We start from the raw sequence: 71,491 nt of genomic DNA on the forward strand, positions 1-71,491 counted from the left end.
GCCGCACTTATATCCAATTAACACACAACAACCACAATCACTTAACACACTCGGCCGCCACATCTTGAGAATCGGTTACATCTTATTTGAACACCTCCGATCGCATTCAAGCATAACCCAACCATTCTCTCCATCTCACCCGGCCGCTATGTCCTAACAAATCTGGCCGACCGCTTAACTCCAAAAATCCGATCGCACCAGCGTGTAGCCCAGCTACCTAAGCACTCCAAATCTCGGCCGTACCTTCGCAAGACCTCCAGATCTCCAGGCCCGGCCGCAACCAATTCTCGAAGCTCGGCAGTAATTTCAAGAGCCCAACGGCCCATGTTGTCGAATAGTGCCCGAGTGAATTCTTATCACCCGCAAACATTGCCCCCCGTGTTGTTTAGCTCGGAATTGGTGTAGAGGTAAGCAAATCCAAACCCAAAACCTTTCAATTTTTGAAGTTTGAGATTTTGCTTTTTTCCTTGCCTTGCACGTTATTAAATTTTGAATCGGGTAGGAATTTAGGAAGACACCAATTAAATTGGAAGGACTTTTGAACTTCCTATCCGTTAAAAGCCCTAGATATTACAGATATCCAAGTGTTCTCTTTCATTTCCACATAAACACTTCCACCATAGCCACAGGCTTTTAGAAGGTTTTCCAAAATCCATATCCTCCACATTCATCATTTCACACACCAAATCCACCCGAATCGACGTCAAGGCATCTATAGCCTTCAAAAGTTTAGAATTGAAACTTTGAATATGTGAATAGTGCCATGATGTTCTTCTTGTTCTTGATTCGAATCTTGTTTGCTTCACTATATTTTTGTTTGATTCGATTTTACTTCATGTTTGTAGGATGGAATCTATTCCAAGTGATAGTGCCCAATTTTTTTGAAGATATGAAAGTGGCCATGGACAAAGACTTGGGCAAGCAAATATTTGCCTACTTTCTCAATGCCTTTCTCAACTCCACCCAATATATTCTTGGGCCATTTTTCTCCGCGTATCCAGAGGAGGTGGCCAAGGTGTGGGTGACGCAGCGGAGAAGTGGCCCAACTTATTTTTCATACTTCACATGGGCAATCGTTTGGGAGAGCTCGAAGTCATTCAAAGGTTGACCGATGGGAACCCCCCTAAAAACGAATCCCACCGCAACTAAAGAGGCCCCATCAAAGAAAGCATCATCCGCCGCCGTCCACTCAAGCTCGGTGGATGGCAAGTTTGATTGGTATCATTGGTTTAAGGCATTGGAACCAAAATTGAACGGCCATTGGAAGAAAATAAGAATTTATGATACATTGCTCCTATGTGCGGGAAGCCCATTTCCTTGAGACCGATCTCTCATCATTGCGGCCCTATGCTTTTGATCTTCCTCCACCAATTGCATGAGGCTCCATTTTGGGATGATGACGCCCAACTTGCTAGACTTGGCCGATATAGCTGGCCTTCGCCCTCGTGGAGATGAATTCTCGGCCGCCAACCTTTTGGAAGCCAAGGTGGGCTTAGATTTTCACAAGTCAAACAAGACCTCCGGGATTTGGAAGAAGACGTATCTTGGCCATGGCGGAGATCCCACCGACCCTTCTTCCATCAATGGCATATCCTATATAAAGCATGTCGCTTTTCTTGTGATGTGGTTGTGCAAGTTCTTGGCATGCCCAAAATCCAGCGGGATTACTAAGGAATTTCAAGCCTTGGCGGAGGCACTTGCAGATGGTCATCAAGTGGCCATGGGCCCAATCTTTCTTGCCTATCTTTATAGAGGGCTCCGCTAGGTAATCACTAAACCCATGGATTATCATGTTTCTGGCCCTAAATGGATTTTTCAATTGTGGCTCCAGCTATATTTTCCAGAATTAAGTCCCACCATCGTTTGCCCAAACGACAAAGCACTTCTGGATCCGCCCTTACTCAACGCCCCACGCTAGAAGCATTACGTTGAGGATTGCTTCCGATTTTTCTATGAGTGCCAGGAGAAGACTAGGGAGCATCTCTCCATTTGCCTAGATCACCGTTTCCCGGATTATCTAGCCTGGATCTTTCCTCATATCCTACGACGAAGACAAAAGAGGAGAGACATAATATGTGGGAAAGTATCCTCATCAGCTGAGATCTTCCATACGGCCTATTGGTGAACAAAGGTAGCAGCTATCATTGTGGTGGTGAGCTTTATTATCCCGTCGGCTACCAGCTTGGTTTTATACAGAGCATCCCAATACCACCCATGGATTCCGTCAACCTGCTTTCCTCTTAGCGGGTGGAATTTAAAGATGCAAAAGAAGTCACCACCTTGACGAATTTCAACCAAGACTTGGTGAAATCCTTCAGTATTCCGATTAGAGATCCTCAGTTTGGTGACTCTAACATTTTTATCCACTAGTGGAAAGAGATGTCAGCCGGTTGGTTTCCTCAACCATGTTCAAAGATTGACGATAGGGTCTTCAGGCATTGCCCATGCTCATTGGTCTTTCAGCAAGAGAGAGAAGAAAAGGGCCCAAGCAAAAGGTAAAATACTTATATTTTTTCCTATTTTAATTTTGGCTATCTTTTTCTTCTAACCCTTCAAATCTCACAGCTGACAAAGCTGAGAAGGAAAATCCTCTCGCCGACATTATTGAGAGAGAAAGCTCGGCCAAATCTGCCGATGCAAATTCTGGGCGGGGCGAGAAAAGGCCTAATGCCCCCATCCAAGGTAAGCTATCCTCCATGATTATTTTTGCCCTTTTAAATATTTGCACTTCTAGCTTTTTGAATTCTTGATGGGCACATCTAAAAGCTTAAAACTCCAACTTTTTAGGAGATAGCCCCGCCGGAAATATTATGCCCTCACAAACATTCCGCGGAACCTTTCACCTCAAGGTTCGGCTGTGCACCCTTTTTATTTTTATTTTTTATTACTATTTATTATTATTTTAAGTAAACTAAAACCGAATTTGCTGCAGGTTCCCCAAGGCCGGTAAAGCCTCCCTCTTCTTCTCATTCGATTGGGGCCGTGCAATCGGCCACCACTTCATCCGCTACTCCGATAAGCTTATGTCTTTACATACTTTCATTTATTAATCTTGAAGGGCAAAAACTCACCCTTATGCCCAAAAATGTAGCCGTTTGAATTTTCTTCTACTTCTTTTATGCTTACTGTATTTTTGAACTCAGTCAGCCCAGATCAATATCATAGGGCACCTGGAGGATGTTTCCACGGGGTCACACGAGATTATTCCCATGCCCGATGATCACGCCCATGAGCACGTGGCCGAGTTGACCGAGGAAGACTTCCTACACTTTCCGAACTCTCAGGTTCATTGAAATTTCATACTTTTAAAATTTCTTTTACACTTGCCCCCAATTCCTTATTTTTAATGTTTGAACATGTTAGCGGGCCATTTTTGGCCCCGAACTTTCTTCGGTCGACATCACAGCCATTGAGGCCGAATTTCAGCCCATTTTTGCCATAAGCTCGGACCTTCCTTCGACTTGCCCTTTCGAGGTGCCTCGAAGTGGCCCAACTTTTCAGGTGACCTTACTCTCCCTTAATGTTTTTCAAAGCTTTATGTTTGTTAGAGAGCACGCATTCTTCTTTTTTAGGCAGATGTGGCGGAGTCTACCGCCATTACGGTCGACCATGCGATCGTCACCAGTGGTGTGCCTTCCACTATTCCCACCGACGGAAGTGCACCACCTGAGCCCGTCCTTATGTTGACCTCGGGAGCTCCTACCTTGGTGGTCGACGCTATTTCGTCCGAACTCCAACTTGAGGTATGCCCCGAACTTTCTTGCTTATTTCAAATAAATGGGCCATTATTGTAATCCCTATACCCTTTTGCTAGATTTGAAAGTCTTCATCATTTGTTCTCTCCGAGACGTTGGCGGAGGATGGAATGAGCTTGGCCATGGTTCCTCACGAAGAGGCCCCTCTACCATCCCCTAATCAGGTACAAACCAAGAAATATATTCATATGCATATATGTAATTTATTTTCCTTACTTGAAAGAATATAATGCCCATTATTTTTCTTGCAGCCTTCTAGTGATATTTTTGACTTCCTAGATCAGTGGGATGAATCTATATCCTCGGCAGAGGCTTCCACTTGCCTTGCCACTTCTTCCACCACGACCGGGGCCCTACTAGATTCCCGGGCTGAGGCCATACTTCGGTCATATAGAGATGGAGATCTCATGTCCTTGGAGGACAAAAATGAGAGAAACAAGCTTAAGGCCGCCATCGAGACTTTAGCGAGTTCTGGCTTTTTCCCCGATCCACGCTCGGTGGCTATGATCACTTATCTCTTTGGTCAAGTGGAGAAGTGTGCCCCCCCCAGGCAGTCCTTTTCTGGAGGAGCAAAGGATGGGCCAAGACTTGGAGTAGCGGATTACTCATGTAGTGCCATCATGAGAAAAAAGATCGAGATTGCCCGCCATATGCAACAGGAGGCTGCGGATATTGATGAGCAAGTGAGGCGGCTTCAAGAGAGGAAGGCTGGCATTGTTACCAAAGTCTCCAAGATTATCCGAAACAATAGGCCTCTTAAGGCTCAACTTCGACAGGATGCAGCAACGGTGGGAGAGTATCGAGAGAGGAAGTTGATGATTCAGTCTACCTTGTCTACCGGAGATACCGCGATGGAGAGCTTTAGAACTTCCCTCCGCACCCTTTTCCCTAATGCTTAGGTTCATATTTGGCCATTGGTTGGCCCATTTTGTACTTAGCTAGTTTCCTTTTATTTGGTCACCATATGTAGCAGAACTAACTTAGTTTCTAAACCTTTGGTGGATACTTAGGCCATTACTTGGCCCTATTTTGTAGTAGACTTTTGCCGACCTATATATATATATATATATATATATATGATATTTTTTTGGAAGAGATAATTTTATGATGCCCATTCTTCCAATAAAAATCATTGCTTCATTACGAAATATTTCTTTGTGGCGGACTATCTTTCCGCCATTTCCCAGACCGTTGGGTAATATTTTTTCAAGAATCGACCATTGATCGAAGAGTCATGGACCCGACCATTTTGGTCACTTAACTTGTAAGCCCTCTTCCCCAAAACTTGGTGGACGAGAAATGGGTCTTCCCAAGTTGGAGACCACTTGCCAAATTTTGGATCCTTTGATCATACCGGAAGAATGGTCTTCCATACTAAATCTCCGACTCCAAAACTCTTGGCCTTGGTTCTCTTGTAGTATGCTCAAGCCATAACCTCTTTTTGGGCCTTCAATCTATCTAAAGCGCCCAATCTAACCTCGTCGAGGTCGTCTAACTCTTGTGCCATGGCTTGCTCATATTCGTCCGTACTTCATTCGGCATCGCGAACTACCCTTAGGGACTTAACCGAAATCCCGAGTGGTAAGACGGCATCATGGTAGCAGGTGAGGGCGAATGGCGTTGTTCGCGTGGCAGACCTCTTCAAGGTTCTATACGCCCATAGAGAGTTGGAAAGAAGAGAGTGTCATTCCTTGGGGTTTTATCAATCATTTTGTCCAAAATCCCTTTTATCACCTTATTACTAGCTTTCGCTTGGCCATTTGATTGGGGATTGTAAGGGGTGGATTGAACCATCCTAATTCCCCAATTCCTCGATGCGGCTTAAACAGCCTTGCCCATGAAAGCCGTTCCTTGGTCGGTATTGATGGATTTTGGCAAGCCAAATCGATGGATGATATTCTTCTCAATGAATTCTGTCACCTCGACTTGGGTAACTTGCTTGAGTGGGATGGCCTCCACCCACTTTGTGAAAAAATCGGTGGCCACTAATATGTACTTATGGCCCTTGGATGACTTTGGATAGATTTGGCCAATCACATCCATTGCCCAATCTTTGAAAGGCCAAACTTTGACAATGGGGTTCATTGGTCCGGCCGGGACATGTTGGATCGGCCCATGTTTTTGGCAATCTTTGCAACCCTTGGCATATTCAATGCAGTCTTTGAGGATAGTCGGCTAATAATAACCGTGCCTCCTTAAAAGCTACCTCATCTTGATGCCAACTTGATGGGCACCACATATCCCTTCGTGGACCTCGGTCATTACTATGAGTTGTTCCTTTTTGCCCAAACATTTCATGAGCAAGTCATCGGAACCTATGCGAAACAACACTTCATCTCTTATCACATAATATTGGGCCCTGTGCCGAACTTGTTGATTGTGTGACTCGTTTGGATCTTTCAAATATTGCACGATGTTGTGCCTTCAATCCTCCGGTGCTATGGTTAACACCATAACTTCCGCTAGAGTCCCTCTTTCAAAGACAGAGGGGAGAGATCGCTTCTCAACTTTAAAAAGCTCCTCAGAGAGCCCATCGGAGATTTCCACTTCGGATGCTAATTGGGCCATGGCGTTGGCCTGAGTGTTATGTTCTCTTGGTAGGTGGGCGAGTCTCACATCGTCAAAATCTTCCATCAATTGGCTGGCCAAGGCATGATATCCGAGCAAAGCTTGGCTAGTCACCTTGTAGTCGCCAGACAATTGTTTTAAGACCAACATTGAACCTCCCATAACCGCCACACTCTTTGCCCCAAGCTCTTTCAAAATTTCCAACCCTATGATCAGGGTTTCATATTCGGCCTGATTGTTGGTACAATCAAAGTCTAATTGAAATGAATAATGAGTTCGGAATCCTTTGGGCAATTCAATGATGACACATGCCCCGCCCACGTTAGATGTTCGAGACCTGTCAAAATAAAGGCTCCATGGAAATAAACTCAATGTGCCCATCTCGAGGAAATCCATATTCTCCATTTCAACACAAGGGTGGGTCGCCAAGAAATCGGCCAAAGCTTGCCCTTTAACAGCCTGCTGGGGCACATATCGGAAAGTGAATTCCACCAATGCCATTGTACATTTTCCTATCCGCCCTCTAATGATTGGGCGAGTAAGCATGTATTTTATCAAATCAGTCTTGGCTATTATGTGCACCACGGAGGGCAACATGTAATGCCTTAACTTGGTCGCGGTAAAATATAAGGCCAAGCAAAGTTTCTCCATTGGAGAGTATTTCCTCTCGGTGGCCGTTAGAATTTGGCTGAGGTAGTATACCGCTTGCTCTTTCTTCTCATCATTGTCTTGGGCTAGAAGACTTTGATGGAATTTTCCGCGGCCGAAATATATAATTTCAAGGGTCGGCCCCGCTTTAGTGGAATGAGCACCGGAGGCTTGGCCAAATATTCTTTAATTGCGTCGAATGCCCTTTGGTGAGTCTCTTCCCATCGAAATTTCTCTTCATCTTTGAATTTTAGCAAAGATGATAAGGGCTCAACTTTTCTTGCGAAGTTGGCTATGAACCTTCGAATAAAGTTAATTTGGCCCAATAAACTTTGCACACCTTAAGGTAGTCATGAGCTTTAGTTTTATTTATTTATTTTTTATATCAAATTTAAAGCCACATTGTAATAACTTTATGACCTACCATAGATTGACTACCATAGTAAATCTATATAAACAATGCAAATTGATATTTAAAGAATTTTATGTGAAAATATTTTTTTGAACCTCATTAATAGATTCAAACTACTCGAAGTTAAACGTGCAAGTGCACATTATGAACAATAGTGCACAAATTGAAAAATAGTATAGGGTGCAAGTAAAGGATCTTGCTCATGAAGATTGGTTGTTCACTATGTCAAATTTGTACTTTAACAAACACTAAGAATGATTATATTTAACTAACTCAATTATGAAAGTTTGATGGTGAAAACATTCTAAATTGGACAATGAAAGCAACAAACAGACAATGTGTAATTTCCATTTCATGTTGCAAAATTATATCCACTGTTTGGCAATTGCCAAAGAACTCTGCCATTTCATTTTTCTCATTTTCCATGTATCTTTGCAATTAAGCGCCTAACCTAAAGATTAAAAACAATGAAATTTATTGCATCTGACCATTCTAATCATGCAAAATCATAACAAAATATCATTAAAAAAAATATAAACATTAATGTATCAAAACTCATACATATAACATTAACATAGATACAAAATAACATAATTGATATGTGTCATGCCAAAAGTTGGGGAAATACATGAACAATATGGTTATAATGAATATTTCGTACATAAAACATAACCATATATATAGTGGAAGTACTACAATCCATGTCATTTTATTGGGGTGAATGGAACCCAAAATCTATTACGATCTCTAGGTGGTGAGCCTTGAGTGTCAAATTGTAATTCCAATACACTAGACTCGGGTGTCTCAAATGTGAAACCATCAGAGGTGTAACGAGTGGAGCCACTAGAGACTTCGCCATATGAGAAGCCCGAGTTAGGGGTTGTAAAAGAAGAGAACGTCTTAGTCCCATGACCAGCGCTCAAGGAGGAATAAAATGTTCTGTTCCCAACAGTTATATCATCTTGTGGTCCAAAATTATAAAAAATGTTGCTCTCGTCACTTGTATAACCACTTTTCTGCTTACCTCTATCACCAACAATGCTATTTGGACAGTTTGTTTTGTTGTGACCAGTAACCTTACACTCTCGGCATTGTAGGGCCATTTGTCTTTGCTTATCGTTGTTTACTTCCCCTTTGTCTTAACAACTATGGGGTCTCTTACAACATTATTATGGCATCCTAGATTAAGACTAGTTTGTTCATGTTGCTCCTTCCATGTCTCAACCAAAGTACTTAATCTCCCAAATTCAGCCTTTAGCCTCTTGTAAGCGACTTCTGTTTGCAACCCATAAAAACAAAGCTTGTTAAAATTAGCGTTTAATGACCCAAACCTAGCTATTTGAACAGTTTCATTGGGAACATTATCCGACTTTACTACAAATTCACTCCCACGTCTTGCATCATTTGTCCATCTGTTCATTATTAAGGTCGGAAATATTTGCTCCATATAATCACATTTCATAACTCCAAACATATGACAACACGGAATTCCACTAGATTAAAATAATTTGCATGAACACTGAAGATGTTGCTCTTTCTGGTAGTACACTACAGTCCATTTCTCATCATGTGTTCTAAATTTGGAAAATTTGTAAACACGAGGATCTTCATTATTTGTTACGGGTTGCACAAGAATTAATTTTACCTCCTTGTTTATCTCATTTCTTATCAACTTGTAAATTTCGTGAGTGAAAATGGAAGCTGCATGTTCCTCTAGTGATCGGAAGTGCGTAAGAATGAGTGGGTGTGAATTGTTCGAATCAAAGTCATCCTTCACATTCTCAATTCTCAACTTCAATAAGGATTGGAATACACTCCACTAACTTCATGCATCTACCAATTCCATCATTCAAGTTCTTATGCATACCCTCAACACATTGTGTGGTGGTATTCCCACCAAAAAAATACCCAGAGCAATGCACTTCAGCCCATCGTTTCCGTTTACGGTACATCATCTCAATCCAATCGCCTTTTAGATCAAATGTATCTATCATATGCTGCCAATGTTGTTCGAATGCCACTGGTGTCAAACCACCATGCACACAATAGCTAAACTCCCTTACAATTTCTGGGTTATTCACATTGGAGTTCACATTCCTTATGATGTGCCATGAACATAAACGATGATGTGCATCGGGAAAAACTTCATCAATCACTACGCGCATTGCCTCATCCCCGTCCGTGACAATAGATACAGGCTTCTTGTCCTTCACAAAAGTCAAAAAAGTTATGAGTACCTAATGATATGTATCTGCAGTCTCATCAACAAGAAATGCACAACCAAAAACTGTAGTTGCATTATGATTGTTTACACCAACAAACATAACTAAAGGCTTGTCATATACGTTGATCTTGTACGTGCTATTAAATATCAACACATCCCCAAAGTAAGGATAATTGTGTAGAGATTGAGAGTCTCTCTAAAACAAATTTGCCAATCTATTCTCCTCATCTACACTAAACATGCAAAAAAATTACAGGTCTGCTATTACTTTGGCATTTATGTAGCTTATTGCTGCTTGTGCATCACCATCCAATACCACTTGTCGACGCTCAAAATCCATCTTGTTATATAAATCCTTACTAGTGAATCCCACTTTCATGTGTCCACCCACTTGGTCAACCATATAGTCGTATGTCCGACTAGTTTTAATAGAGACTTTTCTCATAAAAATAGATTGTGCTATATCGATTCCGTAACACACCGGTGGGAACGAAGAAAAGGCACTTCACGTGAGTTAGCAAGTCGGTGGTTGTGCTCCTTTACAAATTTAGTCACAATATAAGCATCCCGTTTCAAACAATACTTCACAACAAATGCAGCGTGACAATTCTCTCTAGTCTCTTTCCTTGGTGCACGAATCATATCATCTCTATTCGTCCATTTCTTTGATCTACTCCCTTCTTTTGAGCATACCCATTGTCTTTCCATCACAACCCCACCCTCGCTACGTCTCAAACGACTTCTTCTTATGCTAAAACCAATTGCAAGAGCATAGTTCCAGTAAAATCTTTCTGCTTCCTCAAACTTTGCAAACTCTCTCCCCACTAAATCAGCAATGCTCATATTTTGGAAGTTTAACCCATCATACTCAAAGTGTCCGCTTATTTCAGTAATTTCTTCTGTTCTATAGTCTAAAAACTGTAAAGATGGGACATTTTCGATTTCTTCAAGTGACTCAGCCTCTGCAAAATAACCTTCGCTGTTAGGTACGGAGTTTTGGTCCCTGAATTCCATTCTTTTTTCTTGCTTCTGTATCCGTTTCCTGAAAATAGGCAATATGTATTTCATGGTATAATTAATATGAAAATAAATGGATACACATCAATTGCATTTAGTAGAAATATAAACATACAATTAAATTATGAAGGATTAGTCATTAATGAGTGATTCTACATTTCATAATTGCGCACATATAATGGCAATTGCACGACAAGAATGCAAAGAGACTGTTATGTTTGTCAATTGCAAGACTATAATGCAATTAGAAGTAACTGTTTGTTAATTGCATTGACAAATCACATATGTTCTCAAAATTTAAGAGGCCACCAATAACATGGCAATATGGATACATGAATTGCAAAATCGGACTAAGTAATTGATAATTGGATTCAAAATGACATTCTGAAGTACCTCTTGCATTTCCATTACCAAAATGCAATGCTACAAATATCATGACATTTGCATTGCAAGTAATTGTAATAATAGACTAATAAGTTGGTAATTGCATTCTGAAAATAAAAAGGCTTCCCAATTGCATGCCAAGTATGAACACAAATTGCAAAAACCCCCTTACGATTTGGTAATTGCATGAGTTGAAGATGACCTTAATGTAAGATTTCATTATATCATTACAATTAAGAAATTATACCTAATGTTTTTCGAATGAGTCACAAACTTTCCAACATCAACAATATGCCCAACATGAAAGAAGATAAAGATATTGACATTGATCATATTGTGTTTCTTGTCTGTGAAAAAAACTCAAATTACAACGGTCTTCTTTTCAGCAAAACGAAAACCCATTAACTTCTACTCAGTTGCTTCCTGGGCTACATTAATTTCTGCTGAGTTTTTCTGGTTTTCTTTTCATAACATAATTACTTGATTTTATAGAAGGAAAATTACCCATAGAAATACCTCAAATATTGTCTTCCTCTTTCCAAATATCTTCAAGATAGGTCCCATATTTGAGCTGATCAATATAGTAAAATGTTATATTGTTGGTCTTTGGGAACTCAAGTGTGGACAAGGATAAACTACTATAAAGCTACTACTTTTACCTTTGCAATGGCCACTTCAATACGTTTCAGCAACTCTTTTGCAATTTTTTATGAACCACGCAAAATGTAAACACCCAGATTTAAAATCTTTTCAATTCCATTCCGAGAATCAAGCGATTCACATGTAGGGGAAGAGAGAGAAAGATGAAAGAGAGAGTCGATGAGATTGCCTCAGCAATTTAAGATCTTCTTTGCCCTTCTCCCTTTGTATCGTTATATTCTTATGTTCTTGTTTAATTTTTCTTTTTTTGTTTAATTTTTCTTTTGTTCACTTTTACCTATAGCAACCATTTTAACCGGTTACCAACATTCAATGGTGTGGATTTAACACATATCTCCACTTACTCATCCAATGGTTGATAATTTGGGTGCATAGATACACCACGCACATGGTAGAATTTTCGCATTCACACATCATTTATTGAATATGACTAACCAATTAATGCATTTGCTAAAACTGGATTGAATTTTGATTCAAAGTCAACCAATATTCTATTTGAGTTGGATTGAATTATCTCCTAGTGAAGCTATCATAACCAAATCGAAATAATATAACATCATGATTTTCTCACCATTTCATCAACCAATATGCATTACAAATCACCGAATTGATCATCAAATCCAATAACTTTTGGTTTCCAAATTTTGCACACGTGGACTCTAATCACTACTAGAAAAAGGGGTCATAAGTCGTAGTTGTTTATTGTTGGTTTATGGGTTGTATCCGAAAAAAAATTTATTTATTTTTGTTATAAGGATTTATTTTTATTATTAATTTTTTTATAAATAAGTTGGCACTGCAAACTCAAGGGTAAAACTAATGTCGCCTCTAACCCCACCCACATTAGGTGGCTTGGGAAATTGAACGATGATGACATCTCCCTCTTCGGGGCTCACAAAATCTGGAACGACTATTGCTTGCTTTCGTAGTGTGCCGACTGTATGATGGGGTCCACATAGATTGTGGCTGGGTGTAGGGCTTAAGTTTGTGAGTAAGGATGGTGGGGTGGTGGGGTGGTGTGGTGGCAGGTGTGGAACGTGTGGGTTGGGTTTAGGTGTGGAGATGAGAGGTGAGGAGAGAAAGTGCTTTATTTTTATTTTGTTTTAAATAATATAATATTAATTTATATTACTGTTTTTTATATATATTTTTAAAAATTTTAAATAAATAATTAAATATATTTTAATTATTTAGTCCACGTGGCAACATTGATTGTCACATCTTTACTTAACAGAAAAGTTTACAGTCAAACTTATGTACGTATGAAAGTGATATGAAAATAAACTTTATGGATGCGACTGAGACGAAAAAAACTTGATGTATTGAAGGCTGAAACTCAGTAAACTTCAACATAGTAAAATGAAAATTACCCAACATAATTTAAAGTAAGAGTAATTGTGATCATGAAAACAAATGAAGCAAAGCGAAATTGCAAACAAAAGCAAAGTGAACAAGTGTATCGAAGAGTGGTCTTAAGGGTTGGAAAACAAATTTGGAGACCAGGGCATTCGATTCACCATAACAATCCAATCCTGGGTTATAAGGATGTCATTAGTCTAATTTAGATTCAAAGATTGATTCTAGCTAAAGTATGATTAAGCCATTGTGTTTAGTCCTAACTTTGTATTCCTAATTCCCTAATTAAGTCCTTGTTGTCGAACCTAAATCAAGCATTAGAAATCTATTAAGCATATACGAATGTTTTAAACAACCAAGCATGTATTTAATCCCTGTTGTCAAATATATACTCTTCCTATTCATAGTTCAATTTGAATTAAGGTATATGGTGTCTACTCTTAATTCCAACCAAGATAGCTAACACACAAGTTTTAATGGTGATCAATCATTCAAACAAGTATATTAACTTATAAGCATAATGAATAAGAACTAGAATCTTGAATCAAACTTAAAACTTGAAACTTATAAACCTAGAGTATTCATGTTATGTTACATCGAAACCCTAGAAATGAATGTAGCTACTCATAATGCCAAAATAACATAAACATAATGAATACCAATAATAGTAGAAAAACCATTTTTTGAAGTTCTTGTGGTGTCCAATGCTTTTCCAAAAGCTTCTCCACATCTAGAAGGATGTATGAAGGTTAAGGAGGTGATTTGGGTGAGTGATGATGGCTGAGAAAGGAGAAATTTGTAAGGAATGACAGATAGGCTTAAAATGATGTTTTGGTAATTTGCAGTGTATGAATTTCTGGGCTGTGTCTCGAGTTATGGTGTTGGCTTAATGGTGTGTATTTGAGGGTTATAAACCAAGAATATTCATGCTAGGTTACATCCTAAATATGGATTTAGCTACTCATAATGTCTAAATAACATAAATAGAATTGACAAAACATAATAAATACAATAAGAGTAGAAAAACCATTTTCTGAAGTTCTTGTGGTGTCTAATGCTTCTCCAAGAGCTTCTCCAAATCTAGAAGGATGTATGAAGGTTAATGAGGTGATTTGGGATGAGTTTGGGTGAGTGATGATGGTTGAGAAATGAGAAATTCGTAGGGAATCACAGATAGGCTTAAAATGTTATTTTGGTGATTTGGAGTGTGTGAATTTCTGGGTTGTGTCTTGAGTTATGGTGTTGGCTAAATGAAGTGTATTTGCGGGTGATTTGTGGATAAAGTGTATGAGGTTGTGGGAGTGTGAATCCCTGGATGTGGTTTATCAATGAATTCTTAAACCTCTCTATATATAGGCACAATGAAAGGTGGAATCAAATTTAAGTATTTATTCCACTAACCACACTCACATCACCAAACATACCAAATGCAATTAAAAATGAGTTTCTGTTCTTATTTTCCTGTTGCACTTCATCTTCTTTGCTCACCAACAAATCCCACTAGCAAAAACAATAGCTCATACATAACTCAACATGACCAAGCAACAATTAACTCATGCTTAGGTTAGAAAGACCAACAATTTTGTGGGCTCATAACTTGGGTTTTCCTTTAGCAAATAACGACTTTGACCCTCCAACTTGAAGTCCAGAGTGTTATATTTCCAACCACATGTAATTTGGGCCAATCCAAGGTCGGATGAAAATGTTAAGTCCGAAACAAGTTGCTAACTCAGTCTCTAGTTTTACACGTTTTTGCATCATTTTACATATTTTTTCTATCCAAAGCCACCAATGCTACCTAAAGCTCAATTAACTGAATGACAAACACAAAAGAGATTAAAAGCATAATTTTAACTAAAAAACATAACCAAATCATAAGTTAGAAGGGTATAAAATGATATACAATTATGCACTAATCAATGTACCGCCATACGCACCCAAACATTAGACTAATTATGGTTGGCCTACTGCGCTTACCAAGACGGATATTATTTACACATAGGGGTCGGCATTTCATCTGAATTATCAGCGTACCGACCGTACCGTACCGACGGTTTGGTTTGGTTTGGTTAAATAATTATTTTTTAATTTTAATTATTCCAATCCGATCCGTACCGAAACGTTCGGTTTGGTTAACAGTTAACAATATCCATAATCCGACGGAAACCCATACCGATCCGATATTTATAATTATTTTATTATTTAAATACTAATATATGTATATGTTTATTTGTGACTGGATATTAAGTTATTGTAGACTGCCAAACACTGAAACACTACCTACATTAGCCCTAATTTCCTTGAAGTTGTTTTGTTAAAAATCTGGAAATTCCCTATCTTTCTCTCTTTCTCTCTCTCTCTCCCCCTGCACGTAGAAAATCTGGAAATCTAGAAATTACTGTTCATCTGAACGGTTTTTCCTCTGCCATCTCCTCCATCGGCCACCAAACTTCGTGATATTAGTATCAAAACATCAAGCTCACTTCCCTCTTCCTATCGCGACCCTTCGCCGCCTTCACCGCTGCCCGTGGTAGCCGGAAATTGCAGAAAAGTCGCCGAGTTTACCCATAACTTGAAGGAGCTCATTCGGGTGATTCCGGCAACCAAATTCTTCGAACTTGGTATGCATTTCTATCCTTTCAACATACTCAGCTGCTGGTTGTGGTATTTAGGATCAATTTCTGAGTTTTGAAACGTTTCCAAGCGATGGAAGTTTTGGCTAGTTTCGGCCTTCGATTTCGGTCACTTCCGTCTACTTTTTGGGGTAAGTCCAAGAACAAAAGTTGCTCCACTGCATGTGATTTACCTAACCTGGAAGTCTTGGCCAGCGGTTTGGAGTTTTTCCAGCCCCTGGAAATTTTTTTGGGCACTCATGTCTTTTTGTTTAATTTAATTAATTTGTGTTTCAATTTAATTAATTTGTGTTCATCTACTAGTCCTATGTCAAAATCAAGTTCAACTCCTACACCAACCTCTGCACAATCTGTGGATAGTTCAACAAATGCCAATCCCCCACTTCCACCACTGAATAACTTAAAAAGAAAAGTTGCAGCTCGGTTTAATGTGTGGGAACATTTTGATAAGTTAAAGAAGGAAGAAGGTACAAATGATGATGAACCTAGGTGCATATATAAGTATTGTAAGCAAGATTACAGATGTGACTCCTGTAATGGTACTTATTCCTTATGGTATCATTTAAAGACTACATATAGGACATCTCCACTTAGAGATGTCAAAAGTCAAAAACTCTTATCATTTGTCAAGGAGGATAAGGATAGTATAGTGAGTTGGTCCTTTAGTAAGGAGAGATCTAGACTTGCATGTGCCCGGATGATTATTCGTGATGAGCTTCCATTTAGCCATGTAGAGAATGTGGGGTTTAGAGATTTTATGCAAGAAGTCCAACCAAAGTTTGATCCACCATCTCGTAGGACAATTACTAGAGATGTGTGGAATCTTTTTCAATTAGGAAGGATAAACTCAAGAGTGTGTTAAGTCACCCATCACATAAGGTGTCTATTACCACCGACACATGGACATCTCTTCAAAAGATAAATTATATGGTGGTTACGGCTCACTTTATTAATGTTGATTGGCACTTGCACAAGAGGATTATAAGCTTTTGTGTCATTCCAAACCATAAGGGTGAAACTATTGGAAAGCTTTTGGATTATTGTTTGAATGATTGGGGTATAGATAAAGTGTTTACTATTACTGTTGATAATGCTACTCCTAATGATAAAATGATAAGTTATATGAAAGGGTAGGTTGACCAAGAGCAAGACACTTATGTTTGGTGGTGATTGTTTGCATGTGCGATGTTGTGCACATATTTTGAATTTAATTGTGTTTGAAGGGATGAAAGAATTGGATAACTCCATTATGGCTATTACTAATTCGGTGAGGTACATCCATTCTTCTCCCTCAAGGTTGGAGAGTTGGAGAAGATGTGTTGCTTTTGAGAAACTTGATATCAAATAGCTTGTGCCCTTAGGTGTGTGTACAAGATGGAATTCCACCTATTTATTGTTGGAAGGGGCATTAAAGTATCAAAGAGCTTTTGAAAGGATGTTGGAGGATGATGAAGACCCACACTTTGTGGGTTATTTTATGGACGATGATGTTGAGAAGAATAAAAAAAGAGTGGGCCCTCCTACCTCAAATGATTGGGATTGTGCTAGAGTCTTGATCAAGTTCTTAAAGTTGTACTATGAAGCCACTTTGAAATTTAGTGGGTCAAAGGTAGTGACTTCTCACCAAGCTTTCCATCAAATGTGTGCTATTTTTGTTCAATTGCAAAAGTTTTGTAGAAGTGAGAATTCTCTCATGAAAAGTGTAGCAACATCAATGAAAAGAAAGTTTGACAAGTATTGGGGGAAGGTTGAGGACATTAACAAATTGTTGCTTATTGCAATTGTTCTTGATCCACGATACAAAATGGAGTATCTCTTATTTAGCCTTTCCGATATAGAATCCAATCCCTCCAAGGTTAATGAGTTACACAAAGGAGTCAAGGACTTTTTAATCCACATGTATGATGTGTATAAAGTAGCTGACCTATTGGCTGCCCAAGGTTATAATAATAGCAATTTGGAGAGAATTGGGGATACGGTTATGGTAAATGATGAAGATGATGTTGAAGCAGAAAGATTGTCTAAATTTATGAAGTTGAGACAAGTGATGGATGTTGTTGAGATAAGAAATGAAGTGGATAAATATTTGTTAGAGCCACCTGAAAATCTTAGAAATCCCAACTTTGACTTGTTGTCTTGGTGGCAAGAAAATATTCTAAGGTTTCCAATTGTATCTCAAATAGCCAAGGATGTATTTGGCATTCCAATCTCTACCGTGGCTTCAGAATCAACCTTTAGTTTGGGTGGTAGAATTGTAGATCCTTTTCATGCTTCTTTGACTCCAAGAATGGTGGAGGCCTTGGTTTGCACAAGTGATTGGTTGAAAGCCGAGGAGTTCTCCTTGTACAAGGATCCCACTAAGGAAGAACTTGAGTTCTATGATGCTTTGGAGAAAATTGAGACTGGTAAGTAATTTTAATTTGTTATATTTCTTTTGGTTTTCAATTGCATTCATATGACATATGTTTATTTCTCACTTTCATAATTTGTTTAATGATGTAGAGGTATATTCTAGTTCTCAAATGAAAGAGAAAGTGGTTGCTAGTCCATCTTGAGTACATATTGAATGGTATGGTGCTTAATAACCTTCCTTTATCTCAAATAACATGCCCATGTACTTGATATTTGTTTTTAACTTTGTTTTTCTTTGGCTACAGTACACAAATCAGATTTGGATTGAAGATTACTCGACCTCTATGCTGCAATTTTTGGTTCTTTGAAGTGTTTAAACTAATTTCTTATTGTTTTGTAACGTAATTTGCTATTTTATTATGTAGTTTTAATGTTCGTTTGTAGCTTTAAAACTAAGTTATTTGATTTGTATTTTACAAGGATAATTTGGTGTATTTGTTCAAAAACTTATATCATGTAAAATTATTTTAAATTGTATTTTTATTAGTATGTTTTTATTACGGTATTACTGGCGTACCGATCCGTTCCGAACCGAATGTTAGGTTAACTAATCCGAAGTCTACCAAAGTCTTTGGTTTGGTTAACGGAATAGAAAATGTTCTACCGAAGTCTTTGGTTTGGTTAATAGAAGAGCCCTCTACCGTTCCAAATCGATCTACGCCCAGGCCTATTTACACATACTAGATTACTGTAGTGGGACCCTCCATAGCATCAGGCAACCAAGTATGCAATCCTATATGTGTCAATTTGTAGTAATTGCATTCACAAAATTATTAGTAGAATGCAATCGGATTTACATATCTAATTAGGTTCTCCCGTTTTGGCAATTGATGCGAAGCATGGAAATGAAAGTATGAACGTAATTTGTGACAAAAAAGAATAACCTCATTTTTAGAAACTTGTGGATCTAAATTGAGAGGCAATAATTGCCAACTCAATAGCGAATGTTTGCAATCACGAAATATTTGGCTGAATCCAATTAAGTCTTCCCATTTTGGGTGTTAAATCAAATTACGAAATGAAAATATTAATTCCAATTGGATACCTCACTCATGATACTATTTGCAAAAGGTAGAAGAAAAGTTCAAACTCTCAAAACATGGTGGGCTTATTTATAATCACTATGGATTAAGAAACTAGGAATCGATATGCTCAGCAATATCAAAAATTCAGTCACCTTTTCACATGAGTTCGACTTCCATGAAGATGATGACCATGACAAGTCTAGTAATCACTTTAGTTCCACTAGCCCAACGATCACCTCAATTCCACCAACCCAACGACGACGACGAAACAAGATTCGACAAAGCCTTAGATCACGAATAAGACCCACCACCATATGAGTTATGTACCTACTCTCTCAATAGTTCTAGTGTAATGACAACGCTAGCAAAACGAGTTCTAATGGAGAATAAGAAAAGCCAAGATCGAGTTTTAATGAAGAAGAAGAAGTGTCAAGAGTGGTTTTCACATTTTTGGTTTTCACGTTTTCTCGTTCTAGTGTGGTTTTTTTATAATATAAATATATTTTAATTTTAAACTATAATAACATGTTTTCAGGTTACCCTAAATTGAATGTTGTAGATTAGCCTATATATGTTTTCCTCAATTCAATGGTCCATATTATTTGGTGTATCCGTACAACAAAGGATTGCAGAATCTTCCTAGGATTAATAGATGTATGTCTAAATCTAAAAAAGAACATATTGATGATGCTGAAAAATCAGGAATACCAATTAAAGCCACTATGAAACTAATGAGTAGCTAAGTTGGGGGATGAAAGAATCTTAAATTTTTGGATAAAGATTACTGAAATTACATACATAAAAAGAGAAAGACGAATATGGAAAAGGGAGATGTTGGTGCTATATTGCAATATTTTCAGAAAGTACAGTTTGATTATTTATTTTGAGCTTGATGAGGATGATATGATCGCAAATATATTTTGGGTTGATTCACGTTATGTAAGTGATTATGGCATCTTTGGGGATGTTGTTTGCTTTGATACAACATATCGAACAAATGAATATGGTCGACCATTTGCACCATTTGTCAAGGTTAACCATCATAAGCAAACAATAGTATTTGGTGTAGCTTGTTGTATGATGAAATTGCAAAATCATTTAAGTGATTATTTGAGACTTTCCTTGAAGCGATGTTTGGAAAGCAACCAAAGACGATTCAAACATATCGTTGCAATGGCTAACACAATCTTACATGTATTTCCTGAAGCTTCTCATTGACTTTGTGTTTGGCATGTGTATCAAAATGCTGCTAAGAATTTAAGCCATGTTTTTCATGGATCATAAAAATTTGCTCTTGATCATAGCGCATCTGTACATAATCATGAGGATGAAAATGAGCGGTTATTAGCATTTTCAACATAAGAAAACTCTAATATGATGACAAGTTTGCAAGAAAAAATTTCTCTTACTCAACTACTTCATGTAGGTATATATGCTAAATTTACCTTATTAACTTGAAATTTGGGTACTTTGTATGAACAAGTACATATATTTTTTTTTTCCCAAGATAAATAAAAGGGTAAAGCATTGGGAAGTTGAGCAAGATCCTTTTGCATGTTTTGTTGGATTTTTTTGGGTAGTGCAACAAATGAAATATATTGGTTGCATTATACTTTTTTTTTTTTGTAATTTTTTGTGCAGCCATAAAATTTTAAAAGATGAAAATTGCACAAGTTCTTCTTCTTCTTGGCTCTTCTTCTCCATTAGTGTAATGATATTCTAAAACCAACATATGAAATGAGATCATACTTGTACATTTTGTGCATGGGAATTGAGTTAATAGAGATTGCACATTTTGTTTTTTGGATTGTACAACATCATAGAATTGAAGGGTAAAGGTTGTACATGTACTATGGTTGCTTAGTTGGTGATAATGAAATGTGGTAACATTTTGGTTGCAACCCATAATATTGCCTCTCTTATGCATGTTTAGAATTCTGTTAGAATACTCATGAATTCTTCTTTCATCTTGACACTTCCACAGTTAGAATGCTCTTTTTCATCTTAATGAAAAACGTATCACTAGTGACCAAAAAGAAAACCTAAAACCATAGCATATATTTAGAATTTAAAAAACATGAAAACAAATAAAAACATTTAACCACAACTTATGTTAGACATGTCTTTAAATAAGTTGGTTGCACCTCTGCAACCTATACATTTAATTTACTTTAGCAAAAGAAATGAAAACCAGTTAGCTTGCAAGGAGAGGAGAAATTTATATAACAAATTAAATAACTTTTTACTTATTTATCAACATAAGTTTATTACAAGCAAACCACATTAATAAAACAAAATGAATTTCCACGTACTTTTTTTCACACCCAATTTGTGAAATTGACTCGCCGTGCATGCTTGATGAGAACGTCACCCACCCAATCCACTATTCAAATGACATTTCACACCCAATTAGTGAAATTGACTCTTTTCACCCGCGGCCTCTCATCGACACTCTCTCTCTCCCATTAGTCATTTTAGTCATTGAGTCGTTTCAGCGTTTCATTCCGTTCTAGGGTTTCTTCCACCCTCTCTCCGCCTTCTCCAAATCCCCAAACTCCATGGCCGAGATCATGAACATGCCGGTCGAGTCCTTGGACCGCCGTCGCGACCGCAAAGAGAAGTCCTCCGAAGACCCCCAATCGTCTCCGCAGCAAGAAGCACCGCCTCCGCCCCCGCCTCCTCCACCCACGCGAAGGCGCGACAGGGACGAAGGTCGAGACGATAGGGACCTCGACCGCCCTCCGAGTCGCCGGCCCGACTACTACGATCGAAATCGTTCTCCTCCGCCTCCGCCTATTCGAGAGAGGGAGAGAGATAGAGAGAGGGGCTATAAGCGCCGGAGCAGCCTCAGTCCTCCTCCTCCGTACAGGGACCGAAGGCACTCGCCGACTCGGAGGTCTCCACCGCCGCAGTTCAAGAGGTCCAGGAGGGAAGATGGAGGGTACGAAGGCAGGAGAGGGAGTCCCAGAGGTGGGTTTGGTCCTGGGGATAGGAGGTGAGTGTGTCTTGATGGTTTTTCCTGAGTTTTACTGGTGATGGATGAGTGCTTTATTTGCTGTTAGTTTACTGAGAGATTGTGAGGGAATGACTTGAGTAGGTGCAAATTGAATCATTGCCTGGAGATTTGAGAACATAAGCTGTGAATTATCCCCAACTACTTCCATCTATAAGACCCATATATCCACTACGAGAGTTTTGCTGCATTTTGATGATTGAATCCTATAACAATGTTACAGGACCATACTACTTAAAACGAAGTCATGGCACTGAATACATTGCCTCTATTTAATATTTGGTGAAGAATAGAATACAAAAGGCATCTATTCTTTGATTCATAGAATTTCTTCTGGAGGGGTTCTGTTTTAAAATTCAGATCCGAATATTTTGTTTTATGGATACGGGTCATCATTTGGACGATAGAATGATAAGGTCGTTGTGTTTGCTGTGATATTGTTCTTTTTGTTTATGTGAGAATTGTGTATTGCTACGTGTAGCTTGATTTTATCGTGTTTTAATATCTTTGTGGCATTATCATGAGCTATCCCGTTGTAACCACTACTTGTTGTCTGATGGATTATGATTTATGTGTTGGTACAAACTATAAGAGACCTTTAATGGTGAGAGACGTTTTGTATGAAATACCTTGCAATTCTGATTGATTCGTTGAAAATTTGTAAAAGCTTGAAAATTAGAGAGGTTTTCATCACTTGTCCCTAAAAGTTAAATGTTCTATACAATTAGAAGGAATTATGAAATCAAAGTAGCATATACACCTGAATAAGAGTGAATATGTAAAATTGGTACCTCTAATTTGTTCTTAGAGAAGTAGGGGGTAAGTTGGTATTCTGTTTGTCATAACGAAAAGTTTTCCTCTATTCTTACTACACTTGCAATTTATTAAACATGCTTCTGTAAGTAAATATTTCCTTGTAACTAATAAATAGAAAAAAGGCCTTAATGTTAGATGAGGAATGGGACCTGAAGGTGTCTCCTGCTGTAGATGCACCTTTTGTTTTAAAAAATACCACCATTGCTGTAGTTCCATTTATGGTACCTTTTAATGCTTGTATTTTCTCTCATTTGCGTATATGTAGGAAATTTCTGCATATTTATAAGAATCAGTTTATGGTTGGTTTTCCTAATATATATGGTTTGAAATATTTGGCTTTATATGGTCTTCCTGTGTCGAACTTCCTTGAACGTTGTTCCTTTAATCTTTTGATGCATAGGTTTGGATATGATTATACTGGATATGACCGTGAGATGGGGGGTAGACCTGGTTATGCTGACGAAAGACCTCATGGTCGGTATGCTGGACGGTCATCTGGTGGCTATGGTCCTCCTGGTAAGTTCCTAAATGTTTTTGCAGTTTTCTGTGGGTGTTTTGTAGTTTTAATATGATGAAATTCTTATTCATTAATGTGCTTAAGAGATAGCCAATTAAGTAGTTGTAAGATTACGCAGGATAAGATACTTTAACAAGTCTATAATATTTAAAGTCATGTAGTTTTCTTATGTGGTGAATTCTGGATGGGAGGTTCAGTGTTGAAACTGAGTATCTTCAAAAATTGAACCATCTAAGATGACATTGTGTTACGGAAGGCTACACATGTTTTAGTTAGCTAATTGGATGGCACAAGGGACACAATAAATAAGGAAGCTTAGGCATGGTTTGTCTAGTTGTTAATCAGTGCAGCATTAGATTACTAAGTGGTTTAAGTGTTTTCCTTTTCCTTTCCTATATGTTGTGTTGGAGATTTGGGTCCTTGATTATTGTAGAAGGATGGATATGGTTTACATGTGTGTTGCTCATATTTCTATCTTATACATAAACTTTTCATTTCAGTCAAGGTATTTTGAAGAGTAATAGTCAGGTAGATATTCTTTCTAATTCAAAACGTTATGTCTGTGTTATGTATGTTGCGGGCCACAAACATGATTAATATTTGACTTACGTTTTTACTTGGCTTCAAATCATGACCTGCTTCTAGGTTACTGGCTCCTTTAGATAGTTGACTTCTATGCCTAATTTAACCGGTTCACCTGCTTTCAAGCTCTCTTGACTTATGCTGCAAGTTCATTTTGGGTGAGTTCCGTTGGCAGTTTTTGCTGAAAATCATTGTGACATATCGGGAGATACATAACAGGACTAATAATGTGTATACATTTCTTTTTGACTTTTTAGTAGTATTTGTTTCTTACTGTTCAAAAATCCAGGGTAGATCCATCTGTTTTGGATAAATTGGTAAATTCTTCATTGTTGGTGGGTTTGGTACATTGCTTGGTGATTTTTGGCAATAGATAGATTGATTTTATCGGTCATATACACATCGATACACTTGTACACATTGATACACATATACACATGTTTATTCATATATATATTTATTTCGACAAAAAAAAAAAATCATATATATATTTATATAATATATTTTCATATATGAGTTCTGTACTGCATGTCCTGCTGGATCACCTCCTGATAAAGGGAGTTTTCTTGGGGGCGGGTGGGTTTGCTCCAGCATGCAGTCGCTTATGTGGGACGACATACAGGAAATCATTTGATAAGCTTCTTCCTGTTTCTCAATGAGGGTTGCTGATCAAGACAGTTCCTGATAGAACAGTTTTGTGTGTTTGTGCTTGTGTGTGTGTGTGTGCGTGTGTGTATGTATATGTATAGTTATAGTATGTTTATATTCATTTTTTTGGATATAAAAAGTTATATACTTGACCAATTAATTTTGACATGGTGCCAAGTTTGATGCCATAAATTGCCCCATGTTTTAAGGTAAGCCCAGTTTAATGTAAACATATATGTTCCCATGATTATTGTCCTTCTAGGTAACAATATTTCCACAAATAGCTCAACTTTAGTATTTTATGAACCTCTTGTTGATCATGTAATTCCGTAAGGTGCTAATGCATTTTCTATAACCATTTGAGATTTTCAGTAAGAGCAAATATGAAGACTCGAAAAGAGCATTTTTCTTTTGCTGTTTGATGCTTACTGGTTGGTCTACCTTTTTGTGATGGTAGTATTTTTGCTTTCTTTTGGGAACTTGACCTCGGACTACTCCTTAATATTTTCAAAAGTGTTTTAAGGATTGCATTAAGGCTCTAACAGTTTTAATCATGTCCACCTCCTGGGTACATCTCCTTTTCACCTTTATTGCGGACATATGAATTTTATTTTATGATTAGGAGATGGTGGTGAAGAAAGTACTGGCAAAATTGGCACATTCTCAAGAAGTGGTTGTAAAATGATATATGGGATGTTGTTTTGAGATCTACCTATTAGTTCTGTTGAATGCTTTCTGGGGTTCGTGAGTGATTAGTGTTGGTGGAGGTGGCTGGTAGCATCAATATTTTCCTTAAATTGATTGGTGTTGTTGTTGAATGCTTGCCGAGGTGCTGAGAGACTGGTGTTAGTAGTGCTATTAAGTCAAGGATAGCTTTGGTGTTCATGAGATGTTCGTGATCCTTACAACCCAGATGCTCGTATGTTAAACATGATTTTAGGGATTTTATTTGCATTTATCATTCACATCTACGGTATGTAGGTACAGATGCAAATTTTACTGTAAACTTAATTCATATTTTTGGTTTATGGTTGGATATCCGTTTGATGGTGATGTAATGTATTTTTTTTGCCTTGATGCTTACAAATTTCAGTTTTAACTTTTAACTTTTAAATGATCAAATATTTTTTATATTTTTAATTATATCTTTTCCCTCCTTAGACTGGGATTCAGGACGCGGTGGTTTTGGTGATGCTTCCAGCACTGGGACTACCCAAAGGTTAGGGTTTGATCCTGTACATTAGTTCTATTTCTTTTGAATAAATTCCATTTAATTTATTTATCATTTCTTGTTTTGTTTGGTACGTTTATGATATTATTCTTTGCAGATTCGGAATGAAAAGTCAAAATCCTTTCTATTGTTTACTTATTACTATTGTATCATACATAGCTAAACAATGTGTTTGGCATAGTTTATCTGTTTAATATAGTGGGTCCTGCTTATGTAGCGATGACCAAGATCATGTTTATTCTAGATGAGTATGAAATTTTGAAATACCAGTAATTTGGAGGAAGCCCAAAGTTGGTTCTTGGTGCATAAGCTAATCCACTCTGTCATCTGTCCTTGGCTGAAAGGAATTTAGTTTTTTTGTTTTTTGTGTGTTTGGGTATTTCAATGGGCTTAGAAACACAAATTTTCTTACAATGAAAAGAACACACTAGAGGCAGCATGAACAAGAAATCCATCAGACAACTGAAACGTAAGCCAGAAGACAAAAGCCCATAAAGCACCTAGTAGAAAAGTTCTCCCCAATCAAGTAGAATTACACTGAAAGGAATGCTCTTGAAATATTTTTTCTGAGTTGATCTAAGGCTGTGAAAATTGATATCATAATTTTCACTTTACCAATAGTGAAATCATGGTGCTCTCTTTTCTATGGTTTTATAGTGAAATAAAATGAATATCGGAGAGTGTTGTTTTAGTTTTCTTTTGTTTAATTTACTTTTAAATCTGTTTTGCTCCCCCTTGTCTTTCAAATTGCAAATTCACATTTTGAAAAGTTTGATTGTTTATCGCCTCACTTTATTCAATGGAAGCTTGGGGCTATTTTATTTTCACTTAGAAATGTGACATACTGAATAATATTTTTCAGAGAAGGGTTAATGTCATACAAACAGTTCATTCAGGAGCTTGAAGATGACATTCTGCCAGCTGAAGCTGAGCGCAGGTACAGAACGGAGTAATGATATTGCTCCGGAGTTCTATTACATGGTCAACTTATGATTTTTTGAATAATAAGGGAGTGATTTCAACTTATTGATGATGCAGATATCAAGAATACAGGACGGAGTATATTACTACTCAGAAACGAGCTTATTTTAATGCTCATAAAGATGAGGACTGGTAATAGTGTTTTACATTGTTTCTTTCCTTTGGTTTACATGTGTCATTCTAACATAACTAGCTTTTGTCTGTAGGCTCAAAGACAAATATCATCCCACAAATCTACTCACTGTCATTGAAAGGTGCGCTCCTATTATTCAATCAAATGAAGTTTTTCTTTATTATGTATTTGAGTAGAATTTTTGTTGGTCAGAAATTGGTTTTTTTTTTTTTTTTCTTTTTTCTGTTGCAATTGTTCAGTCAGTTTTGGGTGATTCAGTCTTACATACCTGGTTCTTTCCTTTTCTTTAATTTTAACTTCTTGTATTCAACTGTTATTTCTAGGAGGAATGAACATGCACGAAAAGTAGCAAAAGATTTCCTGCTTGAACTGCAAAGTGGGACCTTGGACTTGTAAGAATTGTCTACACTTTCTGTGCATATTTGATTCTGCATCTTGTGTGTATTACAGCAGGCTGATAGTGTTATTGTTTTTATTTTTTATGCAGAGGCCCAGGTGTCAATTCCGTGGCTCCAAATAAATCAGGACATACTAGTGAACCAAATTCTGATGATGAAGCTGACGTGGGTGGCAAGCGGAGAAGGCATGTCAGGGAACCAAATAAAGAAAATGATCTTCTTTCAGCTGCTCCTAAGGCTCACCCAGTCAGTTCTGAGCCCAGACGTATACAAGTTGACATTGAACAAGCCCAGGCCCTTGTTCGCAAACTTGACTCTGAAAAAGGAATTGTGGAAAACATTTTAGCTGGACCTGATAATGACAAAAATAGAGAAAAATTGCATGGTGGCTCCACTGGCCCTGTTATTATTGTACGGGGTTTGACATCTGTCAAGGGCCTGGAGGGCATTGAGCTACTAGACACCCTTATTACTTATCTTTGGCGCATCCATGGTTTAGATTATTATGGAATGAGTGAGTCAAACGAAGCTAAGGGTCTCCGGCATGTAAGAGCAGAGGGGAAGAGTTCCGACATAATGAGTAATGGAGCTGAGTGGGAAAAGAAAATGGACTTGCGTTGGCAAGAAAGGTTGCAGAGTCAAGATCCCTTGGAAATAATGACTGCTAAGGAAAAGATAGATGCCACTGCTTCTGAGTCCTTAGATCCTTATGTTCGGAAGATCAGGGATGAAAAGTATGGCTGGAAGTATGGTTGTGGAGCCAAGGGTTGCACAAAGCTCTTTCATGCTGCTGAATTTGTGCACAAACATCTTAAACTGAAACACCCTGAACTTGTGATTGAGGTGACTTCCAAACTGCGGGAGGAGCTGTATTTCCAGAATTATATGAAGTATGTTATCTATTTAAAAAAATAAATTATGCTAGTTGATAGCATGTTTATATTTCTAATTCAAATTGTTATAATGCTTTCTCTATATGGTTTTTTACAATATACTTTCATTCGCAGTGATGCAGATGCACCTGGTGGAACTCCTATTATGCAGCAACCTGTATTGGTATAAATTTTTTAAAATTAACGAATTATTGTTTCTGGTATGGCTATGTATGTAATACTTTCCCTATCTATGCAACATACCGGCTGGCTTCTGGTACATACCAGCTGGCTATACGTTTTTAATTGACTTTTGTTTTCAGTTTCAGTGGATTTTCCACACTGTATTTGTGTTTCCATACAAGAGGCAGATTCGATTTAGTATTCTACTGAGGATCCAAATATCATAATGAGTTGAACCATATGATCTATAATTACTCCAAGATAGAAATAATATTTTTAGGAACCATATCATAATGTGAATTCTAACTTTCTCTAACATTCTCTAACATTTTCGCATATATGTTCTTTGAAAGAAATAAAATAGATGTAAACAGATGTCTTAAGTTGCAGTAGTCTATTACAAGATCCAAAAACTTAACTTTTCCTAAATATTTTATATAGTTTTTAAATGTTATTCAACTTCCAATCATCCATGAATGTCAGTTGATAATTTAATCTTTTTTTTTAGCATTGTACTTCATTGTTCTCACATTGAATCTGTCATTTGTAGAGGGAAAAGCCACAGAGACGTAGGCCAGGTGTGGAGAATAGATTGAAAGACGAACGTGGTAATCGTAGAGAACGAGAAAATCGAGTCAATGGTGGTGAGAGATATGATAGGTCTGATAACATGCAATCAAGTGAATTTCAGTCCAACAATGATGGTCCAGAAGGAGGAAATCTCGACGAACCAATGTTTGATAATTTTGGTGGACAAGGAGTACGTGTTGGTCCTCCTTTTCCGTCAGATATACCCCCACCACCTGTATTGATGCCTGTGCCTGGTGCTGGGTATGTGCACAATTCTTGAACATTTTTTAGTTATGTTTGAAGTGCGATTGGTGTGTCACACTCTTTTTTCGAGATCATATTACGTATTGGTTTTGTATTGTTTTCATTGCAGTCCACTAGGACCTTTTGTTCCTGCTCCACCTGAGGTTGCAATGCAAATGTTGCGAGAACAAGGTGGTCCTCCACCTTTTGAAGGCAGTGGTAGAAATGTGTGGTCTGGACCCCAAATGAGTGGGCCAGCCCCAATTCTTGCTTTGTCTCCAGCTTTTCGACAGGATCCTCGTCGTTTAAGAAGGTAACTTATGTGTGAAACATCATTGAAATGGAGGGTGTTCCTAACCGGATCTGGAGTTATGTTTGAGCCAAACTGAATATATATTTGTTTTCTGGTTGAAATTATTAGCGAAGCGTTAGTGTATTCCTCAACAGTGGTTTCCATTCTCCCTTATATTGGCTCTGCTGGTTTCCACTTTCCCTTATGTTTTTGGCAGGGGAAAATCTCGTACTACCAGAAATGACCATAAATAATTGAATACAAGTGGTGTGGATTATGAATGCTAAAACGAGTGCTTGGCTAGTTGTGGTTTTCTTTTTATTCTTATATTTTTCTGGTTGGTTTGTCTTTTTTCCATTATTTCGTGTGAAATTATTTTGTGGTGTAAGTCTTTGTTGCCCTATATGTGTTGGTAAGATTAAACCTCTTCTGGCATTATGCATCGTTGCATATGCCCCATGTGGGTCCCATCTTATGATGATTTTGTCAGTATTATCTGGTAGTCTCTCGTTTAGGTTTAATTTTCACCCTTTAGGGGTTTTTGAACTTGTTTGCCAGTTCTTCCATTGTCAAACGTGAAGATAGTATATAATATTCGACTATTGAATTTTGAATGCGAATTTCTTCGAATTTTGTTGTTGATTTTAAGGCTGTAGACAGGAATTGCTGACTGGCTTTCAATTTCTGCAGTTACCAAGATCTAGATGCCCCAGAAGATGAAGTCACAGTGATAGACTACAGAAGCTTGTAGATATTTTTGTTGGCAGGTTGGTAAAAGACTCGACTGTCATTGTTTCCAGGTAAAGGCAACTCCTGTAAAGTCCAACAAGGAACCACTGCGACCAAATAAAACGAAAAGAAATGAGGTCAACCACTTGAAATTATTGCTTCGTAACTGAAGATTCAAGTTGTAGTGAAATCTTGTAGGATACCCTGCTACTCACTTGGAAACAACCGCACTTTTTTGTCGATGATGATGCTTCCGGCTGAGATAATATGTTAGGGATGTAACTCATGTTTTTCTTTTTTGCTCCACTTGATTTGCTGACAGGTAAAAACGATTATTGTTGAATTCCTGGTGGGAATATTGATGTGTCTTCGAAATCATACATCTCTGTAAATTGAAGTTGTAGACTACAGATTCCAGATGGTTTTCAATTTGTTTTTAATTTTTTTGGGTCATAACTTTCAATTTGTTTTCTGTCCATCTTTTTATCAAGGTAATTTTTGGATTCAGTTGATCAATGATTGATAATCAACTATAGATGAGGTGGTTCATTGTGATTTGCGCGAGTTTATGTTTTCTTAAGTATAAACCCCTTTCTTAAAGACAATTTTAAAATCTCACTAATCATTTTCCAGCTGAATCATGGTTGTGTACCGATGGTTGGGTGGGCAGTTGGGTCTTGGAGTAGGGTAGAGTTTACTGCCAATTCCCCAAAGTAAAACACAAGAACCCTTAGACCATCGAAGTGTTGTTTGTAAGAAATGGCATCTCCCTCCCTCAAACACCAGCCCAGCACCTTATTAAGAAACACGGGTTCTCGTGACTGAATGCCAGAAATGCAACAGCCTTGCCAAATGACCATGCCTAATGGGGTGAGAAATAGGGTTTGGGATCTGGAAGTTATGGAGGTAGATGTGGCTCATATGTCAACGTTCAAAGGAGAAATTCTGGTTGCTTTTGCGCTGTCATAACCATGCTATCTGTTTCAAAATCCTTAACGAGATAGACTTTGCTATTACGGGTTCATGAAACCATTGTCACGTGATGAAAGAGCAAAAAAATTCATTTGTTCACATTTCATGTAAGTTTTTCTCTTCCAAACCCGCAAAACCATCTCTTAGCAGCCGTAAGCGCATATTCTTCCCTTTACTTAAGCTGCTCATCAGATGAAGCTATAAGGCAGGCCTTCTGGAATTGCTCTCATATGTGTCGAGCTCTCATGTCACAGACATCTTGTCGAGCTTCTTCGAATAAAATCTCACTTATCATAGCGTTTGAAAGCACCTCCAAAATACATTAGGAGCCGCAAGAATCGCAAAAATGCTCCCTTCCTACAGACTACAGACCAAGTTCCAGCAAGTTGAGAGCAGAATAAGAGTAGTTTGTGTCAACTAAGAGTAGTTTGTGTCAACTACAGCCCCAACTTGCAGTTTATTTGCCGTATCAATTCTGAATAAGGAACATTAGTCTTCTCATACTTACGTTAAAATAAATTCATTTTCGATGGACTTGGGTCTGCCCTGCAAGAGTCAGACTAACCAGTGGAATTTCCAGGAGTGGGTTCCATTAACCGGACTTAGTGACCGGAATCTCACATGGAACTGACACTGTCGATATATGAAGTTCTAGACCAACGCTGAACCGGCACTCTGGTCAACCGCAGTTCAGCAAACATTTAGTGCCCAAGGAGACTCCGTCACTCATGCCAATTGTAGAGAAGAGCATACCAATTATGCAAGCGAGAATCTGTGCATTATTAAAAAATATACATACACATGAAGGTTAAAAGTTTTTTAAGTATTTTGAAAAGTTGCCAGAGATGGAGGAATTGAATTTTTTTATAATTATTTTGGGGAGTTGGGGGGGGTAAGCAATGATTACTGGGGTTATATAAATAAAACTCAGGTCTTTTTATTATTATAAACTTGTGAAGACATCCATGTTTTATTTATTTATTATAAACTTGTAAAGACAATTTTTACATTCTGTGAGATGCATAACAACAATACACAAGAAAGAAAGAAAGAAAGAAAGAAAGATGGCATGATATTTTATTCCTCCATATTACTGGCAACAAGAACAGCCGTGCTCTCTGCCAGTAGCAGAGGCCAACCTATGACTTTGTTCCCAAACATCCATGGACGCGGATTGTGCATGAGGGACATGTCGGGGATGTTTTTCTCTCTTGCCTCCCTTTATCTGCTTTAATCCATGTTTGAGGGCAGGCAACAACGCCTCCATGCACTCCGCAACCGCATTTGGATTTCCAGGCATGTTAATGATCTGAATATATGTATATAGTAAGAACAGAGAATTACATAATTAGGGAATGGAACCAAATGATCCATAAGATCCAGATTTCTAATATATTGAAAATTGACAAATCATTCAACACAAAATAAAAAAGACTACCATGAGAGGCATGTTCGAAATATACTTGAGCATCAATGTAACATCAACAATGTTGAAGTGAAACTAGTGCATTTGAATTTGCATGACTTACAATTATTTGATTACTCCGCTAAAGCTTTAGTTTTTCTGCCTTTTATAAAGGATATAAATAATTTATTTCTGTTATTTTCATTCAAGATCCAACGTCCGCCTTTATAGAGACAGCATGCTTCAAGTAAATTTAGAAACCACTGTTATGCTTAAAGTTCAGTCATTATGAAGCATTTATTGCAACAGTAATCATTACAACCCTCGAATGACTTCCCATGTTTATTTGAATATTCAACAAACTATAATTAACCATAATCATGATTTCCTACCTACCAATATGAAAGATAAGAATGCAAAATGAGGCCTTACCAATGTTGACCCTCTTATTCCTGCTGCAGATCGCGAGAGCATAGCAGTCGGTGTCACCTGTTTGAAACAAGGAAAAAGTAGAGTTTAAGCTAAACACAACCGTGATGCCAAGTCATCAACATAGGCGATTATAAAACCACTCACTCAGACGGTTGTAAGTGTGCATGGATAAGATACTAGAATAACAGAAACTAAAGATATTAGGCACCAAACTCCCCCTTAAAAGTCTGCACTTTACAAACTACCAAACAACACATCCATGCTAAAGAGACGTAATAATTTGACTAACTTTAAATAATATTTTCATTCATTATCTAAAATTTCAGAGCAGATCCACCTCATTAGTTTTTATCTCCAACTAATTAAGATTGTCAACCAGCAATACAGTCAAAAGACATAGAAGTATACATTGCCATACATATACTCGTATGAAGCTTACTTTTAAACTCGCTTGCATCATGACATGAACAAGACCAGGTGTTTCTTTCTCAATCAACTGTTTGGTCGCTTCTGGGGTTACATCTCGTGGGGTGAAGCCAGTGCCACCTAAATTTGAGAAAATATAACTATTTAAAGAATTCAAGAAAACTGTATTAAAGAAGTTCTACTTTACCAAAAGAAACAGGCCAGTTAAAAAGAAAGAAAATCACCGAGGGTGAGGATGAGATCCATTTTATCAATATCACTCCATCTACTGAGAGCATCCTTGATTTGGCTTACATCATCCGGGACCACAGCTGTGGAAACAACCGTAGCTCCTCCCAACCTTTCTGAACAGGAATTTACAACAGAAACTCCCCTTGGACCGCTGCAAATTCAAGAACATTAAATAAATAGTGGAAGCAGGATGTAAAACAATGAAGAAGAAACATATAATCTGTTCAAATAAATTCTTACATGAAACAAAAATTCACAGAATTCAACCAAACTAAAGGTTTGAAACTTCTTCTCAAACAGAGGATGCGTACACATCATTTTTCACATGTCGAAATGCTTGCTGAGAGAGATATAATTCCATGTTATGTGGTGTCGAGCAAAAATGTTTCAGATACAAGCCCAAATGCTGGATTGGATTGGTCTGTTCTCTAAAAGTTTTTCCATGTTTTTGGAGTGTTTACTTACTAACCACAGCCGAGTTTTGTATACATCGGAAGAACATGTTAAAGTAAAGGTTCCATTAAATTGTTGCAAAGCATATAGTGCATCACATGTTGTACTTTGACAAGGAGCAACATCAGCTTTGCCTTGTTTCTTTGGCATCTATTAAGTGACCTTCTTGAAACAAACATTCAAAAAGGAGTATCTAGATGCAGTTAAGTTTGATTACTGTCTTCCTAACATGTAGAAAAATGTAATGATACTGTTTTGTACATTGAGCAACCAAAAGAAGACATATTTCACAACTTATTGGGAAAAGGAGTAACAAAGTAATTTCTTTTAGGATAAAGGATCAATTGTATATAAAAAATAAAATATTTCTCACAAGCATTTTAATTCAAAATTTAAAAAGAAAAGAAAACCAGACATTTAGTTAAACATACTATCTTAAACTCAGGTAACCAAACTACTATGAGCAGCACCCTTATCCAATAAGTATTAAGTATGTACACAAAATAAAGAGATGGGGAAACAAAATATTCTGAGGGCTTTGTACGTTTTCACCATGTGTCAAGTATTACAGGCCATTATCAGAAATTGCCATATACGGGCATCCGTATCTCAACATAAGTTGGTATGTAGATGTAGGTATCATACCTTCTATCAGGCCCAGCCCCTGATGCAACAGTATCACTCACTGTAAGAATAGCTACTCTAAACTCGGCATTCTGGGACTCAGCTACAGTTGTTTCTTGCATTTTAAATCTTTGTAAAGGAGATGCTGAACCTGGTGATGAGGAACTTTCGAAAATAGCAGTACTACTTATATCAGAAATTATGATAGCTGGCACGGAAGTCCCAGCAGCTATTACGCTGCCTGTTGCTGGCAACTCCAACAAAGCATTAGCAGACTTCATACTTAAGATCCGACTGCTTCTCTGGTGGCCAGTACTCTCAGCAACAAAGCTGAAATGACAAGATAATTCTTGTTTTTCTAAATGTTCTTAATGCTACTGAGAAGGTTAAAACAGAAGGCACTTCGAGGATCCAATTAAGTCCCAACTCTGAAAGAAACTAAAATGAACAACTAATACAGCAAATTCCTTAGAACAACGTACCCAGGATTTCCAAATCCATCATTTAATTCCCATCTAATGATAGCACGATGGAATTCTGGACGAGTGGGATCTGTCTTTATAGGCTGGAGAAGACGAGCGTGTACTCTATATGTAGAAACATAAAAAAAATATAAGGATGGCTGTTGTATATATGAATAACTTAACAGAACCACTCCAGTAATAAGGGGGACAATAGAGAGAGATTAAGAAAGAAGGGAAGAGATAACAAATAATTAGAAATTCTTCAGAAGTTTCAGCAACCTCAAAAGATGAGGATTTGCCCATCCAGCAAGGCGGCGGATGGTGGGTACCACAAACAAATGGAAGCAGACTAGAGAGCTAACTGGATTTCCCGGCAAACCGAATGCAAAATTTTTTTCATTGTCATACTCTCTGCAGGTTCAGAATTGATCTCCGCAAAATTCAAAGGTTTCCCTGGTTTCATCCAAACCTGAAGAGCCAGTTAAATACCAAACTAACATGATATCATATGATATATAACTATATCGAACCACTTTTCAGTTCAACACAGCATCACAATTGACATTTGGTTCCACCAACCATCCTACGAGGGTATAAAATGTTCTAAAGGAAAATCTACAAGCAATGACTGCAGAGTCAGTCTACCTTACTGAAATGCACTGTCCCTCTCTTCGAAATAGTAGTTTGACATAGTCCTTGTCTCCCATGGAAACACCTCCAGATGTAAGAAGAATATCAACTCCAGAGGATATGACAGTATTCATGATATTCTCCAGTACTTCTTCATCATCTCTAGCAATTCCCAAGTCAAGAACTTTGCAATGATGCTGTACTGAAGCTGCCAGTATCATAGCACGGTTGGAGTCCCTAATCTGCACAAGAACTTGATCAGCCTGTTTGCTAAAATGTGTAGATGCTACATGATGGGTAGCAACATCCTTGATATCAACCCATGATAATACAATCTAATAAATCCTAAATGCAAAATAACTACACTTGTCTTGTACTGTGATGACCATAGAGCAATTTTTTTTTCTTTCTTTCTGCCAATATAATCTCTGAACTTAATAGTAAGATCTTGATGAAGCAGGACACTCTCTTATTTTCAAAGGCCAACACTTCCTCATTGCGTCCTTGATCATACAGAAGCCTAAAAGAATCAGCCTAAACCAAAGAAGGAAATAAGTATGACTTCATCAACCATTAACCTAATAAGAAACCTAACTGATGCAGGACGCATAGGACCTAAATTTATTAGTTTCCTAGATTCTCTAGTTTTCCAAATTCTAGTAGGATTTCTACTTTTCCAGATTTCTAGTTTTAAGTTTCCTATTTTATTTGGGTTAGGATTTCTGTTTAAGCAAGGGATTGTTATCCTATTATGTCTAGGTTTTAGTTTGCTATAAATAACCCCATGTAGTTCTTTAAAATTCAGATTTGAATGTTCAGTAAAGCTTTTCCTAGAACTCTCTGATTTTGTCCCTTCGATCTATATTTTCTTCTCCTCTATCTCCGATCTTCTTCTTTGTTCTACTGTTTCTGCCCTTTATCTCATCTCTTCGATCAATATTTCTTCTCCTCAATCTCTTATATTCTTCTATGTTCGATTGTTTAAGTGCTTAATCTAATACCTACGGGCTGTACTACATCACTAACATTTTGAAGTTTTAAGCTGTGTTTAATATACAATTTTCCGGCTAATAATGGCTTAAAGCTTACTGTGATTTTTTAAAAAGCCTAATTGCCCTGGTACCTAATTGTCATTTGTAGACCTTTTAAAACTAAATTGGTCCCTCACTATTTACTGTGATTTTTTTTTTTGGGCTACTACAAAGTGAAAGAAATTAATCATGGGAAGAGAGAGAGAGAGAGAGAGAGAATTTCCAATAGCTTACAGTACCTGGCCACGACTTAAACAGCCTGTTGTTGGCTCTACAAGTTCATCTCCTGTGGAAAGCACACCAATTGTTGGGGTGGGATAAACCTACATGACATATTAGCTCTCAGTGTCAATCTGTCTTATTTCTTGATAGGAAACACAAGTTTCATTAATAAGACAAATACAAGACACATTAGCTTTCAATGACAATCTTTAACACAAAAGTAAATATTTTTAATACCTTCACCACTGTCGCTCCCACAGTAGCAAGCAAACCAATTTCTGAAGCACCAATTCTTTGCCCAGATATCAATACTATATCATCTTTCTCAATATCACATCCCTGGACCACAAATTTTCAAATAGCTTTTAAAATTTCAGTAGATCAAACAAGTATTGCAAGTTTGCAAAATGTATATATTTGTTTCTTATTAGATTATGATAGTGAACCAAAGAGAGAAAGACAAATGAATATATCGATCAAGGAGCCATGCTAGAGAGTTCCAAAAAAACTTGAAATACACCAAATCTTTATTTTCCACTTTTAGCCCTTGGTCAAACCATAACACGTTAACTGTCCATCTTTCTTCCATTATTCAATTGGAGCTGTACGGTCAGACCAGGTTGTCTTCAATCAAGTTTATCTACCTAAGGAACTAATAACACTAAGCCTCCCATGGCCATTTTATCTACCAGTGTACCATCAGAAGGAGGCTGTCCTCAGGCAAGTTTGAGGACTGTCTTGATAATTGCTGTATTGCTAATTTGTGGCACCTTTCTGGTTTTGCTCCTTAGAGTAGTGTTTGATTTGCTTTCCTTGGTGGTGGCTTTGGTGCCAGCCTGGAATTTGATTCTTCAAACATAATAGTATAAACAGAACAAACACTCAAATGTAGTGCAGAAAAAAAAGAGATTCAAGTTTGAGTGTTTGTGTCCTTATTACTTGGAGTCGCTAGTGGTATTTTCATATTTGGGAATGTTTGGTTGCAGGACTAGTTCTAGGTATCTTGGATTATTCTAATCTTGATTGAGTTTAGTATGGGTATTCTCAGATGTTAGAAATCCTTGTCTGAATACGATTTCTCTAGTTGCCCTCATTGTACCATGAGTTGCCTCTATATAAGGAATTCTTTGTCCAAGAAACATAAAAACTTAAATTAATGAAATTTCAGATTTTTGCTTCAGGTTAATGGGGAGATGCCATTTAAGTTCCAGGTGAGACTCCTAGGAGGCCTTAGATAAATTCTAAGGTTTTGTTCTTCTTTCTCTACTTCCTACTTTTACCCGGCAAGTGATCCAACCTATCTGAACCCAATTACCACAAATCAAATGAAGTGTTACCCCTTTGAAATCTTTGGATATGGAAGTCCAAAGACAAGCTAAAATGGCCATTTTACTTCAGATCCAACCAGCTCTTCACTTCTTCCTACAGAAGTCCTCACATTTCAAGCAATACCTAGACCTGAATACACCCTAAAAATCCTATTCTGCAAACCCCAATACCACCCGAGATGAAAAGCAAACACACCTAAAATAAATAAAAATAAAGGAATCAAAATACTGTTCAAGGTTGAAAAGACCAGAACAGCAACCATGTGCCTTTCAAGTCTAAAGTCACAAACTATCTAAGAAGCCTCATTTTACCATCAATTCATCCCAAAGCTCAATATATTCTTTAGCATTATATCCTAAAGGTAACCAAATTTATAGTAGGTAAACTAAATACAAGAGTTGTCCCTGCATCACAAAAGCACAGAATTCGGGTCCACGAGTGAAAACATCACAAAGTCCTCGTTCCTTATAAAAATTAGAAAAATTAAACCTTAACTAATATGTACCTTTGCAACTTTGTTCACAAAGTGCAAGAAACTAGGTCAGCTAATGTGTCTTAAGAGTGAAAACATCTATCTACGCATTTCACCATGATATATTTCAGAAAAAGAAAGTGACTGGACGCATTACAAATGAGATAAGTAAAAGTAAATTATATTAGTGACATTGTTTTAATATAATAATAAAAACTTTGAACAGTGAACATTGGTTGTGTATATGCATATCTACTCCACTGCACAAAATTTTGACATTTTAACTCTCATAACTTTAAGCAAGGAATGATATCATACCACTGGACGAATATCTACTCCTTTGCTTGTTTGTGCCAATATTCTTACTTTCCTTGATTCAAGTGAAAGCCCTTCAATTTGTTCAGTGTCCTCAACTTGTACAACTGCATCAGCACCATCGGGTATTTGTCCTAAAAGAAAGCACACAAGGAGAACAGGTTAAAAGCAATAAGACCAAAATGTCGGGAGCGAGAATGCCTTCAGAAAGACCGACTAATGATGTCTATGGTAGAAAATTGAGAGTATGACCAATGGTTGAAAAATCACTTTATGATCACAGAAAAACTGATTTTTCATCGATCCAGGTTTTCTAGAAAGATTTATTTATACATGTATATATAAGATGTATAATACTTTGAAAACTAGTTTTTAGGAAATGTACAAGTAATATGAATAAACCATGAACCAAACAAGAACATAAATAAATCAACAAAAAGGTACAAAATCAAATAATTTATCTAGAATGCACTATTCTCACAGAGTGGCTCATTTGAAATTGTCTAGCGAGCCTGGACTTGACATACTATTTATTTTCTGTTGGAGTACATTACAACACTATAGTAGCTTTTGTTTGTAATTAATTAAATATCAGCTAAGATCATTTGACCAAATAATTCAACTCATTAACCATAAAATCTTTAATTTTCTTTCCTCAATATGATATTTGACCTTCCCTAGTATTGCATACTACACAACTAATCACCAAAGAAAAAAGGGTCAGAAATACAAACATTTCCAAGGCATCCATACAACTGACAAACTAAATCTGCATTTTTTTCATATTAAGGGGAAAAAAGGGCAAACCTCCAGTGGCAACATAAGCTACAGTTCCAGGAGTGACAGCGATTCCAAGTCTATCGTCCCCAGCTCTTGCTTCAGCAATCACAGGATACTCACCAGGCCCATCTGAAGCTACCACTGCATATCCATCCTGAGCAAGTCCACCAATTCATACACAACCCCAAAAAATAAAAAAATAAAAAATGTCAACACAAGCATTCCAATTCACAAATATATTAATTGAATCCATAAAACTATGAAAACCCATGTTAATTGGTCAGTTTAGAGACTCAAACAGAACACTCAATAGTAAATAATAAGATTTTAAATATACATATAAAAAAAACACAAATGGTATTTACATATATTATTCAACATTATTCAAAGAAGTGAACAATTTCAAATGAAACGGTAATGAGTTTCTTTCTGGTAACCTTGATGGAGGCAGGGTAAGGAGGCAAAGGGTCTCTGGCGCGAATGTCCTCGGCCAGCACCTTCCCAAGCGCATCGTGGAGGGGCACGGTGACAGGTGGCAGCCGCTGGACCACTCTCAGCACTGTTTCTAGAGCTTCTTCTACTGAGACCACTTCGGGTTTGGTGCTACTGTCGGTAACTCCGGTTTCTCCTCTCGTCTCCCCCATTTGGGACTGTCGAGCAACGCAGGGGTCGCTCGCGTTTTGAATAATAAGGTGTGACTATTGAGCAACGCAAGGGGCGACTACGAGGAGAGGGTTTATTTTTGGGTACAGAGTTTGACTATTTTATCACTTCTAAACAAAACATCCCCATCCACTCTAGGTAAATGATCTTTTCTTCTTTTTTCTTTTTTGTTTTTTGTTTTTGTTTTTTATGGTAAATGATCTTTTCTTCTTTTTTGTTTTTTGTTTTTGTTTTTGTTTTTTTATGGTAAATGATCTTTTCTTCTTTTTTGTTTTTTTTATGGTAAATGATCTTTTATAAGGTGATAACATTATTTCTCATGGTATAAATTAGGACAAGGTATATATACAATAAAAAATTAAAAGCTTAAATGTAAAAACAAGTTTAAAGAGTTAGTTTTTATTTATTTATATATTCTCTTGTTTATACCATATCTGACTAGTCAATTATTCTGTGATAAGTGGAACATTGGACCTACAAACGGACCTCATAGAGCCCAGTAAAAACATTAAGGCCCATAAACAACCATCGGCAAATGGTAAGCTTTCGACAACCCATCATGCCATTTGGCTAAAGAAGGCGCGGCCGAGCTAGGCTGGACATGGATAGGTGGCAGCCTCTCAAGCAATGCCCAAAGTCACACGTCGAAATTATAACCCAAGACCTCTCACCTTGGCCATCTATAAATAGGGCACAAGTCCTAAAAAGAAAGATAACAGTAACATTCGGCTACTTAGTCCTTATTCTGTCCAAATTACTATTCATTCCATTCTTAAACTACCTTAAGCATTTGTTTCCCTCTTTTTGACCAAGTTGACCGATGGAAGGAACTTTTGGTCATTCTTCTCTTGGATTGCGTAGGCGTGCCACCACCAAGCCACTGATTGACTTGAATGGGAAAAGTTGGATTGTTGTGTTCGCACTTCTGACTTCTAACCAACCAATTGATCAGCCAAGCAAGGAACCTCCTCTTGGCCTAGGTTCTTTCAATTTCTTGGGGTCAGGATGGTTAGGTTTCGTATATATATTTTAGTATTTTTTGAGATTTAATGATAATGATGCAAATTAAATTAAAATATGCGATTAAACTTAAAGACAAGAATAAAGTTCGATAAAGTAAATCAAAGCAATAGATAAAAGTAAATTATACAAAGAACAAAATAAGAACGATATAAATGACAAAGGCAATAAAATAAAGTAATCTGAAATTAAATTAAACTTAAAGAAAATTCGATAACAATTAAAAGTAAAGCAAGAAACTTGAATCTTAAAACAACGTAATGCAAAAATACAAGGAATTAAACTTACATTAACGAAAGTGCAGAACTGATCTAGTTTACTTGCTTGGAAAATAAAAACCTAGTCTAGGGATAGAAAAATGAAAAACAAAAAATAGGTTTTTATGTTTGATGTTGGGGTCCTTTGCTCTTTGTCTGACGGGGTTTATATACGGGCATTCATCAGCCTATAGGCTGGCCATTAAATGGCCAAAGGTCAACTTCGTTCAAAATCTTTCCTTGTATGGCTTCTTAAATTCGTGGAATTGATTTGAATAAGATCATCGGATTGCAAATTTGATCACTTGATTCTCTCCTCCTTAGGAACGTTTCAATTGACATCACTCTCTTTGATTGCTTTCCTTGGATGGATCTCATCACGTGCATAAAAATATCCGAAGATTTTGGGCCTACTTTCGCAGGTCGGGCTTGGACCTCTGAGGACTTCGGCTTAACATCTAGTGAGACGATGTGGCTTCTGGAGTCTCTAATTTTGATTGAACATAATCCACCAATGTTGGGTGACTTGGAATTCCAATGAGTCCATCCAAAAAACTTGGCCGAGGTCTACATGACTTCTTAGTTTTCAATATTAATACATATATATATATATGACAAAATAATTATATGGTAAGATGCTAATATAGCCATATATATATATATATATATATACTTATACATTTATATATTTAGATAAATAAAAGGGAGTTCGTACACTTAGTTGGCCTTTAATTCTTGTCTCCAACCTCCCAGGCCATAGGCCTTTAATTTATTATATTATTACATACATATACAAAGTATAATATGCAATATATATTGCTCACAACCATTTTGACACCCATGCCAATTTCACCCAAGTTTGAGAATACCAAGGTAAACCCACGTGGGTTCTCTCATGCCAACTTAAAAGGTCATCTTTGGCCATTTGTTCGTAGGTTAGATCTAGAGGGTGCCAAATCAATTCTAGTTCTTCTAGCATTGGAGAATTGTATTTCTACCACTCAATCAGCGAATTGTGATATCCGTGTAGGCTCCTGATTTTCAAAAGGCCATTTTGGGACTACTTCATCCAAAATCTATTTGTTTGGTAGAGTTATATCACTCCACTTTATCATTTTTGGGATGGCCATGTTTGACTTTTCAAGGTTGGTTTGGAACAAGGTAGTTTCACCCTTACTGTCTAAGTTTTTAGCTTTGGGATAAACAGTGTTCATAACCTTATATGAAACCCTATAAATGATTGCTAGATTTTGGGATCCTGGGTCCATATCATAACCTTGAGTTTGAATATTCAACGTTAAGGCTTTTAAGACATTTATATCAGAAAGTGCAACAGAAAAGTTTGGAAAACAGTTAAAATATATCAAGTCTTCCCCTAAGGTTGACTCGACTATTCCTAACAAAGAATTTGTGAACTTTCTATGTCTTCCATCTCTTACACATAGCAAGATTGAACTGGGCAATCCTGTTCTGGTAAGTGGTTTCACCGCTACCTGCACCAAGCCGAAGCTAGCTAGATTCTTCCTCGAAAGTTGCGACTTTGATTGATCTCATCATTCGTCGCCGAGCGGGGAAGCTCTGGTGCTTTGTGTCATTCGCAAGAGAGAAAAGAAAGAAAGGAGGAAAAGGCCTTTACTAAATATATATAGTGCTTTTTTCACTTGTTAGTCAAGCTTTCGAACAACTCTTTCAACTACAGCCTAATCTCCCAACCATGTTCAAGAATCGAGAGCCACTTCTAGATAGCGTATTGTTTCTCTCTTCTTCTTATTTTTTTTAAAATAATAAATAAAGAAAACTTCTAAATATAATATAAAAAGAAAAAGAAAAAGAATTTTTTTTCTATGGACCTCTGCCCAATGAGGCGATGACACATACATGAGTGCACATTGAACTTCTAAAAAGTTGGTTCAAAAATTTTTTTGGGAGGGGGGGGAGGTTCTCACGTGCGTGCTATGGTTTGTTTAATATATATATATATATATATATATATATATATATTTCAAAATTACAAAAGAATGCTATTTTTTGTTTGTTGACCATAACTTTTTTGTTATAAGTCGGATTTGAGCCCATCGCGTGTCTACAAACTTGTGAGAGCAATCTACGCAAGGGTGCAACTCAAAACTTGTCCCCAAAGAAAAGTGACCATAATGCCCTTACCCCTAAGGTGAAAAATGTTAATTCATATTTGAATTTCAAAATTTTAAGAAAATTTTGGGACGGGATATTACAAATTGAACCAAAACCAGAGAAAACAAGTTGGAATTGAAACATTTGAAATATGGGTTAATTACAATTTTGGTCACTGGGGTTTGGTCCGATTTTAATTTTGGTCACCACACTTTCAATTTTTCGATTTTGGTCATCGCATTTTGCATTGTTAACAAATCAAGTCCAATTGGGAATTCCGTTAGTTAAGACGCATATGGTGTGTGCGTGTGTGCTGGGGTATTATTACCCTTTCGCCTCAAGCGCTTAATCAAAAACCATTCAGGTGCCCTTTATGTGGAGCTGAAATGAAATTACTTCTATCAATTACTGAACAACATTACAACTCAAATATTTCTGGAAGTGTACAAGGAAATATGTAAGGCATAGTTTTGAATCAGTTTTATTTTATGATATGGATGTTATGGATGTTGTGGTTATGCAAAGTGTGATGTAGGGAGGTGTTGGATGCAAAGGTTTCGTATGGTGTAATGATGTTGACAACACAAAAGGGAGGGAATATATCATCTTTAAAACTCACAACCGATGGAAAACAATGGTAGCAAGGATGTGGTGTTTCAATCTATGTAGCTACAAGTTGGAGATGTTTTGAATCTGCTGAACGGAATAAAAGAAATGTTGTTGATCATTTGTATCTTGATTGTTGTCAATGTGGTTTTCAATTTAGTTATAAAAAAAATGAGGTGTTTAGATGATGCTTCAATTTGGGTAAAGACATGTTTTGGTTGTAACATTCTGCTCAAACGTTTTGGTTGTAACATTGTGATCAAAATTTGGGAAAAGACATGTCTCAAATGTTGTAAATTTCTAGTCATGAAATGAAAACATTCAGCTCTTGTTTTGGTTGTTACATTCTTTGGCTCAAATGAAATGAAATGGAATGGAAACATACACGTAGTGTAGTACACAAACCAACATACACATGCTATTGTACACAAACTTGGACATGATTCACAAAATAAGCCAAAATACAATGTCTTTAAAAGCAATATACACATGCTGCAGTACACAGACTTTGGCATGATTCACAAAATAAATCAAAATACAATGTCTTTAGAAGCAATATACACATGCAACAGTACACAGACTTGGTCATGGTTCCCAAAATAAGGCAAAATATAATATCTAGGTATAGGCAGTACATAGACTTGGTCATGGTTCACAAAATAAGGCAAAATACATATCCTGAATTATATCAGTCTACATCAAAAAGTCTCATCCCTTTAAAAATCAAGTCATCTACTTCTTCAGAATAAGCATGCCTTGCTTTTTAGTAGCTGCCTTTCCTGGTGGTTTTCATGGAGCAGAATTTCTAGTTTACCTCAGTCCACTCGAAGCATATGCATTTTAAATATGTATATTAATATTTCATAAAATTAATTATTTATAATTATTTGTTTTCAAAACTATATATATATATATATATATATATAAAGTTAGTTGTATGGTAAGTTACGTGAATCTAGCTATAGCCTATCAAACCTCATTGTATGACTTTAACTATAGCAATTCATTTAATATTATTCTACACACAAAAGCTTTTAGAAAGGTATTGGTGCTTACTAAGCTTTCTCTTAAAAGTGACGTGTTGCATTATGGAGTTTTCAAAAAACAATTGAAGCATGAGGTGGTATGTTTTGGTATGAGGTGTAAGAACAATAGATATTCTTATATATATATATATGTGTGTGTGTGTGTGTATAAACGTAATTGGCAAGTGCTCACTAAGCACTCTCCAGAGCCAGCACCTAAGGATTAATTGGGGTGACAGTTTACTTTCAAGCCACCCATATAGTCTATAAATCCCTAGGATGTAGTCTAGAAATCCCTAGGCTAGTATGTGGTACAATGTTGAGCTTCAGCTATATATTTTTTGCCGACTCTAGCTTACTATAAATAGCCTTACCTAATAGTTCTTGAATCATAGGTTCTTCAAAGTTGTGTTAGTTTCTTAAAAATTCGAGAGTGAAAACTAAGTGTGATAAGATTTTGGAAAAGCTCAACTGGGAGTTATACAATAGCTTTGGATTTGAGGTAGGGGTTTTTCTTGGGGAAGCTTTACATAAATTGATTTAGTTAAATATTGTGAACACTATATTATGCTTGGTAATATTATTTGATTATTATCCTTGATATTGGGTGTTATCGTATTGTCAATTATCATTATAATTTGATTACTATTGACATATTCCTATGTTGTCGGTGGTGGTTGGAATTTTTGGGTTGATAAAGAAATTATGGAAAAGAGGATAATGGGAAGGTTCTTTTGTGTAGGTGAGTCTAACCATTGTAGAGACCAAGTTCAGGCAAGCCCGTGTGCACAGTATATTAGGAAATTAGCGGTATAATTATGGGATGATTAAAATGGGTGTTAGTTTATATAATGGGCCATTCGGAATCACATTGGTAAAATGCATGGTATGAGACATGTAGATTTGCTTGCCTTATTATATGAATTAACAAGTTGGGTAGAAATGAAGTTCATTCGTGCATTGCATAAATTGTACATTATAAATCTCACTAATCACATAAGACATAGGACCCCTACTGAGCATGTAATGCTCACCCCTTATTGAATCTATTACAGGCTTTGAATCTGAAGTTTAGTTTTTGCCGAGGAAACAAGAAGAACGGGTTGTGGATAGTTTTGAATGTTTTGTTGAAAGTTTGTTACTTTCTTATTATTTTGCTTGTAAAATTACAATGTAAATTACTTTGACTTAAATAAAAGGTTATGTTCAATCTTCATTTTCTTGATATTAAATTTTTTCTTTTAGTTTTTCTTTTACCTCACACTCCCAAATAATTAAAAAAAAAAAAAATTGGGGCATGACAATTCCATAACAAATCTTTCAAAGTATTTCCCTTATGCAATGTCTTGAAATTCCCAAAAAGATGTCTGATACACCATATATGTTCTACTTCAGGCACAAATAAATCAAATTCAGCATCTTATCCTCACAATATTAAACTAAGCATATTAAACCCTAGATATTAAACTACCTTTTGTCGGTCTAAGATGAAAGTCCATCCATGTTCACTAACATGACCCAAATCCTCAATAAGCAATTGAAGAAACCAACACCATGTTTCTTTGGTTTCCAACTCAGTCACAACATAAGCAATTGGGTACATATTGTCATTTTCATTAATACCCACTGCCATAAGTAATTGACCTATCATACATTAATATAGTTAGTGCAACATAGATTCACATGTTTTGAATAAGAAATTGCCCTATGATAATATAGTTATAATAAGAAAAATAGAAGAAGATTCATACCTTGGAATGTATCCTTCAAATGACACCCATCAACACCTATGATAGGTCTACATCCAGCTAGAAAGCCTTTTTTGCAGGCATCCAAACACATAGGAAGCCATTGGAAATAAGGGGCTCCAATTTTCATCATCATAGCGCTGCCCACATTGGTTTCCCTAACCTCTGCTGTAACACCCCAACCCAACAAATTGTTTGTATTTAATTATTTAATTGTGTAATTGCATTTTTTCCCTTGGGGGTAGGGGCACTTTAGTCACTTTTTTGTTTGAAAAGGAATTTGGGGAATTGAGTTGTACCGTTGTGCAGAGCTCATGAATATGAGTTCGTAGACAGGCAGGTTCAATTCATAGTTAAAACGAAAGAAGTTATGATCTACAGAAAGTAAAGTGGCATAACCGTAAATATTGCAAAGTCCCAATTTAAGTATAAGACTCGATTCCTTTTTTTTCATGGTATTCTCTCTCTCTCTCTCTCTCTCTCTCTCTCTCTCTCTCACACACACACACACACACAAATTTCCTTCTCTCTCTCTCTTCACGGTGAATGGTAACGCCACCGCTTCCCATTCAAATTTCAGCGTCGTCTCACCTCAGTTGCCATCGCAACCTAAAAAGAAAAAAAAAAGAACATATATATGGAGCTATGTCTACTTGTGTGCATCTTGTTGACCAAATGATCAGGTATACCGCGCCACGTATCATCCTCTCTGCTGTAAGTCGGGGGTGGCCATAAAATAAAGTTATTACTTTCACATCTCCTCTTTAGATATCTTTAGAGAGAGAGAGAGAGAGAGAGAGAGAGAGAGAGATCTACTGTGTGAGCAACCCGACTGTGCGTTACATGTGCTTTACAGGCTGCACTCAACCTTTCTTCCCAACACTTGGTCCATTTGTATTTGTAAATCCCATGAAAGCCCAAATCTCTTGTCCAAATCAGTCATCCAAACAAGCCTTTCATTTTTTTAAAAATTTGGAGACAAAAATTTCCACAAGGAAAGAAATTCAACATAAAATTAAGGGTGTATTCAATTAGGATTCTAGAGCATTTTAAAACAATTTTTTTAAGTGCCAAATTTCATAGAACTCTGTGGAACTTTTAGATTTCACATAGACTTGAGAAGAGTTCTATATAATTTTATTATAAGATGTGTATGACTTTTATTCCAGACTTTTATAATTTCTTTAAAGTGTTGCTAAATGGACCCTAAAATTAACTGAATACACCATACTACCAAACTATTTATTGAATTACTAATTTACCCTAATATAAAATGACCAAAAATTATATATTTAATTGTGAAACAAATGTAATTTTAATAAGTACACCCTACTCACAATCTTCAACCCTAATCAAAGAAAATGTGGTCACATATTGATTCCAGTATGCAACTAATAAAAGAAAATTAACAAAAATTAAAATAAAATAAAAAAAGAAACCCCACCACCTTGGCTTTATTTATACTTATGGCATGTTTACTAATCCATAATTGGATTAGGAGGAATTGAATTGAGAATGAATTGAATTGAGGAGGAGTTCGATTGAGGAGAATTAGATTTCGGATTCCTATTGAAGTTGTTTATTAAACCATATGGAATTGGGGTTCGAATGGTACTAATTACTAAAATGTCCTCGTTGTTGGGTTAAAGTAGATGTCAAATTTGGAATTTTGAAAATTGTGTGAGGATATAATAGGTAAAAAATATGAATTCCTAATGGGTTAGTTCTCCAAGAATTAGAACACCACCTCCCACCCAAGAATTGAATTCCTCCAAAATCAAGAATTGAATTCCTAATTTTTGTGGGTCCCACTTACTTTTCAATTCCTTAATGTGAAGTAAACGTAGGAATTCTCCATAGGTGGAATTTAATTCCTATTGAAATTCCAATTCTTGATTAGTAAACACACCATTAATTTCAAGAGATGGCAACATTCATCTTTCATGGGAACACACTCAAGCAAGTCAAAGTGCACGATGACATGAATTTGGCTCATATAAGTAGGAAAACTCTTTGAGATTGATCAAGATGGAAATGAAATTATCTTGGATTTAGTTGACATGATGAATAAAAGAATATAAGTGCTAGCCACTTGATGTACGATGGTCAAGACGATAATCTAAGGGTACGGTAGAGGGTTGGGTACCTTGATAAATTTTCGGGGTCTTGGGTTTGGGGCTGGGTACATACAAAGGGATGTGTGGGAGGGAGGGTGTAGAACTTGGAGATGGGTGGTGGTGGAGGAAGGAATGGGCAGGCCGCGGGTGGGGTTTGGATGTGGAGGCGGTTGTGGGAAGAGAGGGAGAGTGGGGGACTGGGTAGGTTTTTTTATATTTTAGTTTTATGAATAAATATTTTCAATTATTTCATTTGTATCCAATGGTATTTTTGATAGCTAAATAGGGTGTACTTAGTTAATTTTATATTTTAATTTAAATATTATGGTGTACTTAGATCTTAGAGTGTACTCAGTTAATTTTAGAGTTCGTTTAGCAACACTCTTTCTTTAACATATTTCTTTAGACGGATGCTAACTTCGGCATCTTTACGCAGACAATCAAAAACCCAAGAAGAGATGTTTGCTTTCCTTCGAGCAGTAAGTGGTGCTCTGTTTCTTTAGGACATTTGTTTCTTATTGCTCTCTCATTTGGTGCTATAAAAAGTATGGTGCAATAGCTATATGATTTCAGAAGGAACTTCATATATTTCTTTTTCTGTTTTCTTTTCTTGTGGTTACTGCAATCCTTCCAAATATATGAATTTTTTAACACACCTAGATTTTATTGAACTTTTATAATCCTAATTGAGTACACCCATATTTGTATGGACTTTTTAAAGTTAATATAAGTCTGAATTGAATACACCCAGACTTGTAGAAAGTTCGTATAAATCCAAATTGAATACACCCGAATTTTTAAAATCTTTTTAAAGTCTCTAGAATCCTAATTGAATGCACCCTCTAAAGCAACGGAGCATTATCAAAGGTCAAGCAACGCTGTTACATATTCGAAACACAAAAATCTATACAATAATCCCTTGAGTGAAAAATTGATTAGATGGAAAAAAAATCCCTGAAAATGTTTCCGACTAATGATGTAGAGTTGGTTGAGGGAGTATGAGATGGTTAGTTATAATGCATTTTGGGAGAAAGAATTGAAAGACAAGGTGAGAGAAGAGATGGAGTGGGAGGATGGAAGACTGGAATGGAGCTTGTTGCTAGAAGAGAGTGGGGAGAAGCACTTTGAGAAGCAAAAACTGTGGTGAGGCTTAAAATTTCTAAACGCAATCTCAAATGCACCACTCTCCGACTCAGGCTCTGTCGTCGTCCACCATCTCAACCTTTCTCTTCCTCGATTTCAAGCTTCTCTGTCTCTCTCTGCTCTCTCTAGCTCTTGTTTTGAATTGTTAGCTTAACTATCTAAAACCCTAGTTAGCTTTTCTCATAGTTGTGATCTTCTTTCATTTCTTTGGTAACTTTTGTGGTTTCGAAGGAGAGAAAAATGTCAACCGAATTGTCGCTGAAATCGTCGTGCAGTGGATGTTGACATTGGAATTATACGGAAGCAATTGCAAGCACATGACTCTGTGCCTGTCCCTGTGGCAAAACCATGACTCAGAACCGCGCCAAATGCTTTGAATGTGGCGCCATTGTCACTCGCTTATTTCGAGTTCTCTCTCTCTCTCTCTTTTTTAAAGGTAGTTGTGTTTTATAAAAAATAGGATCTATTATCTGATTTTTTTTATAATTATTTTTAATATGAAAAAGTGTAAATTTACCATATTATCCTCATTTAATTAATAATTTCAATTCTTAATGTTTGCATAACCAAAGGCATTTTTTGATATTTTGAATGTTTTACCATTTTCTGCCTTTTGCTATATATATAGAGATATATTTTGGAGAAAAATAGGGCACAAATTTATAGTTGGAGATGGTCTTATAGCCGGTGTTTTTTAATATTTTTTTCACAACTCAAATAGCACGTGCACATGCTTCATAAAAAAAAAAAAGGAGTTTATTAAAACACCCAAAATGGAAATTATAAAAAAACTCAAGCATTATTTAAACATATAAACACACCCAAAACCCATCATTACACACATTCAAAACTCATTTATAAACACACCCAAAAAGTTGACTTTGTGGTTGATTTTTGGTGTGTTTTATGTTTAAATAGTCTTGGGTTTTTTTATAAATACATGTCTAGGATTGAGTTTATTTATAAATTTGTAAAAAAAAAACAAATAGCCAAAGTGTGCACTGATTCACCGGGTGGACTGTAGACATTGCCGGTTCAAGATATTGTTATCCAAATCCTGGTCAAAGCATTAAATGGTCGCCACATATTCTAATACATGTGAACTTCGAAGTAAACACAGCAGAAACAGATATCTAATATCGTGCGAATCCAAACCATGTGTGTAAAATAAAACAAAACTTGTTCATTGCAGCAGATCTGCCACACAAAGCGAAGTGGGTTTTTTATTGCGCAGGATGGAAATAACCGCTCAGCATCACTTGTCTATTTCCCATACAAAGCTTCCAAGGCCTTCTTCTTCTTCAAGTTTCAGAGCTTCTGCTGCCTCTCTTCTTGCTTCTACTACTTCACTACCTTTTCAGTGCTCCAACAACATTATCCAAGGCCAAGGTGTACTTAGGATCAAAGGGAAGCAGCTAAGAAGTATTGGCCCCATCTATGCCTCCTCCTCTAACGCTCAAAGTCCTCCTCCACCTCAAAAATGGCTTCTGGAACCTGTCGGTATGCCCAATTCTATCTCATTCATTCTTTATTTCCCATCATGTTACATGCTATATGAATATTTTTTTGGAATTTAGGCTATACGATCATCAGGGTATTCTTTTTTCATAATAATCTAACTGTAGCTAGTGAGTTGTGAGTTTTCCAGAAATCTCTGGTTCAGGAATAGCATCAAGAATCTTTCTTCTTATCTTTAACTTAGCTGACCTTTGCATGCAGTTCATAATAAACTAGAGGTTGCTTCAGCAATTTAAGTAAACAACCGAAATGAGTTGTAGAAGTAGTGAATTGCTTCTGATGACATGCTTGAAGATTTAAATTTTCCCAGTCAGAAACTATTTGGTTTACTGTTCGTTTTCTTTTCAAGAGAGAGAAAAAGTAGTTGGCTTACTCAAAATTTCATGGTTTTAGCGGCACAATGTCCTGGATAGAATACAGTATCTTTAATGACAAGAACATGTCACTTAGTACTTAATATCTGTTCTTTCCTTTGTCATTGAACGTGGAATTTTTTTTTCCCCTTTTTACTCCATAAATTTGAATCCTACTACCAACCCAACCCCTCGCACAAGGACTGGTCCAATAGCATTTTTATATATGGTTGACTTTTGGAGTGTATACTTAGAAAATCTGGGAAGTAATTATTTCTAACGTACTAACGAACTATTTGCCTTTCTTTTTTCCATTGTTAATTGAAATTGCTTCAATATTTGAAGTTGAACCTAATACTTCTTTTTCTGAAGGAATTAGCTTACTGTTTGGGTTTCATATGCATCTTTGATAATGGCTTTAGTGCATTAATTTGTAAGACCAAAATGTAAAACCCCCTGGGAGATATGGGGACATCAGTGTGGCGTGTATGAAGGAGCTTTTGATGATGAAGTCAGTAGCTGAAAGAGTGTAAGACCTGAGAGAACTAAGGGAACTAAGTTTGAGTTAAGAATGGTTTTCTAACCCTTATAGAGAGGTGACAACAAGTTTTTCTATATACGCAGTGGAAGCACCTAAAGGTCTTTCTGGTCAGTAATGGAAGCCTACCGTCGTAAAATAGGAGCACCTGGCTAGTACGTGCCAAGAGCCCTAGTTAGGGAAGAGTTCAGATGGAAGTTTCACTGATCTGGAGGATGATTCGTAGCCTGATAAAGTTTTATAATCCTTGATATGAAGGGAGGTTTGGAAGGTGATTTGAATTCAAACCTTCTTCGAGGGAGGTTTGCACTGATCGTATGCCCTCAATGTTCTATACTTTAGAAGTGCTAGACTGCTCTGAGTGACATAGATTTGCTAGACTCGGAGGGAATTTCGACACTCATCATGCATGCTAGGTGTTTTACACGCTGGGCCTTATTAGTATTAGTCCGCTTTGAGTGACATACATCCGCTGCAACACATTCTGTTCTGCAAAGCTCGCCTTGCTAAGCCATGATAGCATGCCGTGGTAACCTGAATGTTGGCCTTAACTCAGCTTTACTGAGTGCCCTAGGTTCCTACCTGTGTATTAGCCTATTATAGAGTGAGAGTGTGACTGAAATATTGTCCAGTGGCACGCTCTGAGTTTAGAGCAGAAAAGACACCACTGCATCATAAACCCATAATTCTCTCTATCATTCATTAACTGCATGTCTGGTAGAGTGTGTCCTACACGGTTTATTTCTTAGGTAAGAGTGGTAAGAGCTTTGTTCACCTTACAGGTTACATGTAGCAGTAGCACACAAAAGGAGGTTCCTCTTAGCCAACATTAGAATTTTCAGTCTTCTTAGTTTCAAGGGACAGGTCTCAATTTGGTTATAATTCATTTTATCTTTATCCCACTTCAATTTTCTCGTATAGCTGCATTTCATCTTGCATGTGCATTCTTTCTTCTTAGTTTTTCGTTTTTGGTTAAGGGGTGACTCATTTTACATATATAATTTCTACCTAACAGGTGATGGAGATACAAGGCATATAGGTTTCAAGGTTCCAATGCCAAGTGCGTTTGAAATTTCTTCTGTAAGTTTTTTTCTCCTTTCCTTTTTTTATTTTTTTGGTCTAGCATCAGAGGTCTGTTTATAATGATTGCAAAAAAGTATTCAAAAACTTGACTGACTTTTTTTGAATCTAGGATGAGGTCACCGTTGGCCGTCTTCCAGAGGAAGCTGATATGGTGATTTCAGTTGCAACAGGTATTAGAGAATCATATTCCTATTTTCCTATCCAGAAACATACTCTGAAAGGTTAAATATCACATGCAAAAAGATGGTTACCTTGTCAGAGGGTATAAAATTAGTTTTGATTTATCATCTCTATTAGATCCAAGATGTATTGGCACTTTGTATCAATGTGGAAACGTCTCTGCCAATGCACTGCAAAATAGTAGCTCAAGCGCGTACATTATGTTCTTTCCATTTCTCATTGTCAATTAGTCTAATTCTGGCTCTGTCATTGTTGTCATGTGTTCAACATAGGAAATGTGTCGCTTACATGAACCATACACTATTTCTCTATTCTGGAAACATCAATTGTACATGAGTAATTAAATTGTCACTTATTTACTGAAACATTGCGGTAACAAGGATTAGGAAAATATATGAATTTAAATTGTGGATACAATACATTGGTTACAAATAAATTAACTTACATACTCTAGCAAAAAAAATTGTTAATAAAAGCATGGCGGTAGGCCTGTCGGGTCTGTTCTGCCAACAACTTACACTTTTGGGAGAGATACTTTAATTTGATATTAGAGGCAGCAAGTTTAGGCCATCTTAACAGGAATCCTGGTCATCCTAAAGCCAAATTGCAGCTTTTGTGCTAACTCATATTGCTGCATATTATATATATGCAATTTTATTTATGCAGATAATAAGTTATCATCAGGAAATCATTGAGTTAATATTCCAAACAGATCTAGTAATTCCTTAGTTCATGTTTGCGTTTGTCTCTGAATTTATAGTATCTGGTGTTCATGCTCGCATTCAAAAGAAAGAAGGGAAGCTCTTGGTAACAGATTTGGACAGCACAAATGGGACCTTCATTGATGACAAACGGTTGAGTGCAGGAGTTGTTGCCACTGTGCCACCTGGATCTTGTCTTACATTCGGTACGTTTTAGCCTTTTTGTTTTGTTATTTTTTTTATGTTTTCTCCTTTTATTTTGGTAACCTTTCACATATACTATCTTTTCTACTTTCATAAACTCCAAGTTTGCTTTCTATGACTAAATATTCTCAATTGAGGCTCATAGAAGATTTCTGGGTACATCTCTTCTAAGTGTATGTAGAAATCAGTAGATGAATCAGGGACTATAGTGTTCTTTTGAAGTTCAATAAATTCTTAGCTTGAACCTGACGAGATTTCCGCACAAGTCATGGAACAATGGGTTTGGCTTTTTCTATCAATGACCGAAATTATCAACAAACCTTAAAACTCTCGTATGATCACAGAGTAACAGATTATACTCGGAAATACTCCTGAAAATTATTTTCCCTTTTTTCTCATGTTCATGGTTTGATATAAATTTGAGAAAATAAGGAATGTAGTAATTGGGTGAAGTATAAAAAGCAGTTGGGATCAATGAATAGACGTAATGTTTGATGTTTTTGTTGAGAGTGTCTGTCTCACATTCAAAAGTTAAGGGACCTAACCTGGGTTTATAAGGAGTTGGGCTACTCCCCTCATTGCCAATTGGTTTTGGGGTGGAGCCTCAACTTCCTTCAGTTTTTCCTTTCGTTTTGGGACTGTGGGATGTTCTTTTGTAGATCTCCACCCTATCCTGCTCCTTCAACCTTTTCTTGAAGCAAATTGAAAACTAAAAGGGAGTTATTAATTCTGTTCTTGTATATAGCTATAAACATAGATAAAGTGACATGAAATCAAGAGAAGTTATGGTTTCTGTGATCCAACTTTCGTTCCAAACCTCATTATGTTGTAGAGAAATTTGAGAAGAAATCTAGAGTAATTTTCTCTCGTTTTGTTTTCTTTTCCATTTAGATTAAGTACTGAACAATGGAACACTAAAAGAATTGTATTAGAGTTCTTTAACCAAAATCAAGATGATACCATAACAAACTAAAAGAATGTTGTTATGGTAGCCTCCTTATTCTCTATGGAGTTTATAATGAATGTCTTGAATGGAGTGTTTTGGCAAACTACACTGTTCAGGATTTGGGAGTTGGGAAGTCCATCTTGAACTGCCTAATTGAAATCACATAATTTGTTGCAGGTGATGAACACTTAGCTGTGTTTCGTGTCTCAAAATTGGAGAATGTGGAAGCTGCAAGCAACCCAGATCCTTCTGAAGATAAAGTAGAGGCTGATATCCCAAATGAAAATGTGAAGACCAGTTGAAATACGGGACATCTTTGTAACTTGTAAGTGAACAAATTAATGCAAATTTCTGAATGGGAAATTAAGATAGCTCCACACCTTGGTTTGAAAATAGATCTCCAAATAATCTTAAGAAAGGCTTACTACATTTTGATCCACAATGTAGAGTTATATATTTTCTTTCCTTTCTATTGAATTTTATTCACTTTTGTAAGCAGTTTAAGCTTCAAGAGTAGCCTATGTTACAGATGATGCATCGCGACGAGTATGCATATCAAACGAGATTTAATTATGCGTATGTTGTTGGGATTGAGAGGTTTTAAAACCTTGCAAAACACTCATTGTTGCTCATCCTCAGTTCTACTATGAATTATCTTCTGTTATCAAGGAAGCATGTCAAAATAGAAACCAAAACAGATTAGGTTGCAGAATGTTCTGTTTTTCAGGTTTGTACACTTTACTTTGAAAAATCACCAACATTTCAATTTACAACCAAACTGGATAAAACTTTCCATGTTTGAAGAAGATATGCAAAAATAAAACATACTAAAATTTCATAAAACTCAAAGCCCATAATGTTTATACCAAAATCATGGGCCAATAAGAACTAGGCGCGTGGACAAAACATGACCTCGGCAGGGAAGCCCTCGGCACCCATTCCTGCCGAGCTCACGGTTAAAGCACAAGTCACCCATTAGACATGTGGAGCATCCGCAGTGAATGTCAACAGTCCCACATCAAAATTCTACACAATTTACACACCTCCCAAGGCTTATAAAGAGGGGCACAATTCCCAAAAGAGAGGTAATCTGAACTTTCGGCATATTGCCCGTAAATATGTTCAATTCTCTAACTAAATCCGTACTTACTTAAGTATCGGAGAGCCTTCGGCCGGTACCACACCGGTGCCCCAGGTCTTACCGAGCGAACTCTTATTTTCACAGGACCACGCTCCACCGAGGTCCAGAGCATTCCGAAGGCCCTGACATCACTAAGTTGAGCCCAAAAGTGCCGAACCACTTTTTCGCATCAACACATAAAGTTTTTCAAACATGTATTCAAACCAGGGCATGTAGAAGAATCAAAACAATTCTAGCATCATTGTCTCTACTTTGAAATTCCACCAAAAATTCATTTTAAACCCAAATGGCACAAAACAAACTTTGAAATAACCCTTGAGATGTCCATTTTGATAAATCAAAATCCCAAACTAAGATTGAAACAAAATTACATTGAAATAACATAGAACATCACAATAACATACTTTACAAAAGAGATATGTGTCTTTGAAACATTTTAACATACACTTGGTCTACATTTTAACATACACTTGGTCTACAACTAATAGAGCACAATGAGACAATATGAAGATTGTAGGAAATGAGCTCCATACCTTCAACGGGTCATTTCATTGAGATGATATTCGCTAGATTGAACAAGCAGCAGTTGGAGCCAAAGTACGCATCTATAACCAGAAATTCAATATAATTAATGAACATGTTTCAATAAAATCCAGGCCGAGAAGGCTACAGTGGTTGGATGATTATGGCTTTTGAATATGTTATACAACACAATTTGGAACAACCTTCATGACGAAATCATAATCAAATGAGCACTGGGAATTAAAGAAAAGTTTAGAAAACCAAGCCTATTTAAACTCACCAGCCATGGATGAACATGGAAATATCAGAGCCAGTTTGAGGTAGCTAAAGTGATCGGATGATGCTAATTTTTGGAAATGTCATAGTACTCGAGCAGATGAACAACTTTGATGCGTGAAGTTTTCTCATTTGAGCTTTCGAAATTTGAGTTCTCAACTGCTCCAAGGAAGTGACGAATTTTGGATTTTGAAGAGGAACAAAAGAAGAATAGATTTTCTATTTAAACATCGCATTTCTCTTTGTTCACCCCAATACTTAAATTATTAAGCTCTAAGTTTTATTATTGTGTTAAAAGACAAAAAAGGTCATCCAACTTAATACTTAACCCTAGTACATCTATACACACACCACACCACTCTTCATATTAAGTTTTAGAAAAATACAAGCTCTTCTACATCCTATTGCCAAATTACTCTTCTCTTTAAAGATATAAAACGTTGAGGAGCCTACCTCTTTAAAATCTGTGTGGGAGATGATGGAAAAGCTTGTTGATTGCTTGGTTGTAATGATCTTATTCTCTTCCCTTTGTTGATTGCTTGGTTGTTCTGATTTTTTATTTAAAATTTTATATTTACTTGACTTCTTATATGCTCAAAAGTAAACAGTAGATGATTAATGTACCTTTGTGTAAGTGAAATTTGTTCTTGCCAAGGTAAGTTGCACATTCTTGTCTACAATGCAAATAAACATCTCCCCATTTAATTTCTAATTTAGAAATCTTTATTTGGTCTAGGATCTCTTTCCATTGACAGTAAGCAATATACTGTAAGAGTTAGTGAGTCTGTCTAGGGCAAGCACAGGGATCCTCATCTTCTTCTCAAAAAATAGGGACCTTCTTCATCTTTTCCCCCACTATTCAGTTTAGATATATGCTTTTTTCTATAGTCTGTAGTAGGAAATAGTGGGGTTTAAATAGAAAAACTATTTTATTTTATTTTATTCAAACTTGGGGTGTATTTAAGGGTAAATTGGGAAGATAGTGGGGTTTTATTAGAAATTGTGAAAATTTAAATTAGAAGTTGGGATGAACTTAGAACATGGGGTGAATAAAGAGAAATGTGAGGTTTAAATGGAAAATCTCAAGAAGAATGAGGATGATCATAAGGTGAATGAGGAAGATAATAAATTTATGACTGAAGTTTCTTAGGTTAGGTGAGTCATCAATTTAGAAAAGGTCCACTCATTCTTTGTGAATGGAAGAATTGAGGGAAGGGTGGAAAAATGGGATAGGGAGGTGAAGTTGCCTTCCTCCTCCTTGGAACAAAAGTTTTTAAAAAAAAATATCTACAAGGGCATTTGGGTACTTTTAAAATTATATATATAACTTTCCAAATTCAAAAAAATAATAACTAAAAAGACAAGTTATATCGAACTGATATTTTTAAAACAAAATAAGAATAAATCCTAAATTTTTCGGGATGTTTTAGCACATCAACCACTTGGCCTTCAAAGATCCTCTTAAAGGTTTTAATTTAAGCTTAAATTCCCTTAAAAAGGCTTTTGTTGCATAGCATTATTTGTTTTTGTTGCTTAGACGCTTAAATGAACCAATTTTTATTTTATTTTATGAGAAACTTTACCTTTTCTTTGAAAAGGTGCTGTAATTTAAATGAAATTGAAAAGACTAAGTGGGGTTCGAAACCTATTAGAATTACTTTGTGACCAGGAGCAAGCCGAACTCTAAACGGGAATTAATCCCACCCTTAGGGTGTGGGGGACACCTCATGGTATTTACCGAAAAGACTAAGTGCATAAAGTAAATAATTTAAAGATGAGTATGTAATTTTAAGTACATAAAATAAATAACTGAAAGACGAGTGCGTAAAGTAAAGTGCGCAAAGTAAACTAGATTAACAAAAACTATAAAGATTAAGCTAAGACTTGAATTGAACAAGAAAGTATACTAGACTAGTGTATTGAATGTAAAGACATAATTGAAATCTATGGAAAGTAGAGCGGGGAAAAAAAAAACAAAAAAAAAACCTAGACTATGGACTACATTATGCTACTCCTAGGATAGGAATTGAACATACTATAAAATGATAAGTTGTCCATTTCACTATTCTACATTTTGGTAATTATAAGGGCTTCGATGCTTCCTAATTTAACTGGTCATCAATTCGTCTTCAAATCAATCATAATTTCATCCTTGATAAATAACACTAACTATGTTGATTGCATCAATTGCCTTGTTTCACTCAAAATGCATTCAATCCTCGATTCATGCTTGTGATTTGATGTGAATAATAATGTTTGATTTGATTTTCATTCCATCTTGACCACATTTATGTGTTCTCGAGGCTCGTAGCCACTTTTACATTCTCAGCCATATTAAAGATTTTTGGACCTCTAGCCATCTTTATTGATTAGGGCCACTCGAAAGTAGTTTGAGCCCAAATCGAGATCTTGTTTGTCGAAGCTTCAGTTGACCTGACCCGACCATATATCAACCATGTTCAAACACTATAGGTCTAACCTTTCGTACAAAATACCTCTCCATGTGAGTAACACGTGCTTATTCTATCACGAAATCTTACAAAAATTTGAAAATGTCCCTAACATCAAGGGCGGACCTAAGCCTAGGTTGGAGTGGGCTCCAGCCTAGGGGAAGATTTGTAAAGTATTGAACATGGTTTAAATTTTACAAGCTTTATTCCTACTCTAATAAATATTAGCCCACTCCTGAAGCATATAGGAAATAATAAACGTCAATCCAAACCTATATAAATTTGATTAGAAGTATAACTCAAACTAGGGCTCTACCAACTTGAGCTATTCTAATTGTGCTGATATTGAGCTACACCCACAAAGAGCAAACATCAAAAAATTTCTTCTAGCCACCCAAAACGCCATATTTGAACTTTGAGAGCCTAGAGGAAATAGCTCTCCTCCTCTAAAAAATTGTACCAATCTATCTTCAGTGGGTTCTTCAATCTTGGTAAGTTTTTCTCTTTTTTTTTTATATATTCAATTTTCAATTTTAATTGTTGTTGTGAAGTTTTTATGATTTAAGGTTTGGGTGAAAACTTTTGGAGATTGTTGATATATGTTTTATTTTTGCAACTTAAATTATTAATTAGCATATATGATTTTTTATGTCTAGTATTTCTTGTTAGGATATCATGTCACATGATGATAATAGACCGGCAAAGAGATAAGGCATATTGTTTACCATGCTTTGCCATATATGAATGCTCCTTATAAAGTTGGTACACATCGTTCTTGTCAGCAACATGATGATATTACAATTGAATATCATTATCGGGTTGATTTATTCAATGATACAATAGATTATCAATGTGAAGAGTTAAACCGTAGATTTAGCGAAAGAACAAGGGAACTTCTTATTCTCAACTTTGGACCTTAGTAATGCTTTTAAATCATTTAAAATTGATGATATTTGCAAGCTTGTAGAGAAATTTTATCCTCAAGATTTCACTGTTAAAGAATTACGTTTATTCATGAGGTGCTAGCTCGAACTTTTTGAGTTTGAAGTTCACCAACATGATCTTGATATCTTTCAAACTATGTCTACTCTTTCAGAACTATGTCAAGTATTAATTAAAACAGACAGAGCAAAGGCATATTATTTTATTGATAGGTTGATTCGTTTAGTGTTAACTCTTCTGGTTTCTACGGTGACTACAAAAAGAGCTTTTTAAGCTATGAAACATATTAAGACTGTACTTCGTAACAAAATGGAGGATGAGTATCTCGCAAATTCCCTCATTGTCTACATTGAGAAAGAGCTTTCTGTGGATATTGATTCATATTTAATAATCAAAGATTTTGATACACTCAAAGAGAGAAGGGTTCCACTTCACTAATAAGCTCTTTAAATGTTTTTGCAATCGTACATATTTTTTTTAAGTTGGACAATGTGTTTGATTTGATATTTATTTATATGTTGTACTTCGTTATGTTATATTTGCTCGTAATGTTGCCTTATTTGATTTATAAAATTTTATTTACATTTTTGTTTCAAGAGAGAAAAAGGCTTATAATATATCTCCTCTATAAAAATAAAAAAAACATTTAACCTATCCTATAAAAATTTATGAATCTGCCCTTGCCTGAAATGCAATGTATATCAAACTACAAGGTCAAATCCCCACAAATTTGGCAAATTACATGTAACAAAATTAAACATTCTGCCAAAAAGAAACAAGGAGCCACACACGTGCCTGCGAAACGAATCCGTCATTCTCAGTAGGCAAATTTCAACGCGTGAGCTATTATCATCTGCAAAACGAGAACTTTTTCTGTTGCATATACATAGCACAGAAATTGCAACCAACTTCTTCCGTACGGAAAAGAGAGGGAGTGAGAGTGCGAACCACTCGTTCTGAATCCTGTGTGTCTCTGTTTCTGGCTCTGAGCTTTGCTTTGGAAGAATGGATGTGTTACAGAGCCACCGAGCAGAAATGCTAACCATAGCAATTGCTGTGGTGGCTATTGGTGTTGGTACGGCCTACTACTTCTACGTCACCAAGAAACCAAAAGGTCTTTCAATCATCTTCCTTTTTTTCTTTTCTTTTTGTCAACATTCTTCATTATCTCATATTCATAGCGCATGGATTTCTTTTTTAGCGATTTAAATGTATTCTTTTTTTTCTTTTTTCTTTTTTCCATTTTTTTTCCCTGATAGAATCTTAGAAGCTGATGCATTTTTTGGTACATTAAAAAAAAGAACTTGAAATCTAGTTGTTGATTGATGAGTTCAAGCAGATTGTCACTTTGTATGTGCTCCAAGGGATCATGACATGGTTGAAATTTCTTGTTTGTTGCTATGATTAAATTTGATTTGTCATGGGTTTCTTATTTTCTCTACAAACCCCTAATTCCTACTAGGTGTGTGAACCTTTTTTTTCCTTTCAAAATTCAGCCCTGTAACATCAAAACATGAGGCTAACTTTAATTAAGAATAAGCTTATTCTTAAATCTAGTCCTTTTACTTAGGTTGGTAGGGGGCCTATGCTTTGACAATTTATTGGAGTGCCACTAGGTTTATTATTTAAGCAACTTAGACCTAGGTTCTAGATTGTAAGTTTGGTTCAGAGGAGTGTGCTTTTATGTTGTTATGGTGTTAGGAACAGGATAAATAGTAGTATTAGATTAGAAACTAGAAGGGGTGAGTGGCAGTTGATAAAAGTATGATTAGGTTGATTATTTACTAACGAAATATACTTTTATCATATCAAGCAGGGTGCCTTTACTAAAGCTATTTGATTACCATCATCATATTGGACAGACTGTGTCCGTCTGCACAGTTTAGATTATCAAATGGTTTCTGATTTTACTGATTTTTTGAAGGTTGATCCTTGATGAACCTAAATGATAGTCGTTTACGATTGTTGAACTCCCAGATATATGTATATATACTATATCTGTGTGTGCACTACATGCAACCAGTATCTGTTGCATCCATATTGAAAAGCCACATGGGGCAAGTGTGGACCTTCAAATGTACAGGGGCCGAAGGATTACGGGAAAAATTTAACTAAAACCGAATGGAAGGAAATACATTTGATATCGTAAAGACATTTAACGGAACAATTTGCAGTTTTTTTAACAGGAATAACCTGCACTTTACAAAAACAGTGTTGTTTGAAGCATAATGAGCCATGATTTGTATTTTATATAAGATTACAGATGATTTCCATCATGCATGGCATTTTACTATTTTTACCATCTGTGGCATTCACCATTCTGTACTTTAACTGTCATATCTCCAAGACAACATGAAGTCCAACTTTCAAGCAATTTATCTAGTTGATTAACATTTGTTTTCTCTATATGCTCCATATTAGAGTTTCTGTTGATATGTGTTTGCAGAATGTTCCTAACACACCATGTGTCTTCTTAGGTTGCTTGGATCCTGAGAAATTCAAGGAATTTAAACTTGTTAAACGCACTCAGCTCAGCCATAATGTGGCTAAATTTAAATTTGCTCTTCCAACACCAACATCAGTGTTGGGACTTCCTATTGGACAACATATTAGTTGCAGGTTTGATTGGTTGGTTTTCGGTAGTATAATCCAGTTCCATGCTTTTCCTTTTCTTTTAACAGGTCATGCTTAGTTTCAACATGTTTGATACGTCTATGATCTTGTATGCTTGACTTATGATCTATCACAGTAGTTTCTCTTGACTCATTGTTTTTTCATACAGAGGAAAAGATAGCCTTAATGAAGACGTTGTCAAACCATATACCCCAACAACTTTGGATTCAGATGTTGGATACTTTGAATTAGTCATAAAGGTATTTATTTTTCTCATTGTTGTTTCGTAAACAGTTAATGTTTGTATGCCATTAGACGTATAACTGGTGGTACATTTTCTCACAAATCACTTATCCTTCTTGGCCTATTTTACATTGATTTGATAATTTTTAAACTTTTTTATCTTGTGTGTAGATGTATCCACAAGGAAGGATGTCTCACCATTTTCAAGTGATGCGTGAAGGTGACTATCTGGCAGTAAAAGGACCTAAGGTAAATTGTTGCCTCTTTTTCAAGTCTACATATCAACTAAAAGAACCAAGAAGTACAAAGTTGAAGTACAAAAAGAGATCGATTCCATTTAACATTAAAACCCATTGGTCAAACAGATTTTCCAGTCCTCCATATCATCCGGGATAATCTGGATGCAGTTTTAGGTCTAAGCTTTAAGGGTGTAAAACTTGGACCAGTCAGTCTATCTTCTACAGAATTTTGAATCATTCCCCACTTTAACTAGCACCTCCCTGCAGGCTACATGTGAGTCCAACACTTAAGCTAGGAACTTCAAATCCCTTCCAAATAAACTAATGGGTCTATGAAAACTAACATTGGAAGTTTCCACTTTCTTAGGAATTACTGCAATTATTGAACCATTCAAAGTCAATATGCTTTTAAAATCTCTAGGATGCAGAGAAAGCAGGAAATGTGTTTATAATTTTATCCCTGATGAGTTTGCAATACACCATATTAATCTTTTAGTCCGGGTGGAGCACCTTCATTCAGTCCCCTCAGGGACTACTTCCTTTTCAAAAGATCTCTGAGATGATGATCTGTCCACATTAATCTAAGAAACCTGAATCCTAGAAGTCTGATTTACCAACATTAAAAAAATTACACTCTTTATTCCTTAGTAGCTAATTTAGTTAAAATTATGCCTCCAGGGACGGTTCAAGTATCAGCCTAACCAAGTTAGAGCTTTTGGGATGCTAGCTGGAGGCACTGGCATCACCCCGATGTTCCAGGTATGTAATTTAGTGGAGCTTTAACTTTACACAAGGCCCTTTCCTTCTTTCTGCTCCACGTATATCATTTGAGTGGTATAACTTCTCTTCTTTGTCTTTCTGGTTCGACAGGTTGCTAGAGCCATATTGGAAAATCCCAGTGACAGAACAAATGTACATCTTATATATGCCAATGTCACATATGAGGACATTCTATTGAAAGTAAAACTCTCTCTCTCTTTCAATACATATGCATATTGAAAGTATATATCATTTACTATGTCTCTTTATCTATTTGTCCAATTAATATGTTCTGAATTCAAAATAATATGAGTAGAGAGGCCTAATTCAAATAAAAATATGTTCAGGCCTCTTCGGTAGTTCTCCCACTCGGAAATGAGTGTGATTTGCAGTTAGTTTAACTTTAGAATGTTTTGCAGAGTCCTCTATGCATATTCATATCGTTAAAATAAATAAAAAATTATTATCATACAGTGTAACTTATAATAAAAAGTTGGACTTAGGGGAGGATGAGGGGAGTGCAGAACTTATAATAACAGTGTAATACCAAGCAAAAGTAGTTATTAACTAATAAAATGCTTAAAAAGTTACACTGTTATTCTGGTATGAGGCTGTAGGTGCTCATCATTGACACATATATTGTAAGGTGTCTTTTTACCAATGCTTTCAAGAGATGGAATCATTTCTTGTTAGCACATGTAGAAATAATATCTTTCAAAAAGAAAAAATGGAGAATGTGAATAAAACATAGGAAATGATATTTTAGGAGATCTTTATTTAATCAATTATCTTTTGTACTTTACCACAAAAGGAAAAAAAAAAATGAATAAGCTTAAGTATGTAGTAGATTTATGTGATTCAGCCAGTGGGCACTGACAAGCACTGTTATTCAGTTAATGTTTACTTGTTACTGACATCAGACTGGATATAGCTAGTTTTTATATATTTACAAAGATGTAATGTATTTTTGTACGTTTACACTTTGCTTAGTTTTCATGAGAAACATTGTATCGTTCTTATGTAAATAATGAGGATGTGTATTACGCGACTTTATTACCGAATTAAAAAAATCACAATAATTTTGAGGGAGGTTCTTCTATTATGGATAAATTGTTAGGAAAAGTTCGAAAAATGAGGTCTATAAAAAAATGTAAATGGAAGTAGATGAAAGAAAAAAAAAATGATATGGGGTTAGATGATGACGATATTTTTCTTCTGCACAACATTTATTATTTAATTTAGTTTGTGTCCTAGAATTGGGAGATTTTGACTCTTGTATTAAATTTGTATAACCTGTGTCTTTGCAGGAAGAGTTGGATAATCTTTCCAGTAATTTTCCCAATCGTTTCAACATTTATTATGTTTTGAATCAGGTATCAATAATTTCTTTTGAAGCCACTCTTATATCTGTAACGTTCCAAGTTGATAAGTTGTATTTCCTCTCTGTTCACAGCATTACTCTTTCAGTTTTTATTTTTTATTTTTTATTTTTTTTTCCAATTACCTAGAGAACTGGGTTTAACATAACCCGTCTAACATAACATCAGTTCAATTTTCATGGATTATGAACTCTTTTTGGGCGTTATAAAATGGACATAGATGCTGTTTGAGTAGAGCAAAAGGGAAGTAGTTTGTGTTGCAGTCAATTCATACCAGTATTTACATCTATGGATAACAATATATGTTTTCAATGCTAATCTGAATTTTAAGTACTGTACCCTAGTGTGGTACGCATAATACGATGGGAGCTAAATATTGTCAAACTAGCATCAAGGCTCATGGTAATTCAGCAAAGTTTTTTTTTCCAAAGGCTTTAGGTATAGTGAAAGGTTTGGTAGCTTGCAAAATGTGATAGACCACGTCATATGGTTTTACTTATTGGTGTCAATTAACATCAACCCAATTATCATTCCGCTGAAGTTTAACATTGTGGGACCTTTCTACAAATTTCTATGTTGTCATTATATGTGGATCATCCTGAAATAGTATAGAGATCATGGTTCATGGGGGCTCATAGTAGTCTCATACTTTGAAGATGATGAAAACCACAACAATTCTGAATAAAATTCTTTCATTAAATGGCTTTCTTCTTTTCAGATTTATATTGTAGAAGTTGGAAAAAAGTTCTTTTCCTTTCAGAATTTATTGTGAAAGTTGAATAAGTTACAACTCTTTGTTTTGAGCTACTAGCCTTGCTATTGTCTACAAGTACCTGATTAGTGTTTATTGAATTCATTTGATTGTACTTGAGTTTGATCTAGGGATAAAGATCAAACCTGCTCAAAAATAGGTAGTCTAGATTTGGATCCCTCACATCAGTCAGACAGTTTGAAAGACAGCTCAGAAATTTGAGTCTGTACAAGTGTCATATATGCCATTTAAAACTCAATGTCTTAAGGGTTACTACATCTATATATATATATATATATATATGGAAAGCACTATTGAGGCATACAGTCAACCGCTCAAAACTGGGGCTACAGATTTTTTGCAGCTTAGGGCAAGGTTCAGCTAGGCCAATCCTAACTAGAAATTTGATCCCAACAAATTTTAAATGAAATCATTCTCATTCATTTTTTGGCAATGTATTTGACAATTTCAACTTATGGAGTGTAACCCTCATTATATCTTATGCATCATGTTTTCTTGACGCCCTATAGTTGACTGGGTACATGTAATTGATATTTGAAGTGCAAGAAGAAAACATTGTTATATTGGAACGGATTTCTATCGTTTATAGCTGAATGTTTCCAGTTGCTCCATGATAGTAAAACACTAAAACGTTCTGGTTTGGTACTACATGCACCAACCTTCAAATTTTTTTCCATGTCTTCTGTCCTTGAAAAATTGACTTGCATAATTCCATGAAACATGTTTTGCTTCTATTTTTTGTTCATTTCTAATAATTAATCTTAAATATCATCGTCAGCCTCCTGAAATTTGGGAAGGTGGTGTTGGGTTCATATCAAAGGAAATTATTCAAACTTACTGCCCTGCACCAGCACCTGATATTAAGGTAACTACTTTTTTGGTAACCTCTCTCTGTCTATCTCTCTGTCTCTCACATAATTCCAAACCTTGATGTTTCCAGATTTTAAGATGTGGGCCACCACCCATGAACAAAGCTATGGCTGCTAACCTCGAGAGTCTGGGATACAGTCCGGAAATGCAGTTCCAGTTTTAGGTCTTTGCTGGAGCTCTCCAATGGGGTTTACCATCCCTCGCATAAATAAAGGATTTTTATTTAGGATTACATGACATTTGAAAATGAGAGTGCAGCTTGAAGAGGTTCCTGCATTGTCCTTAATAGTTAAACATGGTTAAAAAAAAAGAAAAAAAAAAGTGCAGAACAAGCTTCTGACTTCTCTGCTATAAGCTCTCTAGTTTTTAAGGTAAAGAATATTTTAGTAGACTTATTGCAGTGCCACTGAAAATGGGCAACATGATGCATATGGTTATTTCTTTTCGACTGTATCAAGAAAGTAGTTGAGAGTTTTTTCTTCAACTGAACTTTTATTATATTAAATTCTGGAACTGAAGTGTTGTATGTTTACTTGAGTAAAAATAATGCTAGCAGCCTTTATAGCATATAAATTGTTCTAGCATTTATGTCGATACAAGTTGTTAATATCATGTAGCAATCCAATCCAGCTTATGGATTTTGGGGCCTGGGCCTCTTTTCTCTATGTAGGCATGATATTTTTTATTAGAATCTGATGCTCATGCTAATGTATGTCGATGAAATAAGGCTGCTTCTCAGCAAACCCTATTCAATCATTGGTGATTCAATAAAGGGCAGGACTCGCTTAGCTCACCTCTGCAAAATTCTTCGAGCTTAACCTGAAACTCCAGTCAGAAGCTTTGAAAAATGGAGAAAACTCATCATCTCACCTTATGCAATACAAATTTTGAATCGTTTGAATGGGATGAGACCATTACAGACATTTTCAATCTTTCAGAAACTGTAGCAGACTAACTTGAAAGAATCCTAACAAGCGTTCAGACATTTTCATTTTCACAAGTTCGTCCTCTCAGAAAATGAAATTTGATGTGGAAGAAGATATCAATCCAGAAATTGCAGATGTTTGATTTTTCTCGAAGTGCTCGCCTAAGTCCAAATTTGTGGACTCTTCGAAAGATGAGTGGGGTAAATGGGCGATTTGGGAGTTTTAAGGTGCGAAAAGAGCTTTTATTTAAAACCGTCAAGCAGATTTTAGTCCATTGCAGAAAGCACTTCAACCTAACTTGTAATAAATTATTCAACATGCTTCCAACAAAAGCACTTCCAGAACAGCTACCGAGCAGAAGCACTTCCTATAGAAGCACGTCTAGACAGGCTATGCTACTGCATATCCTACGGAAGCCATGAATACAAATTTCATCATGTATCAAGAGAACAGGGGGTAGAGGAGAGGGAAAATGGACCTAGAGGTCCCAAAATTTGTCTTAGTTCAATGCCAGAACAAAAACATTAGTCAAATATATCACAACTCTTGCTCTTTAAACCTAGTTCAAACCACAGGTACGTTGCAGCTACCCACAAGTTGCTACTTTGCACATCCAACTAACATAAGACTCCATTCTCAGAATCCACAAACAGTTCTCAGCCATTTGAGAAGCGAATCATTCAGGTATGCAAGTTGATACAGCCACATTCATCAGTCCATTCAAATGGAAGTATAATTTCTAAGCACACCATAAACCAGAATGACAAAACTGTATGCTTTAACCACCTTTGAGAAAACTCTCACAACTATCGCCTTCGCATCCCGCGCCCACGACCACGAAGACCACCGCCACGCCCTCTACCTCCCATGGCACTCGCAGCAGCTTCTCCCTGTGCACTCTCGGACTGCATTATCAACATCAATAGTTAGAGCATTAAACAGCTGAAATAGAAGATAATTATAAAACTTAAAACATGTAGTCAAATACAAATTTATTTTATTTTATTTTGTTTGATTTTGTTTTGTTTATTTATACATATGAAACATCTGACAACACAAGGAGGACCATACACAGAATTGTTTTCAAGTATCACATCAAAACAGACAATCTCTGAAGGACTACAATATTACAAAAATGCAAGACCATACTGAGTCCACCAGTTTGGTCTTTCTCCTAGGAAATAAATAGTCCAATAAATGAGATTTTGCTCCTCGATTGACAAAATTTGTTGGACAAACAATCAACTCTATTTCTAGAAAAGGAAAACTGTTTACTCCTTTGAAACCCAATGCAGATGACATAGAGGGAAAGATGATGATTAGTAACGGACAAACAAACTACTTAAAGGAAATTTGAAGGTGAGCTAAGGCATATTTAATCACCTAGAAACATAAAACAGATTTCACATTACCTTAGGGTTTTTTACTGTCTCATCGACACTTAAAACAAGGCAAGCAGCCTCTGTAGCAGCATTTATAGCATTGATCTACAGGGAAAAAAACAACATTATATCAATTGCCACATGATGTTAAAAACTAAAAAAATTACCAAGTCATGTGTGCGACACATCTATGCTATTAAAAAGATAACAGGAATACCTTCACAACTGCTGGCTCCCAGACAAAGTTAGCAAATGAATCAGCAATTCCACCTGTGTTGATGTCCACTCCATAAAGTGCACCCTCACCTGTTCAAAACTTTGACTATTTTAGCAAACAAATAATAAAATAAATAGATAAATGAGGTCGAATAAAACGAGAGCTCAACCAGATGGAAGCGCATGTTTCTGTCTAAGTTTGTTTAACACATCAGTCGCATCAAATCCCGCATTGTCACAGAGTTGTCGTGGGATAACCTGCAACATAAGCAGAACTCTGCTAATTAAAACACGGCATGCCTTCATTCAAAGCATAAGTATCACACTCCCATTCGTAGTAGAAAGGAAGTGTGTATTCTTTACATTCTAAAGAAAAGCCTCAGACTTTATAGTTCCAGTATACAAATATTAATGTATCATGCTCATGGTCCAACACTA

General features: G+C 36.4%; 5 protein-coding genes and 1 pseudogene across 6 annotated transcripts in view; 3 read left to right on the top strand and 3 right to left on the bottom strand.

Moving 5' to 3' along the window:
• Positions 1-4,920: 4,920 nt before the first annotated feature.
• Positions 4,921-8,486, bottom strand: LOC148920697 (uncharacterized; annotated as a pseudogene).
• Positions 8,487-21,513: 13,027 nt separating this feature from the next.
• SE (C2H2 zinc-finger protein SERRATE (SE)) lies at positions 21,514-30,758 on the top strand. Its single transcript, XM_008232851.3, has 12 exons — positions 21,514-22,089; positions 23,324-23,439; positions 25,832-25,889; positions 26,764-26,838; positions 26,940-27,014; positions 27,089-27,136; positions 27,339-27,407; positions 27,503-28,303; positions 28,421-28,469; positions 29,019-29,299; positions 29,412-29,594; positions 30,264-30,758. Exons 1-12 carry the CDS (start codon positions 21,653-21,655, stop codon positions 30,322-30,324), a joined length of 2,253 nt encoding a protein of 750 aa, XP_008231073.2. The 5' UTR covers positions 21,514-21,652; the 3' UTR covers positions 30,325-30,758.
• Positions 30,759-32,186: 1,428 nt separating this feature from the next.
• On the bottom strand, positions 32,187-40,821 carry B73 (molybdopterin biosynthesis CNX1 protein / molybdenum cofactor biosynthesis enzyme CNX1 (CNX1)). Of its 2 annotated transcripts, XR_016125972.1 has the most exons (13): positions 40,526-40,821; positions 40,116-40,242; positions 39,312-39,442; positions 37,430-37,531; positions 37,210-37,293; positions 35,955-36,181; positions 35,589-35,778; positions 35,328-35,432; positions 34,867-35,175; positions 33,762-33,919; positions 33,551-33,657; positions 33,112-33,168; positions 32,187-32,583 (listed from the first exon to the last, which is right to left on the bottom strand). XR_016125972.1 is itself a non-coding variant. In XM_089049938.1 (7 exons), exons 3-7 carry the CDS (start codon positions 35,124-35,126, stop codon positions 32,365-32,367), a joined length of 801 nt encoding a protein of 266 aa, XP_088906064.1. In that variant the 5' UTR covers positions 35,127-35,175; positions 35,328-35,432; positions 35,589-35,642; the 3' UTR covers positions 32,187-32,364. The 2 variants fall into 2 exon arrangements, 1 of the variants encoding a protein (XP_088906064.1); XM_089049938.1 differs by lacking the exons at positions 35,955-36,181; positions 37,210-37,293; positions 37,430-37,531; ... (1 more) ...; positions 40,116-40,242; positions 40,526-40,821 and having other exon boundaries at positions 35,589-35,642.
• An 11,084-nt stretch (positions 40,822-51,905) lies between these two features.
• LOC103330309 (SMAD/FHA domain-containing protein) lies at positions 51,906-56,821 on the top strand. The gene is made up of 5 exons (XM_008232864.2): positions 51,906-52,300; positions 54,225-54,289; positions 54,402-54,462; positions 55,233-55,379; positions 56,501-56,821. Exons 1-5 carry the CDS (start codon positions 52,036-52,038, stop codon positions 56,623-56,625), a joined length of 663 nt encoding a protein of 220 aa, XP_008231086.2. The 5' UTR covers positions 51,906-52,035; the 3' UTR covers positions 56,626-56,821.
• Positions 56,822-62,398: 5,577 nt separating this feature from the next.
• Positions 62,399-69,096, top strand: LOC103330317 (NADH--cytochrome b5 reductase 1-like). The gene is made up of 9 exons (XM_008232876.3): positions 62,399-62,768; positions 64,132-64,273; positions 64,437-64,527; positions 64,682-64,759; positions 65,428-65,508; positions 65,620-65,709; positions 66,816-66,881; positions 68,438-68,524; positions 68,600-69,096. The coding sequence occupies exons 1-9, from the start codon at positions 62,660-62,662 to the stop codon at positions 68,690-68,692; spliced, it is 837 nt and encodes a 278-aa protein (XP_008231098.2). The 5' UTR covers positions 62,399-62,659; the 3' UTR covers positions 68,693-69,096.
• Positions 69,097-69,912: 816 nt separating this feature from the next.
• The window catches only part of LOC103330519 (TCP-1/cpn60 chaperonin family protein), a 7,875-nt gene continuing 6,296 nt past the window's right edge, over positions 69,913-71,491 (bottom strand). The window contains exons 11-14 of the mRNA XM_089043876.1: positions 71,224-71,311; positions 71,055-71,143; positions 70,868-70,942; positions 69,913-70,360 (exon numbers count right to left, since the gene is read on the bottom strand). Coding sequence (XP_088900002.1) covers positions 70,262-70,360; positions 70,868-70,942; positions 71,055-71,143; positions 71,224-71,311 — 351 coding nt within the window. The 3' untranslated portion in view covers positions 69,913-70,261. The remainder of the gene's footprint in view (positions 70,361-70,867; positions 70,943-71,054; positions 71,144-71,223; positions 71,312-71,491) is intronic.

The sequence above is a fragment of the Prunus mume genome, linkage group LG1 (genome assembly GCF_029339155.1).
Source record: "Prunus mume cultivar Tortuosa linkage group LG1, ASM2933915v1, whole genome shotgun sequence".
Lineage (NCBI taxonomy): Eukaryota > Viridiplantae > Streptophyta > Magnoliopsida > Rosales > Rosaceae > Prunus > Prunus mume.

Excerpts from the sequence above, each read along its gene's own strand:
- SE (XM_008232851.3), top strand. The coding sequence starts at position 21,653 with ATGGCCGAGATCATGAACATGCCGGTCGAGTCCTTGGACCGCCGTCGC. Across the intron at positions 25,890-26,763 it reads AGCACTGGGACTACCCAAAG|AGAAGGGTTAATGTCATACA; the intron begins GTTAGGGTTTGA and ends AATATTTTTCAG. Across the intron at positions 29,595-30,263 it reads GATCCTCGTCGTTTAAGAAG|TTACCAAGATCTAGATGCCC; the intron begins GTAACTTATGTG and ends CAATTTCTGCAG.
- B73 (XM_089049938.1), bottom strand. The coding sequence starts at position 35,126 with ATGAAGTCTGCTAATGCTTTGTTGGAGTTGCCAGCAACAGGCAGCGTA. Across the intron at positions 33,920-34,866 it reads GGGGCTGGGCCTGATAGAAG|CGGTCCAAGGGGAGTTTCTG; the intron begins GTATGATACCTA and ends TTGAATTTGCAG. Across the intron at positions 33,658-33,761 it reads GGATCTCATCCTCACCCTCG|GTGGCACTGGCTTCACCCCA; the intron begins GTGATTTTCTTT and ends TCTCAAATTTAG.
- LOC103330309 (XM_008232864.2), top strand. The coding sequence starts at position 52,036 with ATGGAAATAACCGCTCAGCATCACTTGTCTATTTCCCATACAAAGCTT. Across the intron at positions 52,301-54,224 it reads ATGGCTTCTGGAACCTGTCG|GTGATGGAGATACAAGGCAT; the intron begins GTATGCCCAATT and ends TCTACCTAACAG. Across the intron at positions 54,290-54,401 it reads GTGCGTTTGAAATTTCTTCT|GATGAGGTCACCGTTGGCCG; the intron begins GTAAGTTTTTTT and ends TTTTGAATCTAG.
- LOC103330317 (XM_008232876.3), top strand. The coding sequence starts at position 62,660 with ATGGATGTGTTACAGAGCCACCGAGCAGAAATGCTAACCATAGCAATT. Across the intron at positions 65,509-65,619 it reads GCATCACCCCGATGTTCCAG|GTTGCTAGAGCCATATTGGA; the intron begins GTATGTAATTTA and ends CTGGTTCGACAG. Across the intron at positions 65,710-66,815 it reads ATGAGGACATTCTATTGAAA|GAAGAGTTGGATAATCTTTC; the intron begins GTAAAACTCTCT and ends GTGTCTTTGCAG.